Source organism: Acomys minous, assembly GCF_964271855.1.
Source record: "Acomys minous genome assembly, chromosome: 13".
Classification (NCBI taxonomy): Eukaryota; Metazoa; Chordata; class Mammalia; order Rodentia; family Muridae; genus Acomys; species Acomys minous.
Window position 1 is genome coordinate 109,775,390 of NC_140495.1, and position 70,156 is coordinate 109,845,545.

The following is a 70,156-nucleotide window of genomic DNA, read 5'->3' on the forward strand; positions in this document are numbered from 1 at the left end:
TAGGGAGGGTCCAGAGGGTAGAACCAGATGAGGCAGCCAGGCCTCACAGCCAGCCTGGAGCTGGGCCCCTGAGTGCCCCTACCAGGTTGGCTAGGTCTAAGGAGATGGCCCCTTTGCCCCCCCCCCCATGGGCCTTCCAGCGTGGCCTGTATAATCCACCTGGCTGGATTGCTCACAGCCTGTCACCTCACAGCCTTTCTGAACCTCTAACCAGGCTCTGAGCTATGCTCTACTGGCCAGCGGACCATGAGGCCAGGAAAAAGAGTCCAGAGAGGGGCAGGAGTCCAGGACCCAAGCAGCCACACTTGGCTCATCTCCCACCAGGTGGCTACAAGCCCAAGATGGAGCAGGCTGTTCCTCCTCTTTTTCATTTTTTTCACGTATTTCTTTTGTAACACTGAGGCCACTCTTTTCCAACAGCTGGAGCTATGGGCCTTGTGGAGTGTGAGGCAAAGTGATGACACAGGGTGGGAGACTGAGGCCTGGGCTGGACCCAGCGTGTGGCAGGGCCCAAGGCATGCCCCGTGGATGGGGAAGGATACAGGAAGGCAGGATACAGGGCTGTCAGGGACCCCAGGACAGACAGAGGGGACCCCACCAGGAGCAGACAAATGGCCAGATGGCAGAGGAAGGCCCCGGCTGCAGCCTCCACTGGGAAAATTAATTAAGCCTTCAATTAGCACAGTGCCACCCCTGTTGGCTGCGGTGGGCACTCTGGGCCTCCGGTTGCCCTGCCCAAGCCAGGAGTTAATAACTTACCCCGTAATGAACTCAGCAGAGAATCACCCAGAAGCACCTGCTGTCCCCCACCTGCCTGCCTGTATTCCAGCCTCCCGCCCACCGGCAACTGGGAGTGGGACTGCATAGCCGCCCTCTTGCCCCTGGGGACCCCTGGATCTTTTACTAGTCACAGAAAGGAAGGAGGCAGGAGCCCAGCAGGTCAGGGCTAAAGCCTAAAGAGTCACTGACGGTGCTGGGGACACAGAGCCTGCTCTCTGTAAGCCTGGAGTCAGCAGCAGGTGGAGAGGTAACAAACTTGAAGGGACCATCACCACAGGTGTCCTGGGCTGTCAGCCACAGCAAAGCTGAGAGTATTCGGGAGAGGATGTCAAGTGGGGAGAGGAGCTGCTCAGAGGCAGCCCAGAGGCCGGGCTCAGACCCGCCCACCGCAGCTCCGCTGAGAGAGGACAAGTGAGTGACCCTACACCACACAGGTTCAGTCAGGACCTTGAGGGCTAGAACCCTGCAAAGCCTCTTGCTCCCACACTGGGCCGGGCCATGGTGGGACGCTAGCCTGGCCTGCTCTAGGCCACGGTTCCATCTCCACAGTAGTGACTAAGGCAAACTGAGGTCCAGAGTCACTTAGGATGGAGACCGGAGCCCTCGTGGCACCCTGCCCAGGATGGGGGTGTGGGGGGGGGTGACGGCCATTTCTTACATCCAGCTTGCCCCAGTCTGCACCTGGCCTTTTGTCATGAGAGAGCGACAGGGAGCTAAGACACCTGCACGTTCACCTCCCCGCCCCTGCTCAGGACTCCAGCCATTCCTCCCATTCCTCCCACACCAAGGAGGCCACAGCTCCAGCTGTGTGAGAGAGAGGGGAGAAGGCCAGGGCGCCTGCTTGGGACAGACAGGTCCTACTGGACCCAGTGAGTCTGCACTGAGGGTTTCAGTGAGCCCAGTATGGCACTGGGCTCATAAATGCGCCAAGTGAGAGGTCAGAAATGGGTTAAACGTTTGTTCGGTTCGTTTCTTGCAAGTTACACATCTGCTCACACCAGATCCAAAACCAGAATTTACTTCTTTGAATACATTTTCTCCTGGCTTTTGAAATGGGGCCTCAGTCAGTCTCTACCTCTGTCCGGCCTGGGCCTCTCTCCATCCTCCTGCCTCACTCTGAGTGCCGGATCCCAGATAGGCATGCACCACCCCCGTGCCTGGTCCCAGACTGAGAAGGCCTTCACAAACCCTGTCTGCAGCCGGCCTCTCCTGCTCAGCCTCAGTCCTGGGTGCCTGGGGCTGCAGCCACGGATGATGCTGGAGTCCACATGCACTCACTGCCTTGCTGACGAGGCTGCTGCGTGGGAGTAAGAGGGGGCGGCCAGGAAAATCCCAGTGTGAGGCTCTGGGGACGGTTTTTTTTTTTGTACATTGTATGTGTCTGTTAATGTGTATTCATGTCTGTACAAGTGTGTGGGGACACATGGAGGTGCATGTGCACATATGTGTGAAAATGTGGAGGAGGCCAAGGTGAATCCCATGTGTCGTCTTCAGGTGCTTTCCGTCGTGTGCATTCATTATTATTACTGCATGTGTGTGTGTATGTGTGTGTGTGTGTATGTGTATGTGTGTGTATGTGTGTGTTATGTGTGTGTATGTGTGTGTGTATGTGTGTGTATGTGTGTGTGTGTGTGTATGTGTGTGTATGTGTGTGTGTATGTGTGTGTATGTGTGTGTATGTGTGTGTGTGTATGTGTGTGTGTGTATGTGTGTGTGTATGTGTGTGTATGTGTGTGTGTATGTGTGTGTGTATGTGTATGTGTGTGTATGTGTGTGTGTGTATGTGTGTGTGTGTATGTGTGTGTGTGTGTGTGTGTGTGTGTAGGTTGGAGGACAACATTCAGTAGTCAGTTATTTGTGTCTTAGTCAGGGTCACTACTGCTGTGATACCATAACCAAAACACCACCTTCAGTTATGAACACCGTAACCAAAGCGCCTTGGCGAGAGAGGCAAGGGTTTGCCTGGATTGCACATCCCGAATCACTGTCCACTGAGGGAAGCCAGGGCAGGAACCCAAGCAGGGCAGGAGCCTGGGGGCAGGCTCTGACGCAGAGGCCGTGGAGGGTGCGGTTCACCAGCTTGCTCCTCGTGGCTGCTCAGCCTGCATCCATGACCACCAGCCCAGGGAAAGCCGCCATCCATGAGGAACCCGGCGTTTCCCCAGCAATCACTAATTAAGAAAATGCCCCACAGGCTTGCCTGCAGCCCGAGTCTTCTGGAGATGTTTTCTCTGCTGAGTCCCTTCCTCTCAGATGACTCTGTTTGTGTCAAGTTGACATAAGGCTGGCGTTCCCCCTCCACCTCGGGGAGGCCAGGACCGTCTCTCTGGCTACAATCACACAGCAGGATGACTGGCTGTGAGGCTTCACCTCATTCTCCTGGCTCCACCCCCTAGCTCTCTGGGGATTGTAGAGCAAGCCACCATACTTAGTTTTGTTTTTCATATTCTTAAATTTTCTGTTGTGTGTCACAGCACAAGAAGTGGTGTGGGGGAGTTAATTCTTCCACTGTGGGTTTAAAAATGTGTGTCATAGCCGGGTGTGGTTGTGGCGCACACCTTTAGTCCCAGCGTTTAGGAGGCAGAGGCAGGCAGATAGCTATGAGTTCAAGGCCAGCCTGGTCTACAAAGCGAGTCCAGGACAGCCAAAGCTACACAGAGAAACCCTGTCTTGAAAAAAAACAAATGTGTGTAGTGAAATATTTGGGAATTTTGGTTTCCTTAAAAAAGCACAGAAATGTTATGGGAATATATTTGCATTTCAATCCCAGGTGTGGGATACGGGGCTGCTTCACAGCAGGTGACTACGATTTGTCTTGTGCTCTTGCAGGGGTGTGGTTTTGACAGCTGTAGATAGTTTCTGCAAGTGGGTGACATTGGAATTCTGGGAACTTTTCATAAATGCTCCGGCCCCAGAAGCAGAGTTGCTGTTGTTGGCTGGTTGGTGTTGGTGTCTGGGTGCTGTAGGTTGCTGTTGGTTGTGGTTTGTGAAGTGGCCGTGTGCAAAGATATAAGAAGTAAGTAGATGTCCTGGCATGGGAGAGATCAAGCTTGCCCTCAGGAGCCACACATCCCTAATCAGGAGTCGTCCAACGATAACGCTGCCCCCTTTCCTCTCTACCCAGTGTTAGGGGGTTGAGAAGGGTAGAAGAGAGAAAGAATAACCCACAAAGTAGCAAACGCTGGCTACAGTAGATGGTTTGTCTGTGTGTAAGGTTGTGCACTGATTAGTTGCAGTGCCTGTGAAGGCCACAAGAGGGAGTCGGGTCCCCTGGAGCTGGTACAGGCAATCGTGAGCTGCCCCATGCGTTCTGGGCGTGCAGGACAGTTGGTAGTGTCTTGCTGAGTCTGCCCAGGGCCCTGGGCTCCACCCAGCACCACACAAACTGCATGGTGGATCACATCTGTGTCGCTTGGCAAGTGGAAGCAGGAGAATCAGAAGTTCAGGGTCATCCTTGGCTATATAGCAGATTCAAGTTTAAGGCTAGTCTGAGCTACAAGTGGCCCTGACAAAAAAATAAAAAGTAAAATATATTCCCTATATATGTAAAAATGCCCTAGTATAGGGACACTCCCTAGTAAAAGGCTTTTTTTTTTTCAGAGCCTAGTGTGAGCCAGCACACAAGAGTTGCATGAGACATCAGTCTGTGGAGCCCCTTATGTAAAGGACACAGATGATAGCATCCCATCCCAGAGGTCTTCCCAGAAGAGGGTGTCCTGAGTAAACAGTAGAAACACCCAAACCAGGGGGCTCCTTGTCAGACTGGTTACACAAACCTCTTTCCTGAGGGCTGGGCTGACTTGAGGCGTCTCCCCTGGGCTTGGTGCGCCTGTGGTTGAGTCAACAGTCATTGAAGAGAACTCAGTTCCTGGGATTCCAGCCCCCCAGGGATCCCATCACCACAGAAGCCTAGTCCCTAATCAGCTGGTTCTTGCTCAGTAAGATGGGGACCCAGAAGAAACAAAAGACAAAGGCATCTGGGAAGAAAAGATGGGGGGGAAGGAAGAATTGGAATAAAGCAGAAGGTGCTGTGAAGTGGAAGTTTTGGGTTCTTTAAAAACTCAGTTATGTTATGTAAAGATGTTTTTGTTTATACCCAAGTGTGGGATTTTAGTCTGGGCTTTAGTTTGTCCAAAGCTGATTACTGCCTCGTGCAGAGCTTGGTCTTTGTCAGCTGCAGTTTAATTCTGAGGACTCTGAGGAGTATGAATATGAGAGCTCAGAAACATGGAGAGAAAGAAGAGCTGGCAGCTTGGAGGAGACAGGGAGAAGCCATCAAGGAGCATGTGGAAGATGGCGCTGAGAGAGAGAGAGAGAGAGAGAGAGAGAGAGAGAGAGAGAGAGAGAGGAACAGAGAGACAGAGAGGGGGAAAGAAAGAAAGACAGACAGAGAGACAGAGAGAGAGGAGGGGGGTAGAGAGAGAGACAGAGAGACAGAGAAAGAGAGGGAGGGAGAGGGGGAGAGAGAGAGAGAGAGAGAGAGAGAGAGAGAGAGAGAGAGAGAGAGAAAGAGAGAGAGAGGCTTCAATCGACACTAAACAGCTGGAGAAGTAAAGAGGCCACACCCCCTGCTCCCCATTAGCCTTCTTTCTCTCATACCTAGTGTTTGGGCGTCGGAAGGGATTGAGGTGGAGAAGGGAGGTAGAGGCAGTAAATACTCCAAATAAAATAGTCTTGAAACTAGCGTCAACAGTGCAGGGTGGGGGCAGGACACACAGCCCCTGGGATGGTATAAGGAGCATCTAGTGAAGGAACTAGTTGCCGAATGTGCGCACAGGACTCTGGGATGCCAGGAAGGGCAGTGCCGAGACAGAGACAGGTGGGCACAGTGGGGACGAAGGTGGCTAGGCTGCAATGCCAGGTGTGGGCCAAGGCCGGACCAACCCATCGTGCTTCTCCATAGGCCAGCTTCATTTAGAGCAATGTGGGGGTGCACAGGCACACTTGCCTGTAGAGGAGGTGGGGCGGGGAACGTTGTTCAGAGCCAGGTGGTTTCCAGAGGCAGTAGGAAGCAGAGAGAGAGAGGGGGGATGAATATTCATCGGAGAGCAAAAGATGGAGGGAGGAGCCTTGAGGTGGAGGGAGCCTATGGGGTTTCCACAGCTCCAACCATAGTGACTCTATCTTAAAACCGCCAGCCCTGGGGACAGGTCTGTGACAGCCCACACTGCCTGTCCCAGTCTGACGTTACCAGTTAAGCAGCCCTCCGGTGCACACAGGGCCCCCAAGCTGTGGAGCCTAGAAGGTGGGGAGTGTATGCAGCAGAGGAGCCTCTCTTGAGACTTAGGAGGCGTGGGGAAGCAAGCCGAGGATCTGAGAGCCGGTGCCTCCCACAGACAGCAGCCGCCGGACTAAAGGGAGTGGAGAGATTCGGAGTGGCCCTTAGCCTGGGCGTGGTAGCACACACCACCGCAGCTCAAGGCCAGCCTCACATACACTGCGAGTGTTTAGAGAGTAGAAGAGGAAGAGGAGGAAGAGGTTCGAGAAATGACCAAGATGGCTTTAGTCTCCAAGATTTCAACCCTTCCAGTGGGATGGGGGTGGGGTCCTGCCTGACTGGGGAAGGAGAGGAGTGTGGTGCCTTGGCCCATCCTGCAAAGAGGTAAACAGTGTTCTGGGGACCAGCTCCTTGGTAGAGGGTTGGCCTAATAGGCACAGGGCCCTGGTCTGGACTGTGCATGAATTACACACAAGAAGACCTCGCAGGCCAGTGGTCACCCCGCCCTCCAGCCTTGCCCCCAGCCACTTTCCAGGGTCTTCCTTGGCTGTGACCAAGAAAGAGACTGGTTCCTGGGGCACTCCAAGGGACAGCCGCTTCTTTCAAGCCTGCAGCGTGGCCACCAGGCAGGAAGAGTGATGCCTGAGACATGGTCATCCTTCACAGGCCGTGGCCACCTCTGTACATCAGCGTTGCTCCCTCCTGTATAGCACCATTAGCAAGCCGGTGAGCGGGAGCGGTCACAGAAGCAGGGACGCTCACACCCCTGGGCCTGCTCAAGGTGAGCTGGGGGACGGGCTACCCCACCATGGCCTCTGAACCTTCTGTGGGTGACCAGGGCAAAGGGCCCAAGCTCCAGCCCTGTGCCAGGGAAGGCGGCCAGAAAGGAGAAACACCCATGCAAGCCCGGGACCTGTCGCTGTCCATGGTGGGCACGTGAGTGATGTAACAGGAAGGGGTGATCCTGGGCGTGACTGTGCAGGCCAGAAGAGAGGCTGGGTCTCTGCACCACCCTCCTTTCCTTCTCCAGCTGTTGTCCTCTCTCTGGGGGATTGTTCCTTGTGTGTCCCATGTCCCGTGTGCTCGACAGTTTACTCACTATTGTGTGAAGCACATGTTCCATTTGTGTATTGGGAATGAGTGAGTGAAGGAATGCCTGGCTTTTCCTGACTCTCAGAACGGGGCGGTCAGTCTCATGGCGGAGAGTAAGGCAGGGGAAGGGCGTGAGGCTTCAGTGTTGGAGAGGTTGGTCTGATGTATTTTGATGCTAATTACTGCTTGCTTTCTCTGTGACCCACCAGTGCCTTGCCTAGAGCCTAATCTGTTTGACTAATAAAAGGCCATCACACCTGGGCAGGGCAAATGGGATAGGCGTGGCTAAGGTTCCCGGCCTTGGGGAGACAGGGAGAATCTTGGGAAGAAGAGAGACCGGAGGAGAAGGGTGAAAAAGAGGCTCGCCATCATGGGTTAGGCACATGGCCGGCGTGGGTGGGGATTTGGCCCAGATGAACAACATTAGCAAATATTTGGGATTATGGGTGGGAGGTAGCTTGATAGAAATTATTAGAAGCAGATGCCATGGCATAGGGGCAGGGATCCCACACCTGCTCCACTATGGGAAGTAGTTTAGGGGATTAATATCTGCCCTGCCCCAGGTTAACTGAGGCTATTTTAAAACATAACAGGTGTCTGTGTCTTGATTGATTGCTAGCGGGTTAGAAAATACTGCTGTAATAATAATTATAACAAACGTTATTAGGTCATACTGGAAATTTAACTGCAACACTTCAGAGGCCAGTAGTGCTGGGCGAAGGACCCCCCAGCTTCTGAAGGATGGGGGGGCCTCGGAGGGGCCATGTCTGGCCTGGATAGAGTCAGCTAGAGCCTGGGATGGCTGGACCGGGTAGGAAGCAAGCCTGGTGGGAGAGCCAGTACCCTGCCCCCCCCAGACCCCCAGCCTGTGGTGCTGCCACAGCCTTGGGTCCTCCCACAGCCTGGGGTCCTCCCACAGCCTGAGGTCCTCCCACAGCCTGGGGTCCTCCCACAGCCTGGGGTCCTCCCACAGCCTGAGGTCCTCCCACAGCCTGAGGTCCTCCCACAGCCTCGGGTCCTCCCACAGCCTGAGGTCCTCCCACAGCCTTGGGTCCTCCCACAGCCTGAGGTCCTCCCACAGCCTTGGGTCCTCCCACAGCCTGGGGTCCTCCCACAGCCTGGGGTCTTCCCACAGCCTGGGGTCTTCCCACAGCCTGAGGTCCTCCCACAGCCTGGGGTCCTCCCACAGCCTGGGGTCTTCCCACAGCCTGAGGTCCTCCCACAGCCTGGGGTCTTCCCACAGCCTGAGGTCCTCCCACAGCCTGGGGTCCTCCCACAGCCTGAGGTCCTCCCACAGCCTCGGGTCCTCCCACAGCCTGAGGTCCTCCCACAGCCTGGGGTCCTCCCACAGCCTGGGGTCCTCCCACAGCCTGAGGTCCTCCCACAGCCTGGGGTCCTCCCACAGCCTGGGGTCCTCCCACAGCCTGAGGTCCTCCCACAGCCTGAGGTCCTCCCACAGCCTGGGGTCTTCCCACAGCCTGAGGTCCTCCCACAGCCTGGGGTCCTCCCACAGCCTGAGGTCCTCCCACAGCCTGGGGTCTTCCCACAGCCTGAGGTCCTCCCACAGCCTGAGGTCCTCCCACAGCCTGGGGTCCTCCCACAGCCTGGGGTCTTCCCACAGCCTGAGGTCCTCCCACAGCCTGAGGTCCTCCCACAGCCTCGGGTCCTCCCACAGCCTGGGGTCCTCCCACAGCCTTGGGTCCTCCCACAGCCTGGGGTCCTCCCACAGCCTGGGGTCCTCCCACAGCCTGAGGTCCTCCCACAGCCTGAGGTCCTCCCACAGCCTGGGGTCCTCCCACAGCCTGGGGTCTTCCCACAGCCTGGGGTCCTCCCACAGCCTGAGGTCCTCCCACAGCCTGAGGTCCTCCCACAGCCTGAGGTCCTCCCACAGCCTGGGGTCCTCCCACAGCCTGGGGTCCTCCCACAGCCTGAGGTCCTCCCACAGCCTGGGGTCCTCCCACAGCCTGAGGTCCTCCCACAGCCTGGGGTCCTCCCACAGCCTGAGGTCCTCCCACAGCCTGGGGTCCTCCTACAGCCTGGGGTCCTCCCACAGCCTGGGGTCCTCCCACAGCCTGGGGTCCTCCCACAGCCTGAGGTCTTCCCACAGCCTGGGGTCCTCCCACAGCCTGGGGTCCTCCTACAGCCTGGGGTCCTCCCACAGCCTGGGGTCCTCCCACAGCCTGGGGTCCTCCCACAGCCTGGGGTCTTCCCACAGCCTGGGGTCCTCCCACAGCCTGGGGTCCTCCCACAGCCTGGGGTCCTCCTACAGCCTGGGGTCCTCCCACAGCCTGGGGTCCTCCCACAGCCTGGGGTCCTCCCACAGCCTGAGGTCCTCCCACAGCCTCGGGTCCTCCCACAGCCTGAGGTCCTCCCACAGCCTGGGGTCCTCCCACAGCCTGAGGTCCTCCCACAGCCTGAGGTCCTCCCACAGCCTGAGGTCCTCCCACAGCCTGGGGTCCTCCCACAGCCTGGGGTCCTCCCACAGCCTGGGGTCCTCCCACAGCCTGGGGTCCTCCCACAGCCTGAGGTCCTCCCACAGCCTCGGGTCCTCCCACAGCCTGAGGTCCTCCCACAGCCTGGGGTCCTCCCACAGCCTGAGGTCCTCCCACAGCCTGAGGTCCTCCCACAGCCTGGGGTCCTCCCACAGCCTGGGGTCTTCCCACAGCCTGAGGTCCTCCCACAGCCTGAGGTCCTCCCACAGCCTGGGGTCCTCCCACAGCCTGGGGTCCTCCCACAGCCTGGGGTCCTCCCACAGCCTGGGGTCTTCCCACAGCCTGGGGTCCTCCCACAGCCTGGGGTCCTCCCACAGCCTGGGGTCCTCCCACAGCCTGGGGTCCTCCCACAGCCTGAGGTCTTCCCACAGCCTGAGGTCCTCCCACAGCCTGAGGTCTTCCCACAGCCTGGGGTCTTCCCACAGCCTGGGGTCCTCCCACAGCCTGGGGTCCTCCCACAGCCTGAGGTCCTCCCACAGCCTGAGGTCCTCCCACAGCCTGGGGTCCTCCCACAGCCTGGGGTCTTCCCACAGCCTGAGGTCCTCCCACAGCCTGAGGTCCTCCCACAGCCTGGGGTCCTCCCACAGCCTGGGGTCCTCCCACAGCCTGGGGTCCTCCCACAGCCTGGGGTCTTCCCACAGCCTGAGGTCCTCCCACAGCCTGAGGTCTTCCCACAGCCTGGGGTCCTCCCACAGCCTGGGGTCCTCCCACAGCCTGGGGTCCTCCCACAGCCTGAGGTCCTCCCACAGCCTGAAGTCTTCCCACAGCCTGGGGTCCTCCCACAGCCTGGGGTCCTCCCACAGCCTGGGGTCCTCCCACAGCCTGAGGTCTTCCCACAGCCTGAGGTCTTCCCACAGCCTGAGGTCTTCCCACAGCCTGGGGTCCTCCCACAGCCTGGGGTCCTCCCACAGCCTGGGGTCTTCCCACAGCCTGGGCCCCTTTCTTCTAGGGCCTCTCCCTTCCCTAAGTCTGATCGTCCACAGTGATTTGTGGCCCTGACAAGGTGAATTGTGGGTAAAGCGGCTGTCCAAATTGGGAACAAATTGGAACAGCAGCTGTAGCCAGCCGCCATTCATCACAGAGAGAATGGCCGCATCCGCAGTGCCGCCAGCCTTCTCTTGCCTGTCCCAGGGGTGACAGGAGCAGCCGTGGGGTGGCTGAGGGAAGGAAGGGAGTGGCTGAGATCCCTAGGTCTTGGCATTTATTGGTCCCATGCACATCCAGGCACCTGCTGAAACTCTCATGGCACCAGCAGAAATCAGACTGGAACTGGCCACCAAAGTGTCTAGATTTGTTCTTGTTGTTTTTTTGTTTTGTTTTTCGAGACAGGGTCTCTCTGTGTAGCCCTGGCTGTCCTGGACTCGCTTTGTAGACCAGGCTGGCCTCAAACTCACAGAGATCCTCCTGCCTCTGCCTCTCAGAGTGCTGGGATTAAAGGCGTGCATCACCACGCCCACTTTTGTTTTTGTTTTTCCATGTAGGGTTTCCCTGTGTAGGCCTGGCTGTCCTAGAACTCACTCTGTGGACCAGGCTGACCTCGAACTCTGGATCCTCTTGCCTTGGCCCCCGTTTACAGGGATTACATATGTGAGCCAGCATGCCTGATGTCTTTATTTTCTCATTTTTATGAAATAATTAGAATGAAGATTGTTTAAGTTCAAAGTCAAGAGCTAATAATCTAGACTTTGCACCCACCTTTATAATCCCAGCCCTGAGGAGGCTGAGACAGGAGGATTACTCAAAGCCCAAGGCCAGCCTGGGCTACAGAGATAGATCTTAATAAAAACAAAGCAATAGGCTGGGGAGATGACTTGGTGGGTAGAGTGTACACGCTGTTCAAGCATTGGAACCTGAGGTGAGGTCCCCAGCACCCGCAGCAGAGACTTGGCGCAGGGGCTTGAAACCCCATGCTGAAGGGAAAGCAGGGTCTGGGCAGTGATGGCGCACGCCTTTGATCCCAGCACTGAGGGGGCAGAGGCAGGCGGAGCTCTGACTTAGAGCCCAACCTGGTCTATGGAGCAAGTTCCAGGCCAGCAAGAGCTACACAGAGAAACCCCGTCTCAACAAGACAGAGGGTTCCGCGGCCTTTACTGGCCAGCAGATGTAGCCAACTGGCACACTGTGTACACACCTGCACACACACAATAAGGATGTCCAGTGTTTAAGTAAGAGCAGAAATCCCTGGTTACACAGAAGAATCCATTACCAAATATTGCATGTGGCATAACCCCAGCTTCTGAGAATGACACCTCAGTGGCTCCTACACCGTGGGGTCAAAGAGCCACAAGCGAGCAGCGAGCAGCAGCCTTGGCCTCTTCCTTGCCTAGGACAGCAGTCCTGGACTGCAGAGCTGCAAGGCTGGGGGAGGAGGAGGAGGAGGTCACAGTAACCCCCAGATGAGAAGCACCATGGAGGGAGGACAGGGAGAGGACAGGCAGAGGGCAGGTGGGTGGGAAAGGCGACTCAGTGTGACGCAAACTGGGTCAGCCCTGAGGAGCACTTGCAGGCTAGCTTGCTCACAGCCGCATGTAACTCCAATTCCACAGATCTTATCGTCCTTTTCTGTCCTCCACAGGCACCTGCATGCACATGGTGTGCATAAAGACATACACACACACACACACACACACACACACACACACACACACGGGGTGAGGAGGGAGAGAGAGAGAGAGAGAGAGAGAGAGAGAGAGAGAGAGAGAGAGAGAGAGAGAGAGAGAGAGAGAGAGCGCAGGGAACTTACAGGGACATGGAGGAGAAAAGCCCCGCACTCAGGAGTCTTGTCAGAGCCTCTTGCCTTCTGAGAATCCACAGTTCCAGTGCAGACATTTTTGAGGAAGGTTCCAGCACCAAGTCACTATCCCTTCCTGAACGAGAGTGTGAAAGGAGCGATGAGGCATGCTGAAATCCTTCAAGCACAGCTGCACTCCGCTCCCCGCTTCTGAGCATCCCAAACAAGACCAAACAGTGAGAACAACTTCCCTACAGGCCCCACGCACCCCCGCTGCCATGTGACATCATCATCTGTGCTCTATGATAGCATTGAGGTGCTAGACATCCTTGAGATGTCACCTCAGATGCCACCAAAACCAGGAGACAAGGCACTGCAAAGACACTGGCTGCATGACGCTCCCCTCTCTCTCTCTTTCTCTCTCTCTCTCTCCTCTGGTTTCCCAGATAGGGTTTCCCTGTGTAACACTAGCTGTCCTGGAACTCACTCTGTAGACCAGGTACCTCAGAGAGCTGGGATCAAAGGTGTTTGCTCCCACTGCCCCGCTCTGAGCCTCTCTCTTAACTCTCATGCTTAAACCTGTCTTCAGTAAATTCCAAAGCTGCTTCACACTGGCTCAGCTTGAAATTCTTTTCGTAGTAAAGTCAAGAATCTGATTTTGGCTGTCGATGTGGCTCAGTAGATAAAGGCGCTTGTTGCTAAGCCCGAGGACCTGAGGTGACCACGTGGAGAAAGGAGAGACTAGTCCTGCACGCTGCCCTCTGACCTCCAGTGTAATTAAAGCTTCCTAAAAGAGTAAGAAAACTCCTCGGGCTGGGGTGGCAGCAGGGGCTGTGCCTCTCTGTCCCGAATGCAGGTGATATTCTCAGGGTGTGTGTCTATCTGAGGGTCAGGAGGGTGTGTGTCTGTCTGAGGGTCAGGAGGGTGTGTGTCTGTCTGAGGGTCAGGAGGGTGTGTGTCTGTCTGAGGGTCAGGAGGGTGTGTGTCTGTCTGAGGGTCAGGAGGGTGTGTGTCTGTCTGACGGTCAGGAGGGTGTGTGTCTGTCTGAGGGTCAGGAGGGTGTGTGTCTGTCTGAGGGTCAGGAGGGTGTGTGTCTGTCTGAGGGTCAGGAGGGTGTGTGTCTGTCTGAGGGTCAGGAGGGTGTGTGTCTGTCTGACAGTCAGGAGGGTGTGTGTCTGTCTGAGGGTCAGGAGGGTGTGTGTCTGTCTGAGGGTCAGGAGGGTGTGTGTCTGTCTGACGGTCAGGAGGGTGTGTGTCTGTCTGAAGGTCAGGAGGGTGTGTGTCTGTCTGAGGGTCAGGAGGGTGTGTGTCTGTCTGAGGGTCAGGAGGGTGTGTGTCTGTCTGAGGGTCAGGAGGGTGTGTGTCTGTCTGACAGTCAGGAGGGTGTGTGTCTGTCTGACAGTCAGGAGGGTGTGTGTCTGTCTGACGATCAGGAGGTGTGTGTCTGTCTGAAGGTCAGGAGGGTGTGTGTCTGTCTGAGGGTCAGGAGGGTGTGTGTCTGTCTGACGGTCAGGGCCTTCCCTGCAGGCCACAGTGATCTCCAAAAAGTCTTCCTTGAGGCAGCCCTCTACGGGGGAGGGGCTCTGAGCATAAGAATTGTGTGGTTGGCAAAGGAAAAAAACCAAAAGAACAACAAAAACAAGAAAAACCTCCTTCCCAAAGATACATCCACTGCCTAAACCCAGATCCTGTAAGTACAACCTACTCAGATACGGGTCTCATAAAGGTGAGTTTGTGCCGACTTCCTCAGCTTGTCCCTAAATGCTGTCACGCACCCTAAATTACAGTTCTGACTACATGCAGGAGCTGATGTGGGGCTGGCCAGCGAGTTACATGACAATGACCAGTGACGAGCCAGGAAATGCGTTGGGTGGTGGACGCTGAGGCGCCAAGGGAGGATGGCCTTGTCAGTTGTGATAAGAGCATCAGGCCTCCTGAGTTGTCAACGGTTTTCTGTTGTTTGAAAACACCTAGTTGGTTATAATTTGTTTTTATAGCACCAGGAAAGTAATACAGGCATGACTGCCAGGAGCCGTGTTGTGTGTCAGGAGAAAGCATGCTCTTGTCACTGAGGCAGAAGTGGGTGGGGTGAGAGGAGCCCTGAGGACGCAGGCAGCCTCCCTCTCTGGCCTTCTCACCACGTAAGTCAGCACTTTGCCCTCTTAGACCATTGAACTGACTTCCTGTCACTTGCAAGTCAAAGTGTCTGACGCCCTCACCTGACAGTCACCCAAACCTTAAATGGAGCTCAGCTCAGCCAAGCACAGCAGTAGACACCTGCAATCCTGTAGCACCCAGATCGCGAGACACACACACCCCGAAAAGACCACCAGGACTCCATACCAATGCAACACACACAGGGTCCTGGATTAGGGGCTCAAGCTCGGACCACGGTCCTTCCTGACACAGCAGGATAGGGGAGTGACCCCAAGCTTCAAGGGCAGTGGGTTCATAAAGGGGAAATAGTAGGGGGCGGGTAGTTGCGGGTCACAGGAGTGTCGACCTTTAGGCCGGTTGGGTGGAGGCTGGACCTCAAGGGGAAGTTTTTTAATCTCAGAGGAACATTGGCAGCTGATTGCATCTAATCGCCCAGGTGGAGTTTCTGGAGACTGCTGGCAGGTGCAGTTTATGGCAGTGCATGGTCGTTCCCGGAATGCAGGGAGAAGTAAGGGTCACCTAGAGGACACGCTCTCACAGGGCACACAGACCATGGCATTAGTTAAAGAACACACAGAACACGGCATTAGTTACAGAACACACAGAACACGGCATTAGTTACAGAACACACAGGCCATGGCATTAGTTACAGAACACACAGGCCATGGCATTAGTTACAGAACACACAGGACATGGCATTAGTTACAGAACACACAGGACATGGCATTAGTTACAGAACACACAGGCCATGGCATTAGTTACAGAACACACAGGACATGGCATTAGTTACAGAACACACAGGCCATGGCATTAGTTACAGAACACACAGGACATGGCATTAGTTACAGAACACACAGGACATGGTATTAGTTACAGAACACACAGGACATGGCATTAGTTACAGAACACACAGGACATGGCATTAGTTACAGAACACACAGGACATGGCATTAGTTACAGAACACACAGGACATGGCATTAGTTACAGAACACACAGGACATGGCATTAGTTACAGAACACACAGGACATGGTATTAGTTACAGAACACACAGGACATGGCATTAGTTACAGAACATATAGGACATGGCATTAGTTACAGGGCACACAGGACACAGCATTAGTTACAGGACACACAGGACATGGCATTAGTTACAGAACACACAGAACATGGCATTAGTTACAGAACACACAGGACATGGCATTAGTTACAGAACACACAGGACATGGCATTAGTTACAGAACACACAGGACATGGCATTAGTTACAGAACACACAGGACACGGCATTAGTTACAGAACACACAGGACATGGCATTAGTTACAGAACACACAGGACATGGCATTAGTTACAGAACACACAGGCCATGGCATTAGTTACAGAACACACAGGACATGGCATTAGTTACAGAACACACAGGACATGGTATTAGTTACAGAACACACAGGACATGGCATTAGTTACAGAACATATAGGACATGGCATTAGTTACAGGGCACACAGGACACGGCATTAGTTACAGGACACACAGGACATGGCATTAGTTACAGAACACACAGAACATGGCATTAGTTACAGAACACACAGGACATGGCATTAGTTACAGAACACACAGGACATGGCATTAGTTACAGAACACACAGGACATGGCATTAGTTACAGAACACACAGGACACGGCATTAGTTACAGAACACACAGGACATGGCATTAGTTACAGAACACACAGGACATGGCATTAGTTACAGAACACATAGAACATGGCATTAGTTACAGGACACACAGGACACGGCATTAGTTACAGAACACACAGGACATGGCATTAGTTACAGAACACACAGAACATGGCATTAGTTACAGAACACACAGGACATGGCATTAGTTACAGAACACACAGGACATGGCATTAGTTACAGAACACACAGAACATGGCATTAGTTACAGAACACACAGGACATGGCATTAGTTACAGGACACACAGGACACGGCATTATTTACAAAACATACAGGACATAGCATTACTTTGCTCCTTGCAATCCCAGCAGGTGAGCAGCCACGGCAGGAGGATCTCCTGTTTGCCACCAAGCTGAATGGCAGCCGTCCTGGCATTGCGGCTGAGGGTTACTCACTTGGCTGCTTTGCTTTTTCATTCATTTTTCTTCTTTTGTTATATGTTGAGAGTTTCCTGTGTGTTTTTATATAAACATATACAGTATGTATATAATAGTGAAGTTTCCTATTAATCTGTTTTGTTTTTATTTGGGGTTTTGGTTGGTTTGAGCCAGGGTTGCTCATCCTCAGTCTCCCTATATAGCTGAGGACGACCTTGAACTCCTGACTCTCCCATCTCCACTTAACAAGTATCGACACTATAGGCGTCAACAGCCACACCCAGCTTGTCAGGTGCTGGAGAGGAAAGCCCAGGGCCTCAGGTATTCCAAGCGAGGGCTCTGCTTCCTAACTGAGCCACATCACCAGTGACAGTTAACCTTGACTGTCAGCTCAGTGGGGTTTAGAGTCACCTATAAGGCACATCTCTGGTCATGTGTTTGAAGGTGTTTTAGAGTTTGCCTGAGGTTGGGGCACCCAACCCAAATGTGAACTATCCTACCCTGTGGGCGTGGGTCCCGGAGTGAAAAGCCAATGGTACACCAGCATTCGCCTCTGTCTGCTTCCTGACTGTGGACACTGATCGCCGGCCTCAGAATCCTTCTCCATCCACGCCACCGCCAGGACTGTACACTAAAGCCATGAGTGAGGACGAGCCCTTCACCTCCTTAGTGGACTTTGTCAGGCATTTTCTCACAGCAATAAGAAAAGTGGAGGAAGCCGGGAGGCGGCCCAGTGGCTGAGAGCATTTGCTGCTCCTGCAGACGTTGGCTGGTTCCTAGCACCTGCGTCAGGTGGCTCACAGCATCCACAGCTCCAGTTCCCGGGGCCCCAACGCCCTCTTCTGGCCTCTATGGGCACCCACTCCTAAGTGGCAGATGCACAAAATAAAAGTCAAGTGTGGTGGCACAGGTCTTTAATCCCAGTACTCAGGAGGCAAAGACAGGACGGTCCCTGAGTTCAAGGCCAACCTGATCTACAGGGTGAGTTCCAGACCAGCCAGGACAACAAGGAGGAGGAGGAGGAGGAGGAGGAAGAGGTAGAGGATGAGGAAGAGAAGAGGAAGAGGAGAGTTAACCTTTGAAAGAAAAGAAACAGAAAAATCAGATTTCTTACCGCACAATCCAGCTTCCTGCATCAAGAAAATAACCTGCATTTATGAAGACAGTGAGAAAATAGAGGAACAGTGTGCATGTGACAACAAAACGTGCACTCATAAATCACAGCACGTCCATACCAGGGACACTGTCATCATTGCAAGCCATGTTCCCATGCTCATTAGAAAATAGCAAGTGAAAAGCCCACCATTATATAAATATGCATGCATACAATATGCATGTATTTATGGGTTCACACGAACAGTATCTCCAAGCGTTCTGCACATGGAGGCAATCCTGTCTCCTTTCCCCAAGCAGGTAGCCCCTCCCTGTCCAGTGGTAACCACTCAGTCTTATTCCCCTGTGTGCTTTTAAATATTTACTACCTACGTATGCATCCATAAGCAATGCCTAATGCTACGGGTACATTTTTACATCTTAATAAACAGGAGGCAGCTTGGTGGGACCCACTTGTCCTCACCCGACGCCGGGGGTGCGCATTTAATCCATCTTGACAACCTGGGCTGTGAGTTCATTAATTTTAACTGCTGTCAAGAATTCCATTTCCGAATAGCCCCCGTTTTATTTCCTCTCCCTCTGGCTTGTAAGAGCCAAGATTATTGACAACGCTGTTGGCTCTGACATGCCGGATCCCTCAGCTTTCTTTGTGTACACAGGTGAGGCTGTCTCTGGGGATCTGCACCCCAGCACCCAGCAGCCAGGGTTCTCTCCTTCCGGGGTGCCATTTTGTGTTCCTAAGTCAGGGTACCAAGGTGAGTTAGGCCTCCCATCTGCCTCCCAGAGGGGTTGACTCTGTGCTCTCCAGGCTGCTGACAGGACACGGTGTCTCCAGAGGAGGCTCCGCACCATGCAGCGCACTCTGTCAGCAGCCACCACCAGATATGGCCCCTCGACCTCACCAACCCTGGACTGAGCTGGTGAGGGCACAAGGCCAGCTCTGCAGACTGCAGCATGTGCACCATCTGCAGAGGACCTCAGTGAGCTACAGGGGCTTGAGGGCGGAGGCCTGGCTGTTCACTGCAGGGGCAAGCCCAAGGCTACTGGACGGCATGGCTGTGACCCATGAGCTGCAGGACTGGGAGAGAGCTCTCTCTGATTTTTGGACCGGCAGTGTTCACTGGCCTGTGGGACCCAGGGGGCCCTTAAGGGGTTCCTGTCCCCTGAAGTCTGGCACCTCCCTGTCTCAATGAGGGATGCAGAGGATTCAAATGAGGAGCCAGTTCCAGAACTTGTGGGTTATGGAAAAGCTTTGGCCAAATCAATTAATGATAAAAACCCTTGAGCAAATAGAGCCGCTTTTAATATATTTTTTAAATGTTCTGATTTGAGTGGCAAAAGAAATTAAATTAAGAACTGAGACTCCAGGTCAGAACCTGGCTGCTCTCAATGGTTTTTAATCTCCCATTAAACGATCTATCTTCTGATAGCTTTTGTCAGCGTGTTCAATGTAATGACCCAGGACGTGCAGCCTGCTGACCTCTTATTCCTTCCCTGTAGCCAAGGAGAGGCCACCACAGGCAGCCAAGTCCTCCCACCTCTCCGTACGACGATGGGAAGATGGGCCGCAGTCATAGAAACTGAGCAATGGACATAGCAGAACCAGGTAAGCGCTGGCCATTGTCCAACCCCTCAAATCAGAGGTGAGCCACAGATACCGGAAAACAAGGGGCCACGGGTGGGGGTGTGAGCCCACTGTCCCCACGTGGTCCCCAGACTTCCATCTCCTCTCAGGTATCACCGGGGCCAGAGAGCTCAGGCTGGGAGGGAGGTTTCCCTCTCCATCTGGTGAAGAAGTGGTTGCCATGCCTGGGTCCCGCTTCCTGTGTGATGACAGACTAATCCAAATTCCAAGAGGCTTCTAGGGTGGGTACACAAATGGCTTTGCTGAACAGTTCTGATCTGAGCTACAAAGGACGTTAATTTCCTGTTTTGTGAGAACTAGCCTGGGTGGCTGGGCGACAGTGCTGTCTTCAGCAGGAGGCCTTCCAGGAGGATGTGCTGGTTTGAATAAGAATGGCCTTGGCTCCTATAGGCTCCTATGTTTGGATGCTTAGTTGTAGCAGGCATTTGCAACTTATGGGCTCTTCTTTCTTCCACCCTTCTCCTCACTTTTTCTTCTGTCCCTTCAACCCTTTAACAGGAAATACAAAAGGAAAAAAAAAAAGATGGAGAGGAAAGGAACAAGAGCCCTGAATAAAGTCAGGGGTCGGAAAGGGGGCGACATCATCGTTAGACTGCCTCCTGCAGATTAAGGCCATCAGCAAATTTGATCTTCACCTTCAGGATTTCTTTCTTCTTCTTCTTCTTCTTCTCCTCCTCCTCCTCCTCCTTTTTCTTCCTCTTCCTCTTCCTCTTTTTCTTAACAAATCATGACCAACAGTGACCAACAGCAACCACCAACCCACCAACCCTGACTCTCGGGGCCCTAGCATTTATTCATATGCCCTCTGAAAAGTTCCCAAAATTCCCAACGTTATACAGAAACCATCTGCAGCTGGTAAAGCCACGCCTCTGCTAGAACAGGAGACGAGTCATAGTCAGCTGCTTCCGTGCAGCCCCACAGCCCTACACCTGGGATTAAGATGCAAACATTCTTGCCGGGCATGGTGGCACACGCCTTTAGTCCCAGCACTCGGGAGGCAGAGGCTGGTGAATCGCTGTGAGTTCGAGGCCAGCCTGGTTTCCAAAGTGAGTCCAGGACAGCCAAGGCTACACAGAGAGACCCTGTCTCGGAAAACCAAAAAAAGAAAAAAGAAAAAGAAAAAAAAAGAAAGAAAGAAAGAAAAGAAAAAGAAACCAAAATTCCCAAATTCTCACTAAGTCATGAGGGAGTGGCACTACTTAAGGACTAAGAGGTATGGCCTTGTTAAAGGAAGTGTGTCGTCTTTGGGGTTTGGGGTTTGGGGTTTGAAAAGCCAAAGCCGGGCTCAGTGTCTCTTTCTTTCTTCTGCCTGCAGATCAGGATGTAGAGCTCTCAGCTCCTCCAACACCACATCTGCCTGCACGCTGCCATGCTTCCTGCCATGATGGTAGTGGACGAAACCTCGGAAACTGTGAGCCAGCTGCTGGTAAGTTCTCCCTTTCATATGAGTCGCCATGGTCTTGGTGTCTCTTCACAGCAAGAGAACATTGACTAAGAGGTGAGGGGAGCCGCGAGAGGAAGCCATCCTTGGCTGAGGGAAGATGGCGCTAGCGAGGAAGATAACACACACACAAGCACGTCCCCTCTGAGCTACGGAGACTGTGCACAGTTACACGAAGACCTAGCTGTACTTTCTCAGCCCCACCCACCAAAACCATAGTCTTTGTAAGGTGTAGCCCCTTTATCTGTGCCACAGAATGTCTCAGTCAGGTATAGGTCCTTGGGAATGGGGGTTCTCGAAGCGTCGGTGGGCAAAAGATAGGCGAGTGACAAACAGAAACAACCCCAGGGGTGCTGTTTGAATCTGAGTGTACTTTGCAAGCAAACAAGCCAGGTTTTTATACACATCTCCTGAAATGGGCATGTCCTTTCGTGGTTACGGTTCAAAATACAGGATGCAGTGTAATAATGTTGTCATCAATTTGAACAATCGTTCATAAGTTATTAGATTGGTATCAGTGCATGTGCCCTCATTATCAAAGGTCAGTGTTCTCTCATTATGCCAAACATCTGTGAGTCAGGACAGTTTGTTTTCTTAGCTCTTCTGCCACTATCTGGAGTTTTCTTAGACACCTTATTTGTAAATCATAATATAAACTATTCACTGGTGACTAATTCTTAGCCATGTTTTTATTAACAAGTGGAACAGAACTTAGTGGTAAACTTGTCTGAATGACCCTTGGCTGCAGTTTCAAGTTAAGGGTCACCTAGCAACACAGTTACATCTGAAAAGTTCTTTGATAAGAAAGTAAAAGCAAAGGCAGAAAGACAAAATGGTCAGAAAAACAGTCAGGCTGTTCCTAAAAACAATGTGCGTTGTAATCAGTCATTCCTGGCAGGAACATCAGACCTGTTTCCAGGAGGATCTCCCTTGGGTAGGGGGTCACAGCCTCGAGTTCTGTAGTAACGTTTGTCATACAGACTCCACTGGAGAGGTCGTGACACATCTGTACTTGTAAGGGTGTGTACACATGAGTGTAAGGGTATGTGCACATGAATATGAGGGTGTTTGCACATGAGTCCTTGCCTGTTTCTGACACATCACCCTGCCTCCTGGGACTGGTCTCATAGCTCCAGGCACCAGCTTGTCTTTCCCTCTCAGAGCCAAGGGATAAGGCAGCATCTCCTGCTGGCAGCATCCCTGAGCCTTGGGGGAGTCGGGAGGCCAGTACTCTGCTTGCTGGCTCTTGGAGAGTTGACTTAGTGGGACACTGGCTGAGGCTGGGATGTGGACCCGGGTCATACTTTTGCACTGAGCTGACAGGTCGAGCCTGGCAGGCAGCCGTTTACTAAGTGGGCTGTCTGGGCACAAGTCCCCAATCCCATCCCTGTCGCCTCCAGCTTCACACCACTGCTGGCTGGCTGTCTTCTGCCTCGTGTCTGTGGGTCCTGAGCAGACCCTGCTTCCTTCCTGCTCCAGGGAGCAAGCCTGATTGCCACAAAAGGGCTGGCTTCCGAGGAAGGGGCTGATCGCCCAGGCTGCCACCTTAACCCATCCCCCCAGCCACGTTAACCCGGCTCTGGCCAGCTACTGATGCTCCTTCCCAGTTCAACCCTAACACCCCCACCTTCGAGGTAACTGAAATAACAGCTTCTTCTTAAAGCCTTGCTGCCACAGAGCTGATGGGTGTGTACTTTGGACCCAGGGCTGCTCTCAGCACGGCTGCCTCAGGTTCATTTGTGCAGCTTCGGTGCCCAAGCCTCCTGCAGAAAGACAAAGAGACGAATCCGTGTTCTGGAGCTAAACTGAGAATTATTTTTGGAGACTCAGGCCCAAGATTTACCTCTGGTGGCCAGCAGACATGGGGGGGGGGGTGGCGGGGGCAGCCACAACCTGCCTTCTGAAGCCCAAATCAAAATGGTTGGAAGCTGAGCAGGCCCCAGCAGGGAAGCCAGTGGCTCTGTCTTCAAGGGGAGAAAGGCATGAGGCTGCGGGCTGGGGACGTGTCCAGACGCTCAGAGGGGGAGGCAGGAGGATGAGAGGTGTAACCAGCCTTTGCCCAGGACTCGTAAATAGTGCCTGGGATGGTGGCGCATGCCCTTAATACCAGCTCTCAGATCTGCAGATCTCAGAGTCGGAGGCCAGTCAGGGCTGCATGGTGAGAGCTTGTATCAAAATGAAACAGTGTTGTGAGAACTGCTCACGGTGTGGGCCGACGAACCCAAGACGCATCAGAATCAGGACAAACTTTGTAGCTGCAGGGAGGGGGTGTGCTCTGGGTTCCAAGTAGAGAAGTGGAAGACCAGACCTCACCTCCAGGGAGAACTCAAGCCAGCTTCCCTGGCCCAGCCACACTCCACGCCCAGCCAAACCTTCACTGCTCCTAAGGGGGCTTGGCAGGCTTAGATGCCTGTGTGTTCAGGATCTGTGGGAGAAATGGGGGGAGGGCACCGAGAGAAGAGCCTCTCTCTTCTTCTAGGTGCAAGGGACCATGGCAGGAACGCCCCAGAGGGAGGCAGCCAATGCTGAGGAGCCTGGGGCTCGCAGAGCTGTGCAGCCTGAGCCCCACTAGGCTTGCCACAGTGTTCTCTCTTTGTCCTGTGACCCCGGGCCGAGGTCTACCTCAGGAGACTGTGAGAATTATAGTCTGCAGGACAGCAAGGCAAACTTGGCAGCCATGCCACATCCCGGCCAGCCTTGAACTGCCTCCAGCCTATTTCCCCTCACCCACCATGAGCTTGGCATCCACTTCCGGCCAGCTGCTGGGTGACAGGCTTAGCACTCCACAGCAAAGCAAGCACAGGAACCCCTCCTCTCGGGGCGCCCACCTCCTAGCTGGGAAAGTGCATCTCTGCATATCTATCTGTGTGTGTATGCGTCTTTGTGCATGCTGACACACTGGCCAGAGGACAAGCATAGGTGTCTGACATTTATTCCACAGAAGCCTCATTTAAATTCTTTTATTTTTATTTATGTGTCTGTGTGCACATGCTGATGCCAGGGAAGCCAGAAGAGGGTGGTGAATCTCCTGGCACTGGAGTTACAGTTTGAGCCACTCGCTGTGGGTGCTGGGAGCTGAACAAGAGTGTCTGGCACAGGCAGCAAGCCTCTTTAGCCACCACGCATCTTTGCAGCCCTCCATCCACTTTTCACATTTTTTAATTTTTATTTTATGTGCCTGGGTGTTTTGCCTGCATATGTGGATGTATACCAACATGAGTTCATAGCCAGAAGAAGGGGGTCAGATCCCCCAGAACTAGAGTTAAAGATGGTGGAGCTGTGAGCCATCTTGTGGGTGCTGGAAAACAAGTCCAGGCCCTCGGGAAGAGCAGCAGGTGCTCTAAGCAGCTGTGCATTCTACACACACACACACACACACACACACACACACACACACACACACACACACACACACTTTTAATACAGGAATCTCCCTGCCAGGCCTGGAGGTCACCAGACAGGCTAGGCTGACTGGCTAGCAAGCCCTAGAGAGCTGCCTGTCTCTGTTCCAGGTTTTGGTTTGTTTGTTTGTTTGTTTGTTTTAATGTCAGAACTGGGATTATAACACAGCCTGGATTCTCTTCCCACGCATCCTTCACACTTGTTGCAGCAAGCATTTTACCAACTATCTCCCCAGCCTGGAAATCTATGTTAACAGAGAAAATATCTAGTATGCAAATAGCTATCACACGCCAGCTTCCTCTAAGATCAAGGATAGAATGAGAATAAAGCTAAAGCAACAGAGAAAACTACAGCAGAACAAGGGAGCAGCCAGGAAGTCCTTCCAGGGAGATGTGACCAGGTCGGAGTGAAGCCAGGAAGCACAGCCGCTCGCTGCAGGCTCATCCAGCAGCAGGTGCAGGATGGTCCCGGCTTCACCAGGAGAGGCTGAAACAGGAAGAGGAAGAGGGCTGGAAGGCATCAGACCACAGAGGAAAGGATCTGCTCAGGGTCACACGGCTCACCTTGGCTTCTAGCTTGAGTGACAGGGGGCTACCAAAGGCTACGAGGACTGGTGAGGTCGGACTGGGGTCTTCGCAAGAGCAAACAGTCAGACAGGGAGAGGGCCTGGCTGGGGAGCTGCTGGACTCCCACAGCGAGCATGGGCAGGTGGGTGGGGAGGGTGGGGATGGGAGAGTGGGTATGTGGAGAAGGCGGAGCTGACAGCTTTGCTGACAGTCTGGCTTTGAGAAGCGTCTGTTGCTGTGTAACAAACCACCCCCAGCCCTCTGTGGCTTCAAATGACCACAGTTGTCGGTTCTGTTCAGGAGTATGCAGACTGAGGCAGGCTCCACTCCGCCCCATGTGACAAGGGGTTCCCCTGGGGGGAGCCACCCTTCCAAGGCTGTTTGCCCGCATGCTAGCACAGCCTGCCGGGGACTGTGGCCCTGGCCTCTCTTCACCAGGTCTCTGGAGATGCTCCTTGAGCAGTCCATGCCACAGTGGATGACTTCTGGCAAGTGTCCAGAAGCCAGGCGCAGCTATTGCCCAGCTCGGAAAGTGTGGGGACTTGGCTTCTGCCGCCTGCTATTCATCAAGAGTGTCACCAGAGTGAGCTGGGCAGGGGCAGGACTACACCCTAACACTGCTCAGCAGGAAGGCTTGTGGCCCTGGGTGTAAGGGAGGAAGCTAGCAGGCAAACTGTAGGACTCTCATCTGGTGACGTCACCTACAGCCTTCACCTTACCCTCCACAGACAGCTATGCAATCTTGTCCAAGCCCATGTCCCTCACTGGGAAGGGACCAACTGCTCTTCCTATCACCAATAGCTTGTGTTAAAAGACACTGTCCACTCTGGCCCTGAGTGCCTCCTTCAGAGATGCCAAGACCTCAGTCCTGGAAAGAGCTGTTCTCACTCAGAGCCTCCTGAGAACCCCCTGGACGCCTGTGCTTGCACAGAGGGGCCGAGGCCTCCCCCCTGCCTGCTTCTCTTGCCACTTCTGACCTGGCACCAAACCAGAACTACTCAGGGTGGCCTGACTCTGGACCATCCCACCCACGCCTGGGTGTTTTCCAAATTTGAGCCTGTATTAATCAGGGGATAATCAGACATCAGCATGCCCAGAGGCATCAGCCTGGCCCCCACTCCACTGCCATGCCACCCCACTGCTGTGCCAGGCAGCTCAGAGCAGGAACTCTGACATGCCTGACACAGAAGGGGGCGGCTCCCACCCTGATGAGGCCACTGTCCAGCACACACACCTAGGCATGGCAGAAGTTATTTAATCCCTGAAATATTAGTAGAGCATATGTCTGCACAAACCCTCACCAGCCCATGTAGCAGGCAGGATGCTAGCTTCCTGCAGTTCCCAGGTGAGGCAGGAGGAGGGTGCAGGGCAAGGGTGTGGCTCTGGGTAAACACTAAGCCTGGACTGTAGCAGGTGCGTGGCTGGGAGTCCACTGTGCAGGGTCGTAGGCAGCAGTCATGTCATGTAAGTACCTGTGACAGCATCAGAGCTGGCCTCTGGGGCCAGAGCATCCCAGTGTACAAGTATGTGGCCTGGGGAAAATTCCTTTACTTTCCTGGGTCTTGTCCATTTACACATGGGGAGAGGACCGGAAAGAGGAAGGAGCAGGGCGAGGTACCACTCACTCTACAAGAGTCAGGGAAGCACTGAAAGAAAGAAGATTTGGCGTGGTTCACTGCAGAGCCCCGGTCCAGACTCTGCTAGTGAGGGTCTGGAGATGTGGCTCAGCAGTAGAGGGCTTGCCTAGCACATACAAGGTCCTCAGTTCGATCCCCAGCCCCACAAAAAGGGGGGTGAAAGGATAGAGCCAAAGAAAGTGTCAATCAAGGAACACAGAAGCAGCGCACACACACACCTTTAATCCCAGCACTCTGGGGTCAGAAGCAAAGTGGATCTCTGTGAGTTCAAGGCCAGCCTGATCTACAGAGTGAGAGGCAGAGGCAGGGGGCTCTCTGTGAGTTCAAGGACAGCCTGGTGTACAGAGTGAGTTCCAGGACAGCCAGGACTGGCTAAAAAACAATCAAACAATCAATCAATCAATAAATCAATAAATAAATAAAATCCCAACTGGGAGGTGGCCATAACATAGGTGGTGTAAAGGGAGGCCAGGAGGGAACGGGGTACAGTCTTAGCTGGGCCACCAGGATCTGCAGCACCTCTCCCTGTCACTAGGGAGAAGTGATATTTTGGCTGTGGCCCTTCTGGGGCATATCGCCTTTTCATTTCTGGAGAATAAACAGAGAAGTGACTGGGAGGAGCACTGTGAACACGGGTGGGCTGGGCTTTGCCTTTGTTTCTTTTTTTTTTTAAACATTATTTATTTGTTGTTATGTATACAGTGTTCTCCCTGCATGTGCACCTGCAGGCCAGAAGAGGGCATCAGATCACATTATGGATGGTTGTGAGCCACCATGTGGTTGCTGGGAATTGAACTCAGGACCTCTGGAAGAGCAGTCAGTGCTCTTAACCTCTGAGCCATCTCTCCAGCCCCTGCCTTTGTTTCTTAAGTCATTGCAACATAAATATCACCACTTGGAATGGAAAGGCCGTCGGGACAGGTAAGTGATGGCCCAGCTGCTGCTTCAGCCATCTCTGCCCACAAGCCTGCTCGTCCCCCACGTGTCCCTCCAGGGCCCTGGGACCATCTGCGCTATGATCCTAGTGAGCTCCAGGTGGGAGGCGAAGCGCCCACCTTGCCTATCTGCCTGCAAGACCCGGACCTGCAAGCCTTTCACTGCCCACCCCTCCCCCCAGCTTTGCCATGCAGCTCAAGTAAAGAACCTGGGGCGCAGATTATCCATCCCATTCTAGACCACTAGGCCTGTTCACTGGCCAATGCCTCCTGGAGCCTCCCAGACCTGGGGGCTTAGGAAGACCACCTGTCTGGACTGTTTGTGGGGCGGGCTGCTATCTGAGTAAAAACCTCTCCTTTTTTATTATTAATACCACAGATATCTCCTGGCCAGGTAAACCTGGCAGCAGGGAGGGCGCGGAGGACTGAGAGGAAGCAAGTGCATGTGCTACCCAGGGCCAAGGTTGGCACCGGGGGCCTCTAACGGGTGTCTCAGTGTAGCTTTGGCCCAGGGTGTGGTGAGCGGTATGCGCATGAGATGCAGCTCCCCGGCAGAGCACTTGCCTAGCATGTTCTAAGCCCCAGGCCTCACCCGCAGCACTGCAAACAGGAAGGGTCTGTGACCCTTCGCTCGGCTAGACACTGGGCATGGAATGAAAAGGATGGGTCTTGCCCCTCCCGAGCCCGGCTGCGCCAGCCTCCCTCTCTTGTGCAGCTGACGGTATTTTCATCCTTCAAGCCTCAACACAGAGACCTTTCTCTAGGAAGCCTCTTGTCTTAGCTGGTGTTTCTAGTGCTGTGATAAAGACCGTGACAAAGAGCAACTTGAGGAAGAAAGGGTTTATCTCAGCTTACAGCTCCCGGGTCACAGTCTATACCTGAGTGAAATCAGGGCAGGAACTCAGAGGCAGGAACTGAGACAGACTCATGGAGGAATGAAGGGGTGCTGCTTATCAGCTTGCTCCTCCTAGCTTGTCCACTTTGTTTTCGTATACACCCCAAGACCTCCTGCCCAGGGGTAGCACCATGCACAGGGCAGGGCCCTCCCCCACCAGTCATTAACCAAGAAAATGCCCTCAGACAGCACCAATCTGATGTGAGCATTTTCATACTGAGGGTCCCTGTCCTAGGTATGTCTAGGTCTGAGTCAACTTGACAAAAGCCAGCCAGCACACCCCAAAGCCCCTGACCCACCTGAAGCTAGCACACCCCCAAGCCCCTGACCCACCTGAAGCCAGCACACCCCCAAGCCCCTGACCCACCTGAAGCCAGCTCACATCCCCATCCATGGCAGCTCATCCCTGTGGTTGCTCTTTGTCTAAAAGCGAGGACCCCCTCCCCCCCTTCAATGCCCAGCAGTGTGCTGCTCTTACAGGACCTTGGGAAATGTTCCCTTCTGCCTCTCAGCGGGTGTCTGCAGGGTCCAGCCTCTGGGAGGGGCTGTTTAGTCCTCACCATGGTGCTTGTCACCATGTATTTTAGTTCATGTGGGGTGTGTGTGTGTGTGTGTGTGTGTGTGTGTGTGTGCATGCGTGTGTGTGTGTGTGTGCATGCGTGTGTGTGTGTGCATGCGTGTGTGTGTGTGTGTGTGTGTGTGTGTGTGTGTGTGTGTGTGTTGCCCATTTTCCCCCAGCAGAATGTAAACTCCACCAGGCTGTCTGTTTATGCCAGCTTTCTTGGCTGCTGTACTCCCAGCGTCTGGAAAAGCTCCCAGCACAGAGAAGGTGCCTAATGGATGTTTGTTACAATTCTCTCCTGAGAGTGTCTTTCCAAAGTACCGTTTTCCCCTGCCTCGGTGCACAAACGGGACACTCCTGATGGGAAGCGGTTTGCTCTGCGTGGGAACCGCAAGAGCACGGCAGCTCGGCGGTGCTTTCTTCCTGGCATGCATACGTCTTGGTTCAGTCTCTCAGAACCTCAGAAGGAGGAAAACAAAACAAAACAACAGAAGCTTGTAAGGCAGAATGAAGGTCTTTGATAACACTTGGGGGTCTGTCTCCCTCCTCGTGAAAATGGGTGCTGTCTCCCAGGAGTCTGACTGTCCAGAAAATGAACTAAGTTAGCTCTGAGCCCTGCTAAGGAGGAGGATTGCTGCTTTACTTCAGCTGATGTGCTTTGCTTGAAAACTCAGAGACAATCTCCTCCCCCCCCCCCTTTTTTTTTAGATCAAGTCTCACTATGTAGCCCTGGCTGGCCTGGAACTTGCTCTCTAGACCAGGCTGGCCCTGACCTCACAGCACTCTACCCTGAGTGCTAGGATTAAAGGCATGTACCATCAAGCCTGCCTGAGAAGCTGGCCTCAAGCTCCCTGTGTAGGCAAGGATAAAGGATTTCTAATCCTCTTCCTCCACCTCTTCAGCACAGCTAACCCTGCCTTGTGTGATCTGCGGGAATGCTAAGCAAGCGCTCTCCCAACCAAGCCAGGACCCCAGCCTTCCACAGCAAGCGGGTGTCCTAGCTAAGAGCCCCGCCCTCCACCCCAGGCAACCGCTCAAGCAGCGGGCAGACTAGAGACCAGGAAAGGAGCTGACAGAGGACTCAGCTCCAATGCGTACTGTGGGGTCTATGGTAGCACCCGACTCCTGGCTGAGCTGGGGGCTTTGGTGAAAGCCTTGGCCTAACCCTAGAGCTAGGTAGGACAGAGGAGCTGGGTCTGTCTAGGGACCTCAAGTGGCCTCACCCTGAGGCTTGTTTGCGACTACTGGTACCCCAAGGTGCTAGAATAAGCCTGTGGGCTACGGCTGGGAACCTGCCTTGGTAACAAGTGCAGATGCTCCTGGAGGGACTGGGACCCTCTTAGAACGTCTGGTACCAAAGTGAAGCTCCCAGCCGTGCCTGGGCTCTAGCTGGGGAGCTAGTGGGAGGGACTTCCACTCGAGTTATCCACTTAAGGATTGTTATGGACTTTAAACAGCAGGGGAATATTTTCATAGTAATTTTTAACATTTGAAAAGAAAGCCAGTGCTTCCTGCGTGATGTGAATGGCAATTATCTATTCAACCTAACAAGCATGTATTATGTGCCTACTGTGTGCAGGGCAAAATTTTAAATGAATCAGATAGTCCTCATTGTCTGGGCACTTGCGATCCACAGTTGGGGAGCGCGACAGATAAAACAGCCTTAATAGATGGGTGGCAGCGCAGGCTCTGAAGTGTTTACAGGTACAATGGGAACACAGGTGGCGATTAATTCCACCTGAGGAATCAGGAAAGGCAGCCAGAGGGAGGGTGGCATTTCCCATCAGCCTTGAAGGACCCCAGCCAAGGGAGCAGTGGGAACAGAGCCTGAGGGAAAGCTGTGGATGCATTTTTGGGGACTTGGACCAAAAGCCTGGGGTCCTGTGGCCTTGAGGACGGGAGGAAGGAATGGAAGGGCCTGGAGGCAAGCCAAGAAAGGCAGGTGGTGAGGTTTCTCCGCGACTGTGGCTTTGCATAGAGCCCTCAAAATCCTGAAGTGGAAATAGGAGCCCCATGAGCCCATCAGAAGGATGGCTGGGACCCAGGCCAGCAGCTCAAGCCTGTCATCACGGCATCCAGCAGGCAGACGTGGGAGGACCTTGAGCAAATACAGTCAGGGCTACACAGCAAGACCCTGTTTTAAAACCAAGCAGACCAGACGTGGTAGAACACCCTGTAATCCCAGCGCTTGGGAGATGGAGGGGGAGGGGGCGGAACGGGTCAAAGTTCAAAGGCTTCTTCTAATATGTGGTGAGTTTGAGGCCAACTTGGACTACATGAGACTCTGTCACAAACAATAAATAAGGATGTGCAAGTGAATGGGGCCAAGAGGAGAAAGGCATGACTGTGCCTGGGGGCTGTGGGTCCTGGGGTGGGGACAGTGGGAGAGAGAAAAACCACACACAGCCTCTAGGTCTAGACAGGCTGGACGCTCAGTCTGCTCCAGAAGATCTAGTGTAAACTGTTAGAAATAAGTGTGGGGTTAGAGGGAGAGGACATTCCTCCAAGCGAAGTGTCTGGACAAGGCAAACTTCACTCTTGACAGGGAGGGTGCATTTGGAAGGGGGAACACACAGAGGCAGGAAGTAGATTAAGTTTTATTATCCAGCCACCGAATCTGAGAAGAACTGGCACACAGGAAATGTAGGAGGGAGGAAAAAGGGGTCTCGGCTCCAGCCACCCCATTCGTGGGACACAGCAGAGGCCTTTGTAGAAACAAAGTCTGCTGTGTGAGGGGTTTAAACATTGGCATAAAAGTCTTATAAGGTGGGGAGATAAAGAGTCTTGAATTTCTTGTCCTAAATACAATGTTTACAGTATTGGGTAGAAAAGCCTCATCGCTGATCATACCTACACAATCCAGGGGCTTCATGGAAAAAGAACTGAATTTTCAGCTGGAGCCAAGGCAGGAGCAGCGGCCCAGTCAGGCCCATAAAAGCCTTTGGACCCCCAAAGAAGGGTTCTTCTGCGGCAGCCCTGCAGGGGCTCTAACACACACTCCTGAGGCTAGAACACAGGCTGGAACGTGAGGCCTGAAAAGCTTTAGTTTATAAAAGAAACCAGTTTGCAAAGAGGAAGACTGCAAGCCACTAACACCCCACACCTCCCACCCCACACCCTGCACCCCACTTCCCACCCCACACCCCGCAGCCACTACCACCAAGGCCAACAGAACAGATAGAACTAGTGCCAGAAAGCCAGCACATGCAAATATATGCAAATGTGAAAGAAAGCCTTGCATAATGCAAATGACCCATAAAAGTTCCATTTGTTTGTGTGGGGAGCTGCTGGATGCCTAACCCTCCTCCTACTTGCAGCCTACCTCTTCCCTTGGAAGCGTGTCTCCCCCTGCCTCGACCCCCACCCCACAAACACACGGGTTTCTCTGTGTAGCCCTGGCTGTTCTCCAATTCACTCTGTAGATCAGGCTGGCCTTGAACTCAGAGATCTGTCTGCACCTTCCTAGGGCTGGGATTAAAGGTGGTAGTGGCCCGCTAAAGATTTATTTATGTATTTGATGGACATGCGTATTTTGTACATGTTTATGTGTGTACATTTGCATACCAGAAGAAGGCACTGGATCCCATGCCAGTGCAATTATAGACAGTTGTGAGCTGCCACGTAGGTGCTGGGACTTGAACTCAGGAGCTCGGGAAGAGCAGCCAGTGCTCTCAGCCACTGAGCCACCGTCCCTCCAGCCCCTATTCCTTCTTTCTTACTAGCTCCATCCAGTTCTTTCCCCCAGGACATGAGACCCTGGAATAACCCCAACCACACATGGCCACTGAACCCCATTATTTATCCATATCGACCAGACCCAGGGTCGTGGGAGGAGGAGCTTGGCTTCCCAGCACAGAGGGTAACCCCGGGAGCCTGGCAGCTCCTGGTGGAGAAACCCCCTGTCTTCCTGGGACCACAGTAGCCACTGGAAGCCTCCAGGGACTCTGGACTCTGTGAGCACCAAGGACAGGGATGTTCTGTGGGCCTGGTGAAGATGCTTCCAGCAGGGGTGAGTGTGGGGGGGTCTGGGGCAGGCCATGGACAATGACGGGCCTCTCAGGCTCTGGCACAGCTGCCACCTACCTTCCCCGACTTTCCCTTGGAAGTGTGTCGTCGTGGTGACAGCTCCTCGGCTTCCCATCACCCGCATCCTCTGTCCTCCACTTGCCCCGTGCTCCCTCCTCTCCACATCCTCTGCTGGCTCTCCCCTTCCGCCTCGCTCCTCTCTCTAAATGCACCTGGCAGGGCTCTCCAGAGAGGAAGAGGAACACCTCCCTACCGCCCAATGCCCCAGAACTGTTCTTGACCTCAGTGACTCTGGGAGAAGACAAAGAAAAAGGAGCCCAGCTGAGGGTGTCTGTGCAGCACCCCAGGGAGGGACTAAACAGTGATGAGGAGAAGCCGAGCACCACAGGGCCCATCCAGCAGGGAAGGGACCCAGGAGGGCGGTCCTCTTCTCTCCGGTTCCCAAAGCCTGAAGAACGCTTGTCACCTGCTAATGGGACCCGGCAGGTAGAACTAGATCACAGGCTGAAATGAAGATGTCAGACCACAAAGCAAGGGACAGTAACCAGACCTGGCAGCTGCTCAGCCGGTGGGAGCCGCCCGCCCCCACACACATGCACACACACACACACACACACACACACACACACACACACGGCACACACATGCACACACACGCACACACACACACACACGGCACACACGTGCACACACACATACATACGCACACACACATGCACACACACACGCACACACACACACACACACACACACACTGTCTCCCACGGCCCTCAGCTCATCGAGCCGTCTCCCTCCACATGCAGCCCACAGATGGATGCAGAACTGTCACAGATGCACCAGCTAAACTCCAGGCTGGACCCACTGATCCATCTTGTCAGATCAGGCTTAAGTTTTTCAAAACTTTTTTTTTTAATGGAGAATTTCAAAAACAGAGAAATGGTGCTGGAGAGGTGACTTCCTGCTTAAGAATGGACCCCATCCCTGCAGAGGACCTGAGTTCTGCTCCCAGCACCCAGGATGCGCCTCTCACAGCTGCCTGTAACTTCAGCTCCAGGGAGATCTGACACATAAGCACATAGCCACAAGCGTACACAGTATTAAAAATCAAAAGAAGAAAAAAAAAAAGCCAGGTGTAGAGGCGCATGCCTTCAATCCCAGCACTTGAGAGACGGATGATCCCAATCCCAGCAGAGGCAGGTGGATCTCTGTGAGTTCCAGGACAGCCAAAGCTACATAGTGAGACCGTTTCTCAAACCATCCCCACCCCAAAGTTTTGGGTTTTGTTTGTTTGGAGACAGGATTTATCTGTGTAGCCTTGGCTGCCCTGGACTCACTTTGTAGATCAGGCTGGCCTCGAATTCACAGCGATCCGCCAGCCTCTGCCTCCTAAATGCTGGGATTTGAGGCGTGCGCCATCATGCTCTGACCAAATTTTTTTTAACAAAAATCTTAAAAAACAAACAAAGTTGCAAAACATAATCTAATCTAATGAACCTTAAAGTGGCCACTGCCCAACAGCCACAGCATCTGTCTGGACCCACCCTCCCCCTTATTCTGAAGCCAACCCCAGCCGTGCACCATGTTTCCTGTCCATGTGTCTGCCACATATCTGTGTTAGCTACTGTGGCTATGACAAATACCTGACAAAAGCTACTCAAGAAAGGGTTTGCTTGGCAGAGGAGCCATGGCAGCCGGGACGGGAGGCGGTCAGTCACACTGCAGCCACAGTGATTAGGATGGAGGCTGGGGCTCTGCTCACTGTCTCGTCAGCCTGTGGACAGTGCCACTCGCCTTCAGGGTGGGTCTCCTGTCCCCAGTTAATTCTCTCAGAAAGCATCCTTACAACAAGGCCAGGTGATTAAACCCAGTCATGTTGACTGTGAAGACTGAATATCCACAATGCCTGGAAAAGATAAGAACTTTTAAAATATACTACTTTTAAAATATAGTACTTTTAAATACACTACATTTGCTTATTGTGTGTATATGTGCACAACACACACTCAGAGGTCAAAGGTGAGCTCGTGGAGGTTGCCTCTCTCCTGCCACCATGTGGGCCTTAGATTCAGATCGTGCAGCGTGGCAGCAAGCCCTGTAGCCACTGAACTGTCTCTATGCCCAGGCTCCTCATCTGCTGAGTAAAAACACTACGATCAGGTGTCAAAAAACAAAAGATGCTGGCAAGATGGCTCATCAGGTAAAGGTGCCTACACCAGACCTTACAACCAAAGTAAGTCAGTGCTTGAAGCTCACATGGTGGAAGGAAAAAACTCAGTTCCTTCAAGTTGGCCTCTGACCTCCACCCTCCCACCCTCATAATAGCATGTGTGCCCAATCTCTCTCTCTCTCTCTCTCTCTCTCTCTCTCTCTCTCAAGCAAATAAATGTTACACAAAAAAAAAACAGTGCTCCAAGCTATTGCCACTTTTTATGTCAAATGTGTTTGCTTGCTTGCTTGCCTGTTTATGATTTGGGTTTTTTTTTTTTTTTTTAGACAGGGTTTATCTGTGTAACCCTGGCTGTCCTAGACTCACTTTTTTGACCAGGCTGGCCTCAAACTCACGGCAAACCACCTGCCTCTGGGACTAAAGGTGTGTGCCATCATCATAACCACTGGCTCAAGCGTGTGTGTGTTTTAAGATTTATTTATTTATTATGTATATAGTGCGCTTTGCCTGCATGTACACCTGCAGGCCAGAAGAGGGCATTAGAGGCTATAGATAGTTGTGAGCCACCACCATGTGGTTGCTGGGAATTGAACTCAGGTCCTCTGGAAGAGCAGTCAGTGCCCTTAACCCCTGAGCCATCTCTCCAGCCCCTCAAATGTGTGTTTTTAAAAGTCTATTTTCACACTTGAAAAGGTGGGAGCCATAGCCCTGAACGTCCGCCTCGTGTCTGTCTGTAAGTGTTCCCTCAACCTAGCAACGTCTCCAACACTGCTGTGAGGAACAATTTCAGGCTAGAACCTGGGTCAGACTCTCCTGTGCTTGTCATTCTGGCTTGCCTTCAGCTGAGCTGAAAACAGCTACACAGTGTCTGGGCTGGGCTGGGCTGGGCTGGGCTGGGCTGGGCTGGGTTGGGCTGGGCTCACCAGAAGGAGGGGAAAGGTGGACTAGGGGCAGTGCACTCTGGGCCGCAGGCCATGGCCAAAGGCACGCTCAGAAAAGTAAGTGGCCTTAGCATGAGGTCCTAACTAAGGGGTCTTAACTGAGGCGAGTGTCAACTGGCAGAGGGGTGGGGAGGAAGAGGCCCAGGACCTTCAGACTCCAGCACCAGCAAACCCTAAGGAAAGCTGGCTTAGCTCCCAGAGCCTGGTCTGAGACAACTTGGAGGAAGGGGGTTGGAGGAGAAAGCAATTGGGCTGGAAATGTCTTCTCTTGGTTGGGGGGGGGGGCAGCTGCAGCAGAGCGGGCTTAGCCAGCCTGGGTGCCACGCTGGCAGAGCCACTGCTGTGAATTGGGAGACGTGTGAGGTTCCTTGGGGATCCCTGAAACCACTTTGGCAGGGAACCCGGGGAAGGCTGGACTTCTCCCAAATGGTGGGTGGTGAAGGAAGCAGTCCCCCAGCTGGTTACCACAGAGGAGAAAGCTGAATGGAGTCCCAAGCCCCCCTAAATTGTCATGGGAACCAGGGTTTCCTGGATGGTTGGGTAGCCGGTAAGTCTATCCCTTTGGTTGCTACCTTCCTGCAAGTGTGTGTAGGTGCACATGTGCACCTGCGCTCTCTCTCTCTCTCTCTCTCTCTCTCTCTCTCTCTCTCTCTCTCTCTCTCTCTCTCACACACACACACACACACACACACACACACACACACTCAAGCTGTCTGCCTCCAGTCGGCTCTGAATGACTGTTTACTTACCCGCCTGTCCAAGCAGTCACTGGGATTCCTTCTTCTGTATTAAGCAGTTTCTGTCATCGCCACTTCACACGCCCTGCTCACATCTTTCCTCTCTGCATCCTACAAGCAGGTTTCTGACAAGTCCATTTCCCTACAAAGAGGGGGAAGGTGTTGGAGGTGAGGTGGTGGGAGGGTCTCTGTCTTAAAGCAGGAGCCCAGCAATTGTGAGCTCCAAGGCCCCCTAGCCAGGGCTGAGCAGAGGCCAGAGCGCATGGGGGTGCTGGAGAACCCCAGGCTTCCTGAGCACCAGATGTGCCCTGCACATACACATCAGACATGTAGACCTGTGTGTGAGCGAGCTGTTAAAACTAGGCACTCATGGTCCTGAGGGGCCTGGGGGCCAGGGACGTAGCTCAGTTGGAAGCATGCTTACCCAGCTGGCGTCTGAACCTCAGTACCAGATAAACTGGAGGTGCTGGTATGTAATGGAAGTTTGGTTTCTTTGTAAACTCAGTTGGGTTATGTAACTATGTTTTTGTTCTAATCCTAAGGGTGATAGTTTAGTTTGGGCTTTAGCTTCCCGGCACCTGTTAATTGTCTTGTGAGGGGCGTGGCTTTTGTCTGCTGGCTGTCCTTGCACAGTATCGCAGTATCGTGAGCTAGGGCTCTGAGGCTATAAATAAGAACACAGAGAGAGCACGTGGGAGGTGGACAAGGGGAGGGGAGGGGGATGGGATGGGATGGGATGGGGAGGGGAGAGGGTGGGGGAGGGGAAGGGGGAGGGGAAGGAGGATGGCTTGATGTTGGCCAATGGTGTATAGCAGTTTGAAGAGACCAGAGATAGATAGAGAGAAAGCTTTGGGGGAGCAGTGGCTTGGAGGAGACTGCTGGCTGCGTCTCCTATTGACAGAGATAAGTATTGCCCCACAAGAACCCAATTGATCCTAAACAGCCAGGAGAAGCAAAGGGGCCCCCTTCCCCCACTAACCTTTTTCCTATGTACAGTTGGAGGTTGGAAGGGAGGTTGAGACCTAAACACCCCAAATAAAGTAGAGCATGAAAGAAAGAGCCGGGAGTGGTGGTGTACACCTTTAATCCCAGCACTTGGGAGGCAGAGGCAGGTGGATTACTGTGAGTTCGAGGCCAGCCTGATCTACAAAGTGAGTCCAGGACAGCCAAGGCTAACACAGAGAGACCCTGTCTCAGAAAAAAAAAAAAAAAGAAGAAGAAGAAAGAAAGAAAGAAAAGAAAAGAAAGAAAGAGCACTACAGTGGTACACACCTAGCACCCAGGAGGTGGAGGCAGGGGATTAGAAGCCCAAAGTCAAAAGTCACTCTTAGCTAGGCAGTGCATTTGAGGATAGTTACGGGAAACCAGCTTTTTATTCTTCTTCTTTTTTCTTTTTTTCTTTCTTTCTTTCTCCTCCTCCTCCTCTTCTCCTCCTCCTCCTCTTCTTCTCCCCCCCCCACTCTCTCTCCATCCCTGGGGTGTCTGCACTGGTCCTGTCCCTGCATCTCCCAGTCTTACCTTTGTGCTGATTGTCACAGGCTGCCCCGTAGCTTAGCTTCCTGGGCACCTTGCCTGCTGGCTGGAGACTGGTGGGAGGGAGAAGAAGCCACAGCGCTCTCCTCGGTGCTTTGGGGTGTCTGCCAGCACCTACTGGCTTCCATGGCTTTTCCTTCCTTGCAGCCCAGGTTCTCAGCAGTGAGCTCTGTCCCACCATCTGAGGCAAAACAGATCCCATCACCGGGCCCTGCCCCTCCCCCGCCCCGGGTGAGCTCTGGTCATCTCATGTCCCCTGTTTCAGCTCTTCTGAGCCTCCTGATTCCTTCTGTGAGCCGCCTGGTAGGACTCAGGTTCCAGCCAGGTGCCGTAGCGCATTCCTGTAATCTTGTACTTCGGAGGTAGAAGCCCGAGAATTTGGAGTTCAAGTACATGCCTGGCTACATGGCAAGTTCAAGGCCAGCCTGAACTACCTGAGAGCCTGTTGCCAAAAGAAACACTAGGCTGGGCGTGATGACACACCCACGCCTTTAGTCACAGCACTTGGAAGCAGAGACAGGAGGATTTCTGTGAGTTCAAAGTCAGTCTGGTCGAGCCGGGTGTGGTGGCGCACGCCTTTAATCCCAGCACTCGGGAGGCAGAGGCAGGCTGATAGCTGTGAGTTCGAGGCCAGCCTGGTCTACAAAGCGAGTCCAGGACAGCCAAGGCTACATAGAGAAACCCTGTCTCGAAAAACAAACAAACAAACAACAACAACAACAAAAACAAAGTCAGTCTGGTCTACATGGCAAGTTCTAGAACAGCCAGAGCAACACAGGGAGGCCCGGTCTCAAAAACAAAACAAAACAAAACAAAATACTGCCTCCCCAGGCAAACAAACCTACAATCAGGTTCCTGTGTGACCGTCAACATCTTACACTGAGCACCCACAGAAGTGCCCTGCTGCCTCTTGGCACCTGAAACTTTGGTTCCCACCCACCCTCCTCTCTCAGCTGACTTCTGGCCTCTCAGCTGACGGTCCCTTGTAGCTACCATCAAAACTGATAAAGACTAGAATTGAGCAGGAGAGGTCTCCTGAAAACCTTGACCCCTGACCTGAAAAGCACTTATTCAACTGAAAATGAAAATGTCTCTGTTTATAGTTTCCCACTACAGCGAGCATAATTGATAGCTTTAAAACAGAAGGGGGAAGTGTAGTGACAATTTTGGAATATTTTTGGTTTATTATTTTTTTAATTTCTTAAAATTTATTTTCATTTTATGTGCATTGGTGTTTTGCCTGCACGTATGTCTATGTCGTGGTGTCGGATCATGTGGAACTGGAGTTGCAGACAGTTGTGAGCCACCATGTGGGTGCTGGGAATTGAACCCAGGTCCTCTGGAAGAGCAGCCAATGTTCTTAATCACTGAGCCGTGTCTCCAGCCCTTGTTTGGTTTCTTTTAAAACACAGAAATATTATAAGAATGTGCTTCTGTTTTAATCCCAGGCGTGGGGCCGCTGCAGACTGTCCACAGCAGCTGACTATGATTTGCCTCGTCCTCTAGCAGAGGCGTGGTTTTGCCAGCTGCAGATAGTTTCTGTGATTGTGTGGCATTTGGAATTCTGGGAACTTTTCAGAGGGTACATAAATGCAAAGGTCCCAAGATGTGCGGTTGGTGGTTGTCGGTCATTTAGGGGGTTGTTTGTGGTTTGTTAGTAGTCATGGTCACAGAAGAAGCAAAAGGAAAGAAATTAGATTCAGGGATTTTCCTAATTCCTCTCCGCCCTCCCTCCTTGTTTCTCTCCTATCTAGTGATGTGGGGTGGGGGGTGGGGGTGGTGAAACTGGGGGATAAAGAATGGGAAAAAGGAACCCACAAAGTAGCAAAGCCCAGCTACAGCCCTTGCCTACCACAACCTACTTTCCTCTTAACAGCATCCAGAATGACCTCAAGACAACACTCGGGTCGTGTCTCCTGCCTAGAACCCACAGTGGTGGTCCATGCAGGGTCTCCCCAGCCAGGACCCACAAGGATGCACAAAGTAAGGGCCGTAAGCGCTCTGCTGAGAGGCTGGGCCCTCGGCTCTGAGGCCGGGGGAGGCTTTAGATTTGGACAGCAGGTAAGAAGCTGCTGTTGATAGGAACAGACTGGGCAGAACACCCTGGGGAGCCGCATCACTGTCCACACGCAGCCTGAGTCTCCAACTTCAGGACGCCAAGTCATGTTGTCAGATGGGCTGGGGGGCGAATCCCTGACAGGAATGGGCCCCACGGCCAAGGCTCCCCAGAGCACTCCAGCTCAGGCTGAGTTTTCCACTGCAGGGGTGTGGCTGACCCCATAGCTGCTGGGCTCTGTGCCCTGACCCAGGGACTGTGCAGTCAGGGCAGTTCAGGGAGAAGCCCCGCCCCGCCCCACCCTGCCCCACCCCCATCCTCTCCGGGTTGGGGAGCTGCAGGGATCTCTCTGGTTGCAGAAGTCCTGTCCTTCCCTGTCCTGGCTTCCCACCGGTACCCTTCCCCCTCCCACACCTCTCTCACCACCCACAGCGGCAAAGACTCAGCGAGAGCCTCAGAAGACAGGTGCCTGTCTTTGGCTCTTTTCTTTTAAGAAGAAAAACAACGAAGAAGCAAAAGCCCAGGAAATCGAGGAGGGAGGAGGGAGCCTGTGTTCTGAGAAAATGTGACATCAGCGGAACTGAACTCCGCCCACCCAGATGAAAGCAGGAAGGCCATAGATCTGGTGCACCCCCTCTCGGTATTGGTGTTGGGGCCAATGCTGCTTAACCCTGGCCTTCTGATCCCCCAGCTCCACCCCCCCACCCCCACCCCCAGGAGTTCCCTTTGCCTTTGCTCTGGCTCCTGGGCTCCAGATCTCAAGACTGCACCCCACCATCGGGTAGGAGGGGCTCCCTACTGGTGGCCTCAGGTTGTTTGGCAAAGCCTCAGTGTTCATTTAGGGGCTGGCTCTCTGTTCCCTGCCTTGGAGAGAATTTAGCCCTCAAGGAGGTTGGACTGGATTCCTGCTTTCCTCACTGACCTTTGACCTCACTGACCTTTGACCTTGGCTCTGCTGAACACAGAGGGTTTTAAGTATTGTAGGTGCTCCAGGATGGGGAGTGGGATAAAGTGACAGTTGGGGTCTTCAGAAAGTCCCATGGGGTACAGTGACCCAAGGCCGTGAGGTAGACCTGAGAGGGGCACAAAGAAAGTGTGGAGGCTGGCTGGGGCGGCAGTGGCGCACACCTTTAATCCCAGCACTCAAGGAGGCAGAGGCAGGTGGATCTCTGTGAGTTTGAGGCCAGCCTGGTCTACAGAGCAAGTCCAGGACAGCCAGGATTACACAGAGAAACTCTGTCTGGGAAAAAAAAGAAAAAAGAAAAAGTGTGGAGGCTGAACACAGGGCACATGCTGTAACCCCAGCACTGGGCAGGTGCGGGGGGCAGTCAGGAACCCAAGGCCAGCCTGATCTACATATGGCCCAACAGATACGATCCCTAGAACCAGGTTCAGTTCTCAGCACCCACATGGCAGCTCACAACTGTCTGTAACTCTAAGATCTGACACCCTCACACCGACGCACATAAATTAAAATTAAATTTAAAAAAATTTTAAAAAGACACCCAAACATTAAAAATAAATTCATTAATTTTAAAAAGGAAAGGTGGCAGCAGGTTTTTCTTAATCCCAAGGGTTGTGTGACCCCAAGAGCTGGGGCAACCAGTCTGTGAAGAAAACCCCCACACACCACTCCCTGTTCCATCCTGCAGCTACCTCCCTAGGTTCCTGCCCTTTCCATGCATTTAAAAACTATATTTCTATTATGTAGGGGTGTGCGAGTGTGGCTCCATCCATCCGTGTCTTCACCTGTGAGGAGGCCAGAGACATTAGCTCCCCGGGGCTGGAATTACAAACACTAATGAGCCACCACATTGGTGGTAGGAGTCAAACCCAGGTCCTCTGGGAGAGCAGCCAGAGCTCCTAACGGCCAGGCCATCCCTCCAGCCCCGTGCTCCACCTGCCCGGCTCTGCCCAGCCTATCGAACCCCATAAAGCGCTGAGTTCTCACTGTGCACAGGATCTCTCTAGGAGACCCCAAGCCTGTTAGTGCATACCTGGCCCCACTCTGCCGCTGGAGACTCTTACAGAAAGTAGAGCCGCCTCCTCGGCATAGCCCGGATGGCCAAGCTGCCGCCATGAGTTCTGACAAATTGTCCCAGTGTGGCTCTGATGTGTTAGTGGCCGGGGGCGGGGGTGGGGGCCGGGGGTGCGGGGAAAGAGGGCTAGGACCATCGTCTTAGGGGTTTCCTCCTATGAGAGCCAAGGAGCTGGTCCACCCACTGCAGGAGCGCTTCCCCAGAGCCGGCCCACGCTCTTCCTCCATCTCCGGATCCTCTCCTTTTCTGAGTACCCTTGGATGAGGGGCAATTATTCCAGAGACTCAGAAGGGCATGTTTTCCTCCCCTGAGGGAAAAAGGAAATATGTCCAAGTCTATTTGTTTAAGTTATTCAGCCGCTGGAGCACCAAAACACATGCCGAGAGCACCAGGGTTTGCCCGCGGTTAGCCCGTCAGCACCACGGACAACGCACCAGGCCGGGATGGCCCAGCCCCAGGCGGCTGAGGGCTCAAAGCTGAGGAGGGGGTAGACGGACCGACTCTCTCTCTCTCTCTCTCTCTCTCTCTCTCTCTCTCTCTCTCTCTCTCTCTCTCTCTCTCTCTCTCTCCTTCTTTTCACTGAAACTTGAAGGGACGTTGTACAAGGAATGTCACTGCCCAGCCCAGTTGTCTGGTAATCAGCCATTCTCAGTGCCCTGCACGGAAAGGCAATTAAAGCAAGAATTAAAAAGCCATCACATCATTTAAAATCCAATAACACGGCCGGCCTGAAATGTGTCCTCAGTCCCTGGGGAGGGTGGAGGTGGGGCGTGGGAAGGTGGAGAGGGCAGAAGGCTGCAGCAAGGAGAGAAGACGAATGAGTCAGAGAAACCCAGGTGGTTCAGGAAGAAGATGGAGACGCCAGGCCTTCCAGCACACAGCTAATCTTTGTTACCCAACCCGTGACCCTGTGGCCCTGCCTTAGCAAGGTTCTGAATCCCCTGGCATTGATTACTATCAATTTGCTTTCCTTACACTGGCCAGGGCAAGGGGGCTGGGCAGTTCCCCTCATCAGTGTGTATGTGCTGACTTGGGGAGGGGTGTGGGGGAGGGATGTGGGTGATCAGGTACCCTGAATTACTCAGAGCTGGCTTTACTGAGTTAATCCACCCCCTCCACCCACAACCCAGCAAGACTGTCTCCAAACATGAGGTTGGGGGGGGGGGGGAGAAAAAAGAAAACCCTCACGGTTCCTGCACAAAGCCAGTCTGGCTGTTTCTGCCTTTGGCTGGCTGGGTCTAGAGAATTCACAAACACTCCTTATGGTCTGAGCTCTGAGGTTGCTTTCCACCCTTAAGGCAGCCAGACAATTCCTAATCTGCTCTGATGGCGTTAACCCTTTGCACATCACTGAAGCCTCCTGCAGTAATCTCCCCGCCACCAGCTGACTGCCTTGATGTGGCTCAGCCGAGAGAGGGGAGGCGCTTCCCTTTCATTCCCGGCCTCCTTAGAAGCTCAGGCCGGGGATTCGGGTTTGATGGGAGCTGTTCTTGCAACCTGTGCCTCCAGTCCCTTGGTGGGGCTTACATGTGTCGACTTAAAACAAACCTCCTTTTCCTCTCCTTTTCACAAAGCCAGCTGTGAGTGTGTGAAGGGAGCCTTTCTTTGGGGGTGGAATTCGGTCCTGACAGCTCAACTTTCATGAGCTTAGGCCCCGAGTGAATAGTGCTTAAACGGGCAGCTCTGGGATGGGGTTGCCTGAGAGCTGGGATGTGCTCTCAGAGTCCTGCAGTGTTCCTGATTGCAGTTTCCCCTTAATTTGTTTGCTCTTTCAAAAAAAAAAAAAAACCTAATTCTAGGAATTGCATTGGTGAGGGAGGGGGTGGGGTGGATCCAGCCTGGGGGAGGAAAAGCCAGCAGCTGCATGGAAGAAGGTTCAGATCCACAAAAAATGCTGAAAGTGTCTCAAGATGCCCTCAAAGCCATCCTGCCTGGGCAGGCCCGCGCTGCAGGGTGGACATGCCTCTGGTTGCACTGGCTAATGTCTAGGACATGTTTGGTGCAGACTTCAGCCAAATGGGACACTTGGCTGGCTGCTACAGGGACTTGGGGCTGTGTCACACACACACACACACACACACACACACACACACGCACACACACACACACATACCCCTCAGTATCAGGTCTGACCAGCAAATTCCTGTGTGGGCTGACTTACCCTCCTTACTACCCCAGGCCCCATGCATCCACCAAACCCTGATCCGCAAAAGAAGTGGGGTTTCCCCAGCACAAGGTCCCCCCTGTGTCAACTGCAGCTATTCGCGATCATAGCTGCTGGTTGTACCCCAACCCAGACGCCATCAGCCCAGCAAATGTGGGAAAAGGAAAGACTAAGGTTTGCTGACGTGATAAAAGCACAGTTTGGACAGCCTGGCGCTTCTCTGCCCTGGATCAGGCTGACATTTGAGGCAACTCTGGCTCCCGGCCATGCAGCACATAAAACCTCTACCAAGACTTGTCTCCTCCTTAAACATGAAAGCGCTAACTTTCCCACACTGTGGACTTCCTTAATCATTTATGAAAACGTGTCAGCTGTCTCTGCCTCCTCGTTGTAGAGCCTGGGTGCCCTGGATTGGGGAGGCGGAGAGCTGCCTGGCCAGAGGGTTGAAGAGAAAGGAGAGGCCAGCCTTTCCTTGTAATTAACGCATCACTTCCAAAGCCATGTGCTGTCTCCTCAAACACATCCATCATCTCTAAAAACTATAAATACATTTTAAAATTCAATCTCAAAAGAGATCAGATACCCTAAACCCGACTCACAGTGAGGGCTGAAGGAACACACTCCACTCCACAGACACCCAGCCATGTGGCCTGCTCTCAGCCCTGCCCCTGGAAGCAAAGTCATGTGTCACCTCCTAAAGTTTTATAGCCGTTGCTTTTGTGATAAACTCCCATAAACAGAAAGGGAACCCAGAAGCAAGCCAGGGACCGGGACCTTTCTAGAAGTATCTTAGCCACGCAGAGAAACATTGATGGGAAGCCAGCAGGGGTGCTGCTGGGAACCTGTGCTGAGCCCCAGGTGGCCCGCACCCATGGTCAATAGTCTGGGAGGCTGAAGAGAAGAGGGCTGCGTTTTATCAGCTTGTTTAGGGTCCAGGCTTCCCGTGCGTGTTTTGTGGACTCCACGGGAAATTGGAGATGCAGAGATGTTAATGCAAGCAGCCGAGGTAACTCTCAAACAAGCCACACAGCAAATTGGAAATTAGTGCAGAGCCTCTCTTTGGCTATATTTCCCTCCCCACCCCCCCACCTCCCCACCCCCCCACCCCCCGCCTGTCAGTGTCGCTTGTAAATCATTTGTGAGTTCTGAAACTAACAAAAATAAAAATAAAAAAGAGAGAGAGAAGTTACAGAGCCAGGGGTCACCACAGATAGTGGGGGGGGGATGAGGGGGGCTACACCATTCTCAGTGCTCTGCTTGACCTAGATTTGAAGGTGGCTGCTCCTAATTCTAGGTGTCCGCCTCCATCTCTGCTAGGGACACTGCGGACTTGGGGTGCACAGCTCGGCAGTCCCTCTGGGTTTCTTGCCTCCCCTCGGTCTTTGCTCAGACCAGCCTTGCACACCTGGTTCTCACCAGCTTTCTGAGCTGGGTTACTTTGAGCTCCGCCTCCCTCCAGCCACAGTCCTCTGCCTTTTTGAAAAAACCATCTAGAAAACAAGGCAGTATTTGTGGTGTCTCTCCTCCCGTCTGCTCTCAGGGGTATCTCCTGCCCTTTCGGGGCGAGGGGGCTCGGTGACCCAGGTCCAGCTGTTCCCTGGGACCGTCCCGGATCATAGTCCTGACCCTTTGACACCTCCCTGAGTTCAGTCTCCCCATGCTACGGCCCCCAATTTAGTATCATCTGCAAATTTAATTAACTTGTCTTTGCAGACTCATTCCAGGCCCTTAATGAAGATGTTCCGGAAGTGTGTGGCAAACAGTATTTCCAAGGTCACTAGGTTAAGAGCGTTAAGTGGCTAACACTCCTGCCCAGGATGGGGAGAAAGCGGCCATCAAGTGCCCACATGTGGCCTGAGCCATTTCCTCCAACTCCTCTGTGGCTTCCTTTCACAAGCCTGAGCTGGGTTTTCACACTCACTCACCCTGGCCCTGTGCACTCGTGACAGTTCCCATTTGGAAAATGAAGAGCATATATTATGTTTTCCTATTTTTGTCCAGTTCCTAACAGGAAAAGCAGCCGCTAATTGAGCATTTGTGGGGAGAGATGAGGTACAAAGCAAAGACAAAGCAGCCATTATTGGGCTTGTTATCCGGCTGGCCTACTCTCCATTCCTAATGCAGAAACCATGACTGGAAAATACCAAGCCAGCTAGCCCAGTGCTGCACGCCTCTCGACTGGCATCCAGGCAGGAGGATCACGGAGGCCAGCCTGGTCTATAGAGATGCCAGCTAGCCCAGTGTTGCACACCTCTCAACCTGGCATCCAGCCTGGTCTATAGAGACACCCAAGAAAGGAGAAGGGCAGGCCACCCCGTCCAGCAGCTCATGTGACCCCACTCGTTTGTGGACCTCTCCCTCCCTCACCACAGACTGCAGCTGCTGTGTTCTGTAGCTCTGCAGATACCTTGGACTGGCTGGGGTCCAGGAATGCTCCCAGACTGGAGGTACCAGCTATTTCCAGTTTTGCAGCCTTCCTCCTGCTCTGCTCCTCACTGAAGGCAATCCCATGGCAGTCCTCTCTCAGACAGAGACACCTCTGGACCTCAGCCCTGGTGAGGGACCTCAGCTGGGACTACAGGTGGGTTCTGACCTGCCCAGCTTTTTTATGTAGGTTTAAGTCCTCATGTCTACAAGCAAATGCTCACTTCAGACCTGTTTTCTTTTTTGTTTGTTTGTTTGTTGTTTTTGTTTTTGAGACAAGGTCTCACTATGTAGCCCTGGCTATCCTGGAGCTCACTATGTAGACCAGGCCGGCTTCAAACTGACAGAGATCCTCCTGCCTCTGCCTCTGAGTGCTGGGATTAAAGGTGTGTGCCACTGCTCCCACCACCACTCCTTAGCCTTCTTTTTTTAGTGGTGGTCTCAAGTAGCCCAGGCTAACCTCACATTTGCTACATAGCTGAAGCTGCTTTGAGTTCCTCCGCCTCCTGCCTCTAGCACTGAGTGCTGGAATTACAGACCTAGCTACCATGCTGAGCTAGTGACGCTGAGTTTCCAGTGGCCAGGAGATGGGCGAGGCAAGCTTCACACACAGCAGAGGCATCTGGGAACTATCTAGAGGCCCCAGTATCCCAGCCCTACACATGGTTTCCACCGGCTGAGGAATCCAGGCCTCCTCTCTGGGGCTCCCATCCGTGTGGTCAAAAGTCAAAAGGTTCCACAGGGAAGATGTATATAAGGACCCAGTGGGCCAGGCCGGGGGTAGCACATGGCAGCCGGAGAGCATCCTCCGAGCTGTGTAGACCACACTCCAGTGTAAGTAACTATGGGGAAGGTGGGTGGGGCAGGGCAGTGGGCATCCTCCTGCAGAGCATGTCCCAAGCCTTCTGGGTGGGCCATCCCCTCCTGCCCCTGTACCGTCAGCACATGCCCAACTGGGCTTTCAGACCCGGTTCCCTGAGCTGCCTCCCAGAACCCTAGAGGGGCCCACACATGGCACACGAGCAGCCAAGAAAAGCAGGGGAGAAGTGGGGAGCAGAGGCTGTTCAGGTGACGGTGAACCCAGCGGAGCTCAGCAGGGACATAGCCCTGCTTACCACGGTGGCTTTGCTCTGGACTTATAAATAATCTGGTCCCAAGGGAGACCCCACAGAGAGTCTCAGCCAGCCAGGCAATAGTCTCCAGTGATGGAAGAGGTCAGTCAGCCCTGATCACAAGACTAAGCCCCCACTTCGCGCTCGCTAAGGCGCAGACAAGTGTAGGTGACACGCAGGCTGCCAGCTGGATCAAGAAAATGAGCAGCAATTGGATTTTGCCTTTTTATATTTAAGGTTCCTATCGATTCCTATGGAGTGAATTAAATGTGAACAGCAGAAGTGAGAAGGCATCTGAGCGCCTCTGTGGAAGAAACGGGACACCTCAGTCTCAGCAGAGAGGGACCGTGGCTCCGGGACTCTGTCCACGAAGGCGCCCTTTGCCTGGGAATGAAATGCCATCAGAGTGGAAACTTGGGCTGTCCATGATCTCCGACGCTCACAAATGGAGAGGAAGGAGGGAGAGAGGGCTCAGGAATGGTGAGGAGGAGTGAGAGGACGTAGGCTGTGTGGTAGAGGCAGGCAACTGGGGAGGAGACAAGCCCTGGCAGAAAGGCGGGGCCAGGGAAGCTTCTCCCTGAAGTTGGAGCTGGGCGTGGAGAAGCTGGGAGACATGGAGAAGCTGGGAGACATGGAGAAGCTGGGAGACATGGAGAAGCTGGGAGACCATCTTCTCTGAGGAACGCATGCCAGGCCCTGGATCTGAACCTCTCAGTCCCTCCTGGGGCAGGAAGCTGACTACATCAGGTGGCCTGCACCTGACCCGCTTCTTCCTCCATAGACAGAGATGCTGTGCACTGGGACGTGGGGAGTGCCAGGTCAGAAGACACGGGCTCCAACCCTGCTGTTTCTGAATGAGCCACCAGAGGCTGGCGGCCAGCCTGGCCATGCCACCAGCCTGGGCCACCCTGACCTTCTTAAGCTGCCTCTACAGTCTCCATGCCCACCTCTGTTGGCACTTGCTTTTTAAACTATGGGGTATTGATGTCTCAGCCTCCCTTCAACTCCTTAACCCTCGGTAAGAGAAAGAATGTTAGTGGGGAGAGGGGGCACAGACTCTTTTACTTCTCCCAGATGTTTAGGGTCAATTGGGTTCTTTTTTTTTTTTAATTTTAATTTGTGTACATTGGCATGGGGGGTGTCAGATCTTGGAGTTACAGACAGTTGTGAGCTGCCATGTGGGTGCTGGGAATCGAACCAGGGTCCTTTGGAAGAGCAGGCAGTGCTCTTAACCACTGAGCCATCTCTCCAGCCCGTCAATTGGGTTCTTTTGGGGCAATACCAATCTCCATCAACAGCAAACGCAGCAAGCAGTCTCCGAGTCACTGTGTTGAAACATTTCTCCCCAGGTGCCACACTGTCTCTCTGGTCTCTCCTAACTGCTACATGTCTCACGCCACCACAGCATGCCACCCCCTTTCTCTCCAGGCTCTTCTGTTTATCTTCCTCAGGGTCCTATACCGCATCCCCCCCTCTCCTTGCTGCACAAGGAGGCCATTACCAGCTGGCAAAGACCACGCCCCACACGAGACAGTTACCTGTTGGGGCATGGTCTGATTTATTTTGATGCCAATTAGGGATGATAGGACAAAAAGTAGATTATTGAATCTACTTCTCAACTTAAAGCCTTAATTGTTACTCTCAAATAAGGATAATTTTAATTCATTGATATAAAATTTTATATATTGATATAAAATAAGTTTAATATTGCTACATTGAAATAAAATTCAAATTTAATATTATATTTCTACTCTAGTATGAGGTATTGTACATATGCAGCTCAATTAATATGTAGTTTACTTCTAAGAGTCTGATAGTGTTACTGTAGGCTGTTTAGGATAATTAAGTAATACAAGCCAATTGTTGATTAATTTATAGTCTTGTCAAGCATAAGAATACACATGCTAGGTTTAACAGATATGATTCTATAGATAGATATGGTAAAATAGTCAGATAAGGTCTTCAGAAACCTCAGAGACCTACAAAATATGACATTTAAGAATATTTTTATTATTTTAAGGATTCTTTGACAATAAGACAGGTTAAGCCCTGACAGTACCCAGCCTAGCACAAAAAAGACGGTGAAGAACCTCCTTGTGGAGATGGCTTTGAGTGTGGCAAAACAGCCACAGGACAAAAATGTCCGTTTCTCCCACAGACAAAATTCTGCCTAAAAATGGACAAGGTTAGATACAGGCAAAGTCGACGGCCAGACTCTGCCAAGACAGGGTAAGCAAGTCCTCAATGGTTCCTGACTCACAAACATGTCTGTCAGATATATGGGACCAGAAGGCCGAAGATGATGCTCCAACGTTATGGAGAGTGTTGGGTGTCTATTCAGGCAGTAAACTGTCTCTGTCATTTTTTTCATTTTGGAAGCTGCTAACCTGCACTTCCCTTTTACTCAGGTAGTTAAATTTATTCCTTCTTAAGTCTCTGATGGGGTTGAAGACCAGATAGTTAATTTTAAAATTAAGCTCAGTTGTTTAGAAATTAAAAAGATACTTGTAAGTCTAGATAGATACTTTTAGGTTGATAGATCTGAGCTTTAATAAATGTTGATTTAGGTTCAAAACTATAGATTTACCAAGATAGAGTAGATACTATTTTCTACAAGGTTGCCAAGTACATTTTGATTAAAAATTGTGTGTAAGTCTTACCTATTGGTTTTTATAATTTTTCATAATTGTACTTACTGTATATAAAAAAACGGCCTTTTTTTATTTAGACAGAAAAGGGGAGCTGTTGAGGGATGGTCTGATGTGTTTTGATGTTAATTACTGCTTGCTGTTTGTGTGACCCAACTTTTGCTTAATGAAAAGCCATCCCACCTGGGCAGGACAGGAGATAGGTGGGGCTAGGAGAGAGAGAGGAATTCTAGGAAAAAGAAAGACCACCACAAGAGAAAAAAGAGAGACCGCCAGGAGGAGAAAGGAGAGAGAGCTGAAGGGAAGAGAGGAGGCCGCCATGGCTTAGCTGGAAGAAAAGCACATGGCCGGCGTGGATGGAGAATTCGGCCCAGATGAAGAACATGAGCAAGTATTTGGGGTTATGGATGGGAGCTAACTTGATAGAAGTTATTGGAAGCAGATGGCGTGGGATTGAGGCAGGGATCACATGCCTGCCCCACTGTGGGAGGTAGTTTAGAGGATTAATGTCTGCCCTGCCCCAGGTTAACTAAGGCTATTTTAAAATATAACAAGTGTCTGTGTCTTAATTGATCACTAGCCGGGCCTACAGATAATACAGATAATTTTATAAAACAATAGTTATCAGCTATGGACAAACTAGAGCCCAAACTAAAGTCCCACACTTGGGATTAAAACAAAGACATGTTTACATAGCATAACTGAGTTTACAAAGAAACCAAAACTTCCATTACACACCTCTCCCTGGCGTGACCTGAGTCCTCAGGGACACCTGCCAACACATATAACCTGTCCTCCGGCCTGCCATTCCATCACCTAAATGTGAGTGGCAGCCTGCTAAGCTCTCTCTCTGCCTAGGGTTATCAGCAGCGGGCAGCATGGCCAACAGGCAGAGGACTGACAGCAGAAAGAGCCCGTCTGGGACTGGTGCTCGCCCGGTGTGGGAGGACCCTACTGTCAGCCCTTGGGTGATGAAGTTTTCAATCTGCCTTCCTCCCACAGGAGTCCATGGACCCAGAGCTAGCCTTTCCATCACCCTGAAGAAGGGGCAGGGCTCTCTGGCTATGTTGATAAGGGGCAGGGCTGTCTGGTTTCGTTGATAATTTATGGGCTCTTTTTCCTCCGGAACAATCAGGCTCCTCCTGCCTCGTTAGGCTGCAGACCTTTATGGGGTCCCCACTCTGGGACAGGGAGCTCAGCATTCGTTAGGGAATCCAGGTGCTGGGGCCAGCCCAGAGAAGCCAAGCACCGGCACAGGACCACACAGCAGCCCATCGCTGTGCCGGAAGCCTTCTCTCAACATTCTGCTCCACCGTTCCAAGATGGCGTCCCGCAAGGCCGTGGTGATCCTGCTCACGGTGTGTGCGGCTGCTAATCTGGCCTCTCAGACTGAAGCCTTCACCCCCATCTTCACCCACAGCGAGCTCCCAAGAATGCAGGTAAAACACACAGGTGCTCGTGCACTGGCGTGTGCCTGCGCCACACCTGAGCACTGCTGGGGTCTAGCCCAGGGACAAGAGCACGTGGACAGCAGCAGTCCCCCTGTCCCCTTCACCAGTATCCCGCAGAGCTCTGTGGGCCCCGGGAGGGGTAGCTCACCCCTCACATTCCTCCAGAGGGAAAAGCATTTCCCAGGCTCCTCTGTGGTACCTAAGGGCCACCCTGTGCCTATGCCTGCAGCTGTGTTCAAGAAGCAGGCAGTCCTACACAAGTGAACAAAAGACTGACTAATATTTTTTAGGCAAAAGGACTGTTGGACCCTGGAGTCCAATTCGGGAAGGGGGTCGCCGCGAGAGACCACTTAAGTCACACAGGTTGGAGGTATAGGTAAAATTTATTACTGACACATCAGAAGTCCCAGTTGTCGATGTGTCAGGGTCCCTCAGCACTCAGGAGGTGCTGGTACTAGCTGGTACAGGCTAGTTTTAAAGGCAAAAACCACAAAGCAGGTAGAGTTGCTTATCAAGTTAAACCATATGGACATTAGGACATCTGGCATTGGGAAACCTTTTGTGGGGACTTGGGTGTGGGTCCCTAGAGCGGCTACTGGAAACCATATGGAGACATCTGATATTTGGAAGCTTGCATGTAACTATTCTGGGAACTAGGGAAGAACTCTTGAGGTTAGCAGTTCTGGGGAAAACCTCTGGGGTCAGAAGTTTAGGTTCTAGGCAAGCAAGGTTGGGCAAGCAAACAAGCGTCTTATATTTTATAATTTTACAGTTTCTCAGGATGGTATCACGTGGGGCTCATCTCAGCACTCAGGAAACAGAGGCAGGGGGAGCCGGAGTTCAAGATGAACCTTGGCTACATATCCAGTTTGAGACTAGACCACATAAGATTCTGTCTCAAGAATCCCCTCCCCCCAGAAGGTGATGATGGCCAGGAGATTTCTACCCTTGAGCGATCCTGGGGCTAATCTAAGCACTCAGGGGTTCAGGGGTAGAAATCCTGGGCTGCAACCAGTTATGGTGGCACCCGCCTTTAATCCCAGCACTCGGGGAGGCAGAGGCAGGCGGATAGCTGTGAGTTCGAGGCCAGCCTGGTCTACAAAGCGAGTCCAGGACAGTCAAGGCTACACAGAGAAACCCTGTCTGGAAAAACAAGCATGAAAGAAAGAAAAATCCTGAGCTGCCATGGAAGGTGGAGCCTGGACCCTTGGGAGCTGAGGAGACAGACTCTGGCGGCCATGGCCAATGTGAGGCACAACCTCCTTTGCCCGGAGAGCCCAGAGCAAGTCGAGGCCTGACGGAATCCACCAGGTGTGGGTGAGGAAAAGCAGGGCTGCCATCCCAGCTCCCTGGTACCTTTGACTTCACACTCCAGGGGAGGCTGGAGGCTGAGCAAACTGTCTGAGGACCTGGCAGCTTGCTCTAGCCCAGCCTGTTCCTGAATGCATCCCTGTGTGGGACAGGCCGCGCTGATCCAGATGATTGGGACAGGCTGTTGTGTGTGCACCTTCTCCTGACACTGGCTAAAGATCACCAGACTCTTCTAGTGTCTGCGGGGCAGGCCACAGGACAAGCATCATCCGAGATGCTGACAGGTTTATCTGACTGGAGGTCCCACTTGTTACAGGCTGGGGGTGGGGGGGAGGTGTGTAATTAAACAGTGTGACTCATAGGAGCACCCGCTCCCTGAGGCAACCCCAAACAGGCTGTATTAATGTGCACAGCGGTTTCCCGTGTAATTGCTGGAAGCCGAGATTTTTATGAAGAAACTGCCTATCCCTTTGCTCATAGCTCATCTCCCTGTCTAGCCTCCCATAAATCACCTCCCGGGGCTGGGCGGGGCGTTCCCGGCCACCCCATGGCTAGACTGTCTGCTACCTTCTTTATAGGCTGTCTGCTAAGAAAGACACATTTGCACACTTAGGTATGCATGAAGGGCAGTTATTACTCAGTGTTTTAAGTTAATTAACGGTAACTGTCTGGGTGCTTTTTTTTTTTTTTAAGCACCAAGGAATGATGTCTTGGAAGTGGCTCATTGGTGGACAACCCCATGCCTGCCCTCAAGCCACTGGGGTTCTGAGAGGCACCACACAGGAGACCTCGGAGATGAAGGCTCTCTTGGAGTTAGGGAGTTTGGAGTCTCGGGAACTGGGCCAGGCGGTGGTGAGAGTCACGAGGTAGCTGGAGGAAGGCACTTTTAGCAATGTGATTTCCTGCTCCAGGTACGAGAGTGGAGCAAGGCGCAGAAGCCAGTGGGCCCTCAGCAGGAGACCAAGGAGGCAGGACTTACAGGTCTCCAGGAGGCCACCCTGGAAGAAGAAATCCCAATCACCAAGGTGAACCAAGGGGGGTGGGGGCGGGGGCGGGCCATGGAAGGAAACAGTGTGGGTTGTGACTCTCCGACCTTGAAAGGACACCCAGAGGCAGAGTGTTCCAGGCCATGGCAGTGACCAGGGCATGAGCTCTGTCATAGGACAGAAAAGTGGACACAGCAATGAGACAAAATCATCTGAGAACGGAGAACTGTAGTGACAACTCTGACATGTTGGTTTCTTTAAAAACACAGATTATAAGAATGTGTTTTCAGGCCGGGCAGTGGTGGTGCACACCTTTAATCCCAGCACTCGGGAGGCAGAGGCAGGTGGATCGCTGTTAGTTCGAGGCCAGCCTGGTCTACAAAGCGGGTCCAGGACAGCCAAGGCTACACAGAGAAACCCTGTCTCAAAAAACCAAAAAAAAAAAAAAAAAAAAAGGAATGTTTTCACTTTAATTCCACTTTAATGGGGCCGCTGCAAGCTGTCCGCCACAGCTGACTATGATTTGCCTCGTGCTCTAGCAGAAGCGTGTTTTTGCCAGCTGCAGTTTCTACGATTGTGTGACGTTTGGAATTCTGGGAACTTTTCAGAGGATACATGAATGCTACGGTCTCGAGAGGCCGGGTTGGTGGTCGGTGGTCATTTAGGGGGATTGGTTTAGGTTTGTTAGTAGCCGTGGTCAAAAAAGAAACAAAAGGAAAGAAATTAGATTCAGGGATTTTCCTAACTCCTCTCTGCCCTCTCTCCTTGTTTCTCTCCTATCTAGTGATTGGGGGGGGGGGTGAAACTGGGGTGGGGGTGGGAAGGCAGGGGAAAAGTGTGAGAAAGAAGGACCCACAAAGTAGCAAAGACTTGCTACAGAAGAGTGGCTGGAGTCCTCAGGGCGCAGAGTTCAGGTGAGGGGAGACTGCTTCTCAGAGGAGGCATTGCTTCCAAAGGGGGAGCAGGGGCTCCCAGGTGGGGGGCAGCTGAGGAGGCTGGAGCCAGTGTCCTCAGGAGGCAGCTGGGTGACATGGCTGACTGTCCATCCACCCTAGGCAGGAACAGAGTAGCGCCCGCCTGCAGACCCAGGCCTGGTCCCCAGGCACTGGGAACTGCTGGTTGCAGGCTGACTCCTTCGTTCAGAGTCTGGATGGATGAGGCCTTGCACCAGGCACAAGGGAGAGTGAAGGAAACGGACGTCCCTCACCCTAGGGGAGAGCAGAAGGCTAACGGGAACTGCCCAGACAGTAACTAACCAAGCACTACAGTGACCGGAAGTTTGCACCAAACGGCAGGGGGCAGCCTCCTGAGTAGGAGGGCGGGGATGTCTGCGGGAAAGACATCCGGGCAAAGGAAGCATCAGTGATGCAAAGGCCCTGGGACAGAGGAGAGAGCCTGGTGCATTCAGAAATAATGAGAGAAAGGCCAGCGCTGAGGGAGGGGGGGGGGGGTCAGGACAAACCGGCAGCATGCTTTGGACTCGGGGATCACTCTGCTGAGGCAGGCAGGAGTCTTTGGGGCTATGACGGAAGCACATGGCATGATTTACATTTTAAAGGGGGCTGCCTGCCTAACTGCTGTATTTGAGAATAGGCCCCAACACCAAAGGCAGAAATCAGGAGGTCATGGGGGGGGGCACGCGGGGGAACAACAAAGACAGTAGAAGTTGGGGGTGGAGAGCCGAGTGCTGTGAGAGAAGAGAGAAAACCATGGGATTTATGGGAGGTGCAGACACAGGATATGAAGAAAAAGAATCATAAAACTGGATGGAGGAGCAGGGGAGCTGTGTCTCGGGATCTCAGCTTGAGCACCAAGCAAGACTCCAGAGGGAGAAGCCTGGGCCTCTGTCTTGGTCAGGGTCACTATCTCTGCGATGAAGCACCGTGACCCAGCCGCTTGGCTAGGGGAGGCTTTGTTTGACTTACACTTCTACAGCATTGCTCATCATCAAAGAAGTCAGGACAGGAACCCAAGCAGGACAGGAACCTGGAGGCAGGAGCTGACGCAGAGGCCACGGAGGGCGCTGCTCACTGGCTTGCTCCCCATGGCTTACTCAGCCTGCTTTCTTAGAGGACCCAGGACCACCAGCCCAGGGGTGGCCCCACCCATGATGGGCTGGGCCCTCCCCCATCAGTCACTAATTAAGAAAATGCTCTAGGGCTGGAGAGATGGCTCAGTGGTTAAGAGCACTGCCTGCTCTTCCAAAGGACCTGGGTTCAATTCCCAGCACCCACATGGCAGCTCACAACCATCTGTAACCCCAAGATCTGACACCCCCACACCAATGCACATAAACTAAAATTAAATAAAATATTTTTTTTAATGCTCTATAGGGTTACCTACAGTCCAACCTTATGGAGGCATTTTCTTTTTCTCTTTTTTTTTCTTTCTTTTTTCTTTTATTTATTTATTTTTTTGTTTTGTTTTGTTTTTTTGAGACAGGGTTTCTCTGTGTAGCCTTGGCTGTCCTGGACTTGCTTTATAGACCAGGCTGGCCTCGAACTCACAGTGATCTGCCTGCCCCTGCCTCCCAAGTGCTGGGATTAAAAGTGTGTGCCACCACCGCCAGGCTTGGAGTCATTTTCTTAATTAAGTTCCCATCTCTCTGACGATTCTTATGTCAAATTGATGTAAAATTCGCCAGTACAGCCTCTGAACTGCACAGAGCACTGGCATCCAGTGAGAGATGCTGCCCAAACAGGTAGAGCACCGAGGTTTAGGAGAGAGACAGGGGTTCGGGGTGGGGTAGAGATAAGAATGTCACTGGGAAAAATTATGGGGTTTGAAATCAGGGACTAGAACTGACACCCCCCCATGGGTGGGGGTGGGCTCAGTTGTACAATCTCATAAAAGAAGCCTGGGAGTGGCATCTTGGGAGAAGGGGGCCCAGCTTCTGCCCCTCATGGCTTACCCAGGAAGCCTGGGGGTCATCACAGTGACCATGGGTCCCTTGTCCTGAAAGAGAGTCCTATCCTTGGTGACAAGGTGCCCAGGGGACAGGAGGACAAGGGTGCATCCTTCCCAGGAAGACTTGGAGACACATCACATCTCCCCAGGGGCCCGTGTTGGCTGGAGGCCCTGCAGGGGGGCAGGTCAGCCTCTGAGGCCTCCCAGCTGCAGAGTGCAAACAGGAAGTTTTCATCTTCCTAGGGTCATGTGGGACAAGCCTGGTACTCGGTGATGCTCCAGGGTCAGCTCTGATCATGTGGTCATTCTCTTCCCCATGGAAACTCGGGTGGGTGCCCACCTACTGCCCATATTCCCCTCCTGCCCAGCCTCCCCAGCAGGACTCAGCTCCTTGGTACAAAGTTAAGAAGGCACCAGAAGTCCCATCTGGCTCTAGAGTCCCACGGACTGGGGGACCGAGCAGAGTAGTGCGCTATTGTAGGTCCCTCCTGCCACCTGTAGGGCGCCTGGAGGCTAGCACCCCTCTGCCTCGCCCTGATGGTTAACTGCTTATTTCACAGCTGACTGCTCCAGCACAAATTGGAGTGAGAATGACCTCCAGGCAGCTGGAAATGTTCCAGGGCGCCCTGGAAGGGCTGCTGAGGGATGCCGTGCCGCTGGACCACCTTGGTAAGCACAGGAGGGTGGCATCTTTGTGGCTTAGGCCAGGCGGGCCTCCACCCACCCTGGCATTACAATCCTAGGAGGCACAGGGGGTTGAAGTCCGTGGGTTTTGTTTCCACTTTGCACTTAAGCACTGTCTCCTTCCAGTGCAGGGTTCTCTGCTGCACAGCGGTGGCCACTTTGTCCCAAGCTCAGGCCCCTTCCAGGTTCTGCTCTGACCCTCCAGAGCTGCCCTGCCCCAGGTCTTTCCGTTCCATCCCAGATACGGCGGACTCCAGGGCGGAAAGTGCAGCTAACCGCTTTCCCCTGCTTCTTTTCCCCCTATTCATTTTACAAATGGAACTCTTGCATCCTTTTGGCCTTGCCTACTTCAAGGTCTGCTCCAGTTAGTTGTACAAAGCTAGATCTTGTCTGACAAACAGCCACTAATTACTTCTGGTCCCCGGGAAGAGAGGCGAGCAGGGAGGAGGTGCTGGAGCCGAAGATGCTCTGAGGTTAAATGGCTTGCCTCAGGCTACAGGGGACTTACAGGCACTGCCAGAGCCTCCCACCTCGCTGCCCGCCTCCCTGGACCGGAGGCCCCCATCAGAAGGCACTTTAGCAGGCACTGTGTTCCTCCCCTGCAGGAGCAGACGGGGACCACCTGGATGCCCTGCCCCCTCCAGCCAGGGCCCTGGGCTGGAGCAAGCCCCTCCCTCTCCAGCAAATAAAGCTTCCTGCCCTTGAGACGCCTCTTTTATTTAATGGCCTAATTTCCAAAGGGCAAACAGGGGCTGTGAGGGTAGGAGGAGAGACCCTCAGAGTGGCCAAGTTCAAATGTTAACGCAGATGGGAAGTGTGCCCTTACCTGACCCCCAGTGCTAGAGGAAGTAAGGCCCAGAGAGGTGGCAGCAAGGCAAGGGCCTGGGCCATTTGTTCAGAACCCCTGAATCCTGGTCCCGTTCTGGCTAGGGATCGTAAGGCCGCCTCCGCACTCACCCATCCTGAGGAGCTTCCTATTGGCCTTTTAACCTCAACAAAGCTCCAAAACAAAGTGGCCATTCTGGATGGAGAGCTGGCTCTGAGGCCCAGCAAAGAGCAGACCGCTGTCACTATGGTCGCCTTGTAACAGTAGTCTCCAGCAAAAACCACACAGCCAACCCACTGATTCCTGCCTCTTACACAAAAGTGGATGGGAATTTCATTCTAACTTAAGTTTATATTTACAAATGTTCATCTATTTATAAACTGGAACCACATAGGAATCTCAGCTCTCACCCCCGACCCTACCCTTGTCTGTGGGAATAAAACCTGCCCTGGCAGACACTGCCACACACCTGCTGTGGCGACTGCACCCAGACTCTGCCTCACCCGTCCCAGCTCCCCACGGTATTTATTCCCTGGTATCTGCCACATACTTCCAAAAGCAGGAAACCAAGGGGCTGGAGAGATGGCTCAGCAGTTAAGAGCATTGGCTGCTCTTCCAAAATGCTCAATTCCCAGCACCCACATGGCAGCTTACAACTGTCTGTAACTCCAGCTCTGGCACCCTCAGACAGACAGACATACACGGAGGCAAAACACCAATGCACATTAAAAAAAAAAAAAAAAGAAGAAGAAGAAGCAGGAAAGCAAGAGGCTCCAAGATTCTTCTAGGCAAGCAACATCATTTCTGTTTTCCTCCCCTCTGCCTGACGGTGAGACAACATCCCAGGCCACCAGAAGAGAACTTCCATTTCCTGGGCGCCCCCCCCCCACCAAGTTCCTGGGGTTTGGAGAGCAGAACAGCTTTGGGAGGGACCACAGCTCCCTGGGTGATTTTGCCACATGCAGTCTTTTTAGAATGCTTTTATTATTATTTTTTAAGCTGGGAATTGGTTGGCAGAGCACAGCCCCTGGGGGAATGCACTGCGGCTGCTGCCTCTGCAGAAACGCCGGGCTTCGTTAGGCAGCCAGTGCATGCTGACCCCACCCGTGCAGCCTGTGAGTGCTCCTGGTGAGGCCTGTCAGCTCCTGTCCCCATGCCCCTCCTCCTGCCATTCTTTCTGTTGTCCACAGAGTAAGTGGCTTTTCTGTTTGTTGTTTCCTTGTGAACGGGCTCCTCTGGCTTCGTGGGCTGTGGGTTTGATTGCCTGCAGATGTACATGAACTCTGGAAGTAATGAAAACTGGGGGAGGGTGGGAAGGACCCACGAGCTGAACCAAGATGAAACGATCGTGTTTTCAGAAAATAAGAAAAGTGAGATACAGACATGTTATTTAAAAAAAAAAAAAAAAAAGCCTTTAGGATCAGGACTGGAGAGATGGCTCATCAGCCAAAAGCCTGTGCTGCTCTCCAGGAATCCAAGGTTAGTTTGCAACCCCTACATTGGGCAGTGCAAAACCATCTGTGACTCCAGCTCCAGGAGGATTGACGCCCTCTTCTGGCCTCTGTGAGCAACTGCACTCACTTGCTCACACCCACACGCAGACACCCACACGCAGACACCCACACGCAGGCAGACACACACACACACACACACACACACACATACACACACACACACCATAAAATAAAATCTTAAAAAAACCAAAAACCAAAACAAAATGGGCCGGGCAGGGCAGTGCTGGCTCCCACCTTGAATCCTCGCACTTGAGAGGCTGAGACAGGTGGATCTCTGTAAGTTCTAGGACAGCCAGGGTTACACAGTCTCGAAAAAGCAAAACACAAACAAACAAACAAACCTGTAGCACCAGGGCAGAGGGGCAGCCTCCAAGGTGCATTGGTACACAGGCATGAGGACCAGGCCAATGCAAGCACCACACAACAGCTGGCATGGTGCTATCACCTGTCATGCCTGGGCTGGGGGACAGCAGGGTCTCTGAGTTCAGTGGATGCCAGACTAGTCGGTTCGCTGAGCTCCAGGTTCAGCAGGAAGTGAGGATGAGGATCATAGTTAATGCTACCACAATCTCCTGCACACACATACACACACACTCATGTACACATACACACACAAACACACACTCACATACATAAACACACATGTACACAAACACGTACACATACACACACTTATGTACACAAACACACATGTACACACACATACGTACACATACTCATGCACATGCACACACTCTCACACACTCTCACACACTTACATTCACACACTCACACACACACACACACACCCCACACTCTACAATGGGTGACCAAGGAGCCAGCCAGAGAAAGGAACCGAAGGACGGAGAGCAGCAGGCGCTGACCCTCCCTCAGGTTCCCTTCCTCCCTGAGCTTACTGAGCACCACGTGCAGGATCCTACAGTGACTTACGGCTCTGAGAGGAGATTAGGCCCTGGGAGGCAGGTTTGTGCTTGACACTTACAGGACCCAGATAATAGCCAGGCGACCGGAACCTGGCCTTACAAGATGGAGATGATGAGGTGCTTTCTCCCTAACCACATTGGCGTGATTTCATAATTACTGAGGTACACGGATTAACCATGAAACCGAATAGTTAAAAGCAGAGAGTAATTGCCTGGTGTCCATACTCTGTAATTTAGTATAATCTAATCATGGACAGAGCCACAAAGAAAATGCTCTGAAAGCGTGCGCTTTCCTTCACACACAATGTGTTCCTGACATGGGTAATGAATTCCCTACCTCAGCAGAAAGGCTTACCCACGGACACCAACGTGGGAGTGTGGGCCAGAGAGCGAGCTTTTCATTAATTCCCAAGAGATTGTGCAAAGCAAGTGGCATAGCTGCCACGGAGCCTGCTCTGGCATTTGCCTGTGGCTCTTTACCTCCTTCTTTGACAAACAGATTGGAAGAGAAACCAGAAGGGGCAGTCCCTCTTACGCGAGGCATTGAGATGAGGCAACAGCGGGTTCCTCAGAAGCCATGCCCGTCCAAACCTGAGACCCACTTGGCACCCGTGGGATGCCACTGTCATGTGGTTCAAAAGAAGCCCAGGTCAGCTGAGGTCCTGTTGGGTCAAGAATGCACTCTTAGCACTCTGGAGGATAGCATGAATGCGCTGTTTCTTAGAGGAGAGAAAAGGAGGAAAAAATGGAACCATGGAGGATTTATGGCCATTGTTACTATGGGGCTCTGTTGACACTGGACGAGGCTAGCAGGAGGGGAGTAGTATGGTGGCCTTCTGGGGACCCACAGAGCCCCAACAGCTCATGACCTCTGCCGCTTGTGTGGATGTGGCTTCTAAACAGACATAGGATCAACATTTTGTCTTTCCTCTCTGCCTTTAATAAATCAAGAAGACTGGCCACAGCCAGAGCTGTGTACCTTACATACACAACACACGCACACGTACACGCACACGTACACATAACACGCACACGGTAGTGAGAAAGGAGAGATAGCTGGCTACTTCCATGTTTTGAAATATGCCTTCCATGCCAGGCAGACCCCTTGGGAAGGCAAAGATGAAGATAGAGTAGGAACCAGTGTGGCAGAGGCGGTGGGGAGGGGTGGCTAGGGAACACAGAGGGATGTGTGAGGACACAACCCAGCAATTTTACTCAACCGAGCAAGAGTCTTGGGAATGCAGAACCATGGAAAAGGACCACAGAGGTCTAAAGCCCAGAGAGGACAGACAGGGCTGGAAACTGAGGAAAGGGGAATTCAGAGCATCAGGAGGGACCGCCAAGGCTCTTTTTGAGGCATGAAGACGGGGACCTGAGGGGCAGATCCTGTGTAAGTGGCTGCTGCTGAGGGCCTGCCTAGACACTGTGCCTAGGACCGTGAGACCCAGAAGACAAAGACAAAAGCCATCGATGGAGGCAGAGAGCAAGCCAAGGTAGCTAAGGCTAACCCTGAGGTCTAGGCTAGAGAGAGGCCAACAGGGCCAGCTTCGGGCCATTTGATCCTAGGTATGCAGAGGAGATGCTGGCAGCAGCGTGCCTGTGACAGGGACAGCAGAGAAGCCCTATGGCTTCCTGTGGTGCCATCAACAGGCTTGGTCCCAGGCCTGCCCATGGTTTTTTAAATTTTTTATTTATTGTATAAGAGTGCTTTCTCTGCAGAAGAGGGCATCAGATCACATCATAGATGGTTGTGAGCCACCATATGGTTGCTGGGAATTGAACTTAGGACCTCTGGAAGAGCAGGCAGCGCTCTTAACCACTGAGCCATCTCTCTAGGCCCCCTGTCCATGTTTTTTAAACACCCTCAGATCCACTGTGATGAAACAGACCACACGTCTGTGAAACACGTTCCCTTTAAGCATCGGTTTCAAACCTCTCAGAACACGCTCGGCCAGCACTGACGCCGAAAGGCTTGTTCTTCATACATTGAACTGCACAGCTGCGAGGAGTTGCACAAATGTTACCAACTCATTTGTCATGCAAACAGTGCTTCAGAAAGAAATAAAATACTATTATGCTGTATATGTGTTAGGCAATCACTATATCAAACCCGTGGCATTCCGTGCAAACACAGGCAGAGAAAAAGGAAAACAACACTTGGTGAGAGAAATCACACCACATGGGAGCAGCTAAGTCGAGGAGAAGAGGAGGCTAACGACAGAAGCCCGACGCGCTGAGGCTGTAATTTTCCCAGCCGTGTGGCCAGCGCTGAATACTCCTGGGGTATAACAAGCAGCAGAACAATGGCACTCTGACAGAGGAGCAGGGCCCGGGGCCCAGGGAAGGCAGGGAGGGCAGCAGTGGGCGTTGGGTAAAGCTGCGGGGAGATCTCAAGGAGGGGGTGGGGCAGAGAAGAGCTGAACCCACCAGAATTGCTGGGAAAAGGGAGGGATGAAGGGTGTGGAAGAAGGGGAGGGTGCTGGGAGGAAGACCAGGAACTATATTTGTTCCCAGTGGTCACCGCTTCCCCCTTTTTCCTTCCAGGGATCCCCACTAAGACCCTTCACATAACCAAATCACTGTCCTTGTCATCCCTCACCCCCAAGGCTCCTAACAGCCGCAAAGGTTAGGGTGAGAAGTGGGTGCTGCAGGCCTGTCCTGGGGGTCTCTTCTAATCTTCACAGCAGGCCCCTAATGTAAGTTTTGGTTTCTTTGTAAACTCAGTAACGTTATGTAAACATGCTTTTGTTTTAATCCCAAGTGTGAGACTTTAGTTTGTCCGCAGCTGATAATTGTCTTGTGCAGGGCGTGATCTTTGCTCGCTACAGTTCGTTTAATTCTGAGGGCCAAGAGGGTATAAATATGAGAGCCCAGAGAGAAAGAGAGAAAAAAAAAACACATGGCAGCTTGGAGAGGACAGAGGGCTGCGAGAGGAGCACTTAGAGGACGGTGCTCCCAGAGACAGAGACACTTCAATTGACCCCAGACAGCCTGGAGAATTAAAGTAGCCTACACTCCCTCTCCTCATTAACCTTCTTACCTACGATTAAGGGGTTGGTGGAAGGGAGGCAGAGGCTTAAATACCCCAGATAAAGTAGCATTAAAAAAAAAAGTGACAACATAAGCCCTCTGGGGAGTTCTGGAAAACAGGCTAGAAATGTTTATTAGAAATTATCACACAGTGAATGGTTGCAGATTGGAAATCAAACTGCAAGGCTCTGGAGTTCACACAGGGCACAGGGGTCTCCCTATCTCATCTCTCGTGAGAATTCCACCAGGTGCCACAAAAGCCTCTTATGACCAGACTCATCTGCCACCAGAGTGCAGGGCATAAGGACCTGCCTACAGGAACCAGGGCATGGGGCTCTGCCCACTAGTCCAGCGTTGCAGGATATTTGCTCACACCGTGAACCCCAAGATAGTATTGTTTACTGGAAAAACCTGTTCCAAGTTATGGGTGTGGCTCAGCTTTAGCACACAACTTTAAAGATTTATTTATTATGTATAATGTATACAGTGTTCTGCCTGCATGTACACCTGCACACCAGAAGAGGGCATCAGATCACATTATAGGTGGTTGCTGGGAGTTGAACTCAGGACCTCTGGAAGAGCAGACAGTGCTCTTAACCACTGAGCCATCTCTCCAGCCCTCTTAACACACAGCTTTAATCTAAGAGCTTTCTGCTTGAATATTGTAAACAGGATTAAATAAAGTCAACCATAGGTCAAGAGATGGAACAAGCAGCCAGTTGACAGGAAGTGAACATAGGAAAATAAAAGAGTAAGAAGAAGTCAGAAGAACAGATAAACACACAGTAAGGGGGGGGCATTCAGGTTGAGGGTTTTTTGAGACAGTTAGAGGAACGAGCCTTCTTTTGGGGACATCAGCTGAGTAGGAAGGTCAGCTGGGTGCTTTCTCTGCCTCTCTGAGTTAGCAGGCTTTCACCCCAGCATCTGGCTCCCAAGTCTTTATCAGTAAAATTGAACAATTTAGACTTAGTTGAAAACAACAGTCCAGGGTAGCCTGTCTCCATGGCAGATTTTGGGTGACCTCTGTAGCTACTGAGGATCAGTCTAGTCTGTCCCAGAGCAGCACTTTAAAAATACATACTTATTTTAACTTTATGCATGTGCGTTTTACCCACATGTACTGCACCAGGTTTATGCAGGGCAGGAAGAGAGAGTATCAGATCCTTTGGAACTGCAATTACCAGTGGCTGTGAGAGGCCATTTGGGTACTGGTACCCAAACCTAGCTCCTCTGCATGAGCAGCAAGTGCTCTTAATCGCAGTCCCAAGGGTGTACAACCTTGATGTTTCATTGTCAACCAAGCTGCCCTGAAGTAGTCAAGATAAGGCATAAGGCCTCTGAGAGCATGCCTGGCATTTCACTACACCACCCAAATCAAACCCAATCACACACAACCCCCATGGCCACCCCGAGACTTGGAAACGATGCACAGCGCTCTATTGGCCGTGGCTTTCTTACACCATTGAGCAGCTCATCCATTAAATAAATCAACATTTTATTGAATATCTACCGCGTGCTAGCAGCGCGTAAGGATCAGAGCTAAACACTGTTGGGTCTAACAGACAAAGGGAAAACTAGAGGGCAGGGGAAAGAGATGAAAACACACCGAAACAACAACAACAAAAAAAACCAAAACCCAAACCAACCCTTTGGACCTCATCAACATGGCGGGTCTAGGCCGAGCCAGACCTTCTCATCATGGCGTCAGGCACCGCCCTTCCCAACATGGCGCCCGAAACCGACCTTCCCGTCATGGCGCGCGGCCCCGCCCGCTCCGCCGCGGCTGCCGGCGGGAGCAGTTCCGGGTGCCGGTGCGCGCCGGGGGCGGGCGAGGGGGCGGTGTCCTGGCCATGGCCGGCCTGTCGGACCTGGAGCTGCGGCGGGAGCTGCAGGCCCTGGGCTTCCAGCCAGGTCCCATCACCGACACCACTCGGGACGTCTACCGCAACAAGCTGCGCCGCCTGCGGGGCGAGGCTCGGCTGCGCGACGACGAGCGGCTGCGGGAGGAGGCGCGGCCGCGGGGCGCCGAGCGGCTGCGGGAGGAGGCCCGGCTGCGCGAGGAGGCGCCGCTGCGCGCACGGCCCTCCGCGCCCTTCCCGCGGGCGGAGCCCTGGCTCTCCGCGCCGAAGGCGAGCGCGGCCCCCGGCGCCCCGGGGCCTCGCGGCGAATTCGCGGCCTCCGCCGCTCCCTGGGCCGGAAGCCGCGGCCTCTCCTACCCCGCCCACCCCGGGCCGCTGCGGCGCCGCGCTTCCGCCCGGGGCAGCTCGGAGGAGGACGAGGATGCCCGCTCGCCCGACCGAGCCGCCCTGGGCCCGGCCCGCCGCTGGTGGAGCTCGCCCTCCGCCTCTGCGCGGCCGCCCTCCGCGCTCCTGGGCGCCGCCGACGCTCGCCCCGGCCTGAAGGGCGCGCGGACCGGCTCTGCGGGCGCCGGGCGGGCGAGGCCCGAGGCGGGCCGCCGGCTGGAGCGCTGTCTGTCTCGGCTCCTGTTCTGGGCCAGCCTGGGGCTGCTGCTCGTCTTCCTGGGCATCCTCTGGGTGAAGATGGGCAAGCCCTCGGCGCCGCAGGAGGCGGAGGACAACAGTACGTCCCGGGTCGGCCGGCCGGCGCAGGGGAGGGCGCGGGTGCTCGCCCAGACTGTCCTCTCACCTCCACACCCTCGCTGCAGTACTTTGTGCCTCCACTTTATGTTCTTTTCCGCTTCCCCTTCCATCTAATGCGCACCTTGCAGCCGCTGCTAGGAGCAGGTTGAGTTCTTCCCCACCCACTGGCGAGAAGGCTGCACGCCTGCTCTTGACAGACAGGCCCACTCACCGCCTTGTCCCTCTGTTTTTCTACCCTTTTGTTTTCTTGCACTTTTCACACTTGACAGCCCCACTGAAGGCTCCAGATACGCCCCCTGGCCTTCTGGGAGTGAGGGCCTGGTTGTGACGTCCGCACTGTAGCACCAAGGAAAAGGATCGGTCTGTTGGACCACCAGCCTTTTGTGTGTCAAAAGGATGCTAACCCTGCCTGTGGCACATGTGTGGGAGAGCTTTTAAAACTTAAAACTGATACCACTGTAGTGCTTATGACGCTGGCAGCACCCTCGGGCTGTGCTGGAGAGGGCCTGTGAGTCAGGCACTTTACCAGACATCTGTGCCCACACTCAGTTACATGACTCCACATCTCTGGAAGGGTGCAGGAGATTTGTCTCCTGAATAGGTGAGGGGTGGTGTTTCCCAAAAGGGATTCTGCCTGTTACTCTTCGTTCTAACAAAAGAAGAAGAAAAAGAAAGAAAGAAAAAAAAAACCTACTTCACTTTTCATGATATTTACCCCCTCTGGTATAAGGGATCATATTTAGGACCTCACATAGGTTAGACAGGCATGCTGCCGCTGAGCTGCACTCGGCTAACCGACTTTTGAAAACTTTTGAAGCAGGGTCTCCCTTCACTGTCTAGGCTAGCCTTGAACTCCCTCTGGAGTTCAGGATGGCTCTGAACCTAGGATCTTGGCTGTGCTGTCCCTAAAAGCTGGACTTACAAACCTGAGGCACCTGAGGCACCAGACCCAGATCTGTCTGTTACAAATTTAGGTATAAAATGACACTTACTTTCTCGAGTTGCTAACACTCTTTGCAAACCTCTGAGTCAAGGTCACAGCTTCCCACGGTTAGCAGGAATAGCTGAAATACAAGGAAACGCTAAGTCAGTGGCTTCGGTGCTGTGACAAACAGATGTTTGGGTGTGTACAAGTCTGCTGGCCGTGCTGGTGCCCAAGTGACAGCTCTGCCTGGGCCAGTTTATCCGCTCTGGCAACAGTCCTGGCAGAGACTAGCAGAACTGAGCGCCACTGCACTGCACGGGTGCTGTGAGCAGTCGGGATACCACTCCCTGCCTCAGGGGCTTTAAGACGGGCTTTGGGAGCACTTAGCCAAAATTCCTTAGCCTTCCCTCCCATACAGCTTAACTCTTAGCTGTTCTACCTTTGTTTACAGTCTGTCGGACTTCTCTGTATGGTGTCTTGTTTGCGCCTAACTCCCTAAATTAAGCAGGGAAGGCTTTGGTTTGTTTTTATTTATTTATTTATTTATCTGCCCAAGGAGGGCAGAGAGGGTGGGAGTCTCCAGAGCCGGAGTGACAGATATGTTTGCAAGCAGCCAGGTGGGTGCCGGGAATCAGACTCAGGTCCTCTGCAAGAGCAGCTGGCCCTCCTGGTCCCTGGGCCACCCTCCAGCCCCTTGTTTTGTTTCTTGGGACAACATCCTCTCTGTAGCCCAGGCTGGCTTCCAAAGCAGTGGCAATCCCCTGCCTTTGCCTCCTGAGTGCTAGGATTACAGCTATGCACACCCCCTTTGGGAAGGCCCCTGTGATCCCATTTTACAGGTGCTGAAACAGGTGCCAAGAACCCATGGCTGCTCATTTGCAGCTGGAAGGAAGCCCCCGCGCCAGCAACTGTCGATGTCCTGGTCTAGAATGGGGCCCCTCGGACCTTACTGCCCTGTGAGGTGGCACCTGCCTCTCTCTGCCTTCCTGTCAGCCGAGTCTTGCTTCCCCTGGATTTTAAGAAGTGTTGCTTTTTCCTCCATCCCATTTTTAACCTTTGTCTTTTTTTCTTTTTTCTTGGTCTCAGTGAAGTTATTGCCGGTGGACTGTGAGAGAAAAACAGATGAGGTAAGTTTTCTCCGCCTTTTATTACTGCTCCTGAGGACTCAGGCCTTTGCCAAGAGACGAATCTGCCCAGATCATGACAGGATCATTTTCAGGAACAGCTTCCCAGAGCGCACCAGGATCACACCTTATTCTCTGATGCTCGCGTCAAACTCAATTCTGGGAGCACTTGACGTATGTGGGCTCCATGCCTCAGATCCAGCCCTGGGCTTGTTACAGAAGCTCCCCCATCAGAGGGAGTGTTTGAGGCCTTTGGTCTTCTGCCTTAGTTGCTCCAGGGAGCCGGGGTTGGTGAGCACCTTTCCAGCGGCTGGTGTCGGGAGCAGGGCTGCCAGTGTCTGTCTTGCCTTTTCCCTGGTTTACATCCGTCTCTCTGACAACGTTCTGGTTTCTGGGTTGACGCATCATAGGGCCAATTTGAAGCACATGGTGAGGGGAATTAGCACTCTTAGCTGATGATTCGATTTGTTTTATGAAGCCCTCACATTCCCCACAAATAGTGTTTGGGAAGGTGAGTGGCCCTCGGCCCACAAGTCATTTGAACAGTGTTAGTGCACAGCCGGGAAGCCGGTTCTGGGGACAGACAGTCTGAGGGAGATATGAGGCGGTAAATTTTCGGGTCATAAATCCTACCAGGAGGAGGCGTGTGCTGCCAGGGGCCATGACTTTGTTCTCTAATTATTAAGTGTGGGTGCCAGGCCTCTGCAGCCCAGGGGCTAGCAAAGAGATGACAGCTCTGCATTGACTCTTCCCCTTGTTAATGAAGGGCAGCCTGCTCAGACACCCAGTTTGGTCTCCTTGGCTTCTGCTGTGTCCTGTTTGTGGGTGTTTTATGACACCCTTTTATTGCTCTCATCCACCAAGCACTTTTGCTTCCCAGTTGTTCTGCAGAACCAGGCTCATAATAACTTTAATCTGATTTCCATCATAAAACTGGCTGATGACTGGACAGTATGCTCCGGAACAGGCAGCCAAGGAGAGGAACAAATGCAGAAACAAGCAAGCAGAGCTTCCCACGAGGTTCCTCGCCATCTCACGCCTTCTGTATGCCAGTTAGTTAGACAGGGTTGGCAGCTCTAGTCTCTGGTCCTTTGGTCTGTAGAGATGTTAGACCCCAAGTGAAGAGTGTGCCTGCTCCTGGCCTTCCTGTGAGTCCAGACAGACAGACAGACAGACACCCTGCAGGTCCCTGCTAGACTGTGCAGAGCTAGCAAGCTGCACCCTTGAGCTGGCTGGAGCTTTGGGCTTTGGGTTC

General features: G+C 52.9%; 3 protein-coding genes across 3 annotated transcripts in view; all 3 read left to right on the forward strand.

Annotated features, from left to right (window-relative positions):
* The first annotated feature begins 741 nt into the window (after positions 1 to 741).
* On the forward strand, positions 742 to 49,243 carry LOC311581140 (uncharacterized protein). The gene is made up of 5 exons (XM_084753174.1): positions 742 to 1,191; positions 19,191 to 19,296; positions 20,651 to 20,761; positions 48,210 to 48,452; positions 48,754 to 49,243. The coding sequence occupies exons 2-5, from the start codon at positions 19,278 to 19,280 to the stop codon at positions 48,828 to 48,830; spliced, it is 450 nt and encodes a 149-aa protein (XP_084609300.1). The 5' UTR covers positions 742 to 1,191; positions 19,191 to 19,277; the 3' UTR covers positions 48,831 to 49,243.
* A 1,733-nt stretch (positions 49,244 to 50,976) lies between these two features.
* On the forward strand, positions 50,977 to 59,980 carry MLN (motilin; the record flags this gene model as incomplete). Its single annotated transcript, XM_084754354.1, has 5 exons — positions 50,977 to 52,059; positions 54,294 to 54,407; positions 57,836 to 57,944; positions 58,565 to 58,621; positions 59,976 to 59,980. Exons 1-5 carry the CDS (start codon positions 51,943 to 51,945, stop codon positions 59,978 to 59,980), a joined length of 402 nt encoding a protein of 133 aa, XP_084610480.1. The 5' UTR covers positions 50,977 to 51,942.
* Positions 59,981 to 65,768: 5,788 nt separating this feature from the next.
* The window catches only part of LEMD2 (LEM domain nuclear envelope protein 2), a 14,535-nt gene continuing 10,147 nt past the window's right edge, over positions 65,769 to 70,156 (forward strand). Inside the window, exons 1-2 of the mRNA XM_084754710.1 lie at positions 65,769 to 66,832; positions 68,864 to 68,904. Coding sequence (XP_084610836.1) covers positions 65,917 to 66,832; positions 68,864 to 68,904 — 957 coding nt within the window. The 5' untranslated portion in view covers positions 65,769 to 65,916. The remainder of the gene's footprint in view (positions 66,833 to 68,863; positions 68,905 to 70,156) is intronic.

What these genes read in the sequence shown, in the direction of transcription:
- LOC311581140 (XM_084753174.1), top strand. An exon ending in AAACTGTGAGCCAGCTGCTG is followed by an intron (nt 20,762 to 48,209) that starts GTAAGTTCTCCC and finishes TTTATATTTAAG; the next exon opens with GTTCCTATCGATTCCTATGG. An exon ending in GGAGAGAGGGCTCAGGAATG is followed by an intron (nt 48,453 to 48,753) that starts GTGAGGAGGAGT and finishes CTTCCTCCATAG; the next exon opens with ACAGAGATGCTGTGCACTGG.